This window comes from Drosophila tropicalis, unplaced genomic scaffold (genome assembly GCF_018151085.1).
Source record: "Drosophila tropicalis isolate 14030-0801.00 unplaced genomic scaffold, ASM1815108v1 contig_845, whole genome shotgun sequence".
Classification (NCBI taxonomy): Eukaryota; Metazoa; Arthropoda; class Insecta; order Diptera; family Drosophilidae; genus Drosophila; species Drosophila tropicalis.
In genome coordinates, this window is record NW_027173338.1 from 10,102,202 (window position 1) to 10,174,290 (window position 72,089).

General features: G+C 37.6%; 3 protein-coding genes across 8 annotated transcripts; 1 reads left to right on the forward strand and 2 right to left on the reverse strand.

Moving 5' to 3' along the window:
- Positions 1 to 44,911: 44,911 nt before the first annotated feature.
- On the reverse strand, positions 44,912 to 45,733 carry LOC137581302 (transmembrane emp24 domain-containing protein 5). Its single transcript, XM_068295508.1, has one exon. It carries the CDS (start codon positions 45,693 to 45,695, stop codon positions 44,997 to 44,999), a length of 699 nt encoding a protein of 232 aa, XP_068151609.1. The 5' UTR covers positions 45,696 to 45,733; the 3' UTR covers positions 44,912 to 44,996.
- Positions 45,734 to 54,124: 8,391 nt separating this feature from the next.
- LOC137581133 (ubiquitin carboxyl-terminal hydrolase Usp2-like) lies at positions 54,125 to 55,743 on the reverse strand. Of its 3 annotated transcripts, XM_068295311.1 has the most exons (6): positions 55,614 to 55,743; positions 55,349 to 55,497; positions 54,751 to 55,290; positions 54,545 to 54,694; positions 54,409 to 54,487; positions 54,125 to 54,352 (listed from the first exon to the last, which is right to left on the reverse strand). In XM_068295311.1, exons 2-6 carry the CDS (start codon positions 55,458 to 55,460, stop codon positions 54,274 to 54,276), a joined length of 960 nt encoding a protein of 319 aa, XP_068151412.1. In that variant the 5' UTR covers positions 55,461 to 55,497; positions 55,614 to 55,743; the 3' UTR covers positions 54,125 to 54,273. The 3 variants fall into 3 exon arrangements, with proteins under 3 accessions (XP_068151412.1, XP_068151413.1, XP_068151411.1); XM_068295312.1 differs by lacking the exon at positions 55,614 to 55,743 and having other exon boundaries at positions 54,409 to 54,478; positions 55,349 to 55,502; XM_068295310.1 differs by lacking the exon at positions 55,614 to 55,743 and having other exon boundaries at positions 55,349 to 55,502.
- A 454-nt stretch (positions 55,744 to 56,197) lies between these two features.
- Positions 56,198 to 58,846, forward strand: LOC137581398 (cell division cycle 7-related protein kinase). Of its 4 annotated transcripts, none has more exons than XM_068295625.1 (2): positions 56,198 to 56,860; positions 56,948 to 58,846. In XM_068295625.1, exons 1-2 carry the CDS (start codon positions 56,456 to 56,458, stop codon positions 58,598 to 58,600), a joined length of 2,058 nt encoding a protein of 685 aa, XP_068151726.1. In that variant the 5' UTR covers positions 56,198 to 56,455; the 3' UTR covers positions 58,601 to 58,846. The 4 variants fall into 4 exon arrangements, with proteins under 4 accessions (XP_068151726.1, XP_068151728.1, XP_068151729.1 ...); XM_068295627.1 differs by having other exon boundaries at positions 56,198 to 56,435; positions 56,491 to 58,846; XM_068295628.1 differs by having other exon boundaries at positions 56,198 to 56,431; positions 56,491 to 58,846.
- Positions 58,847 to 72,089: the final 13,243 nt, after the last annotated feature.

Below are 72,089 nucleotides of genomic sequence, written 5' to 3' on the forward strand. Positions count from 1 at the left end.
GCCAGAAATAAATAAACTTTAACTTTTTTGTTGGCCACATTTTTCTGTGTTTTGTTTTGGCCCTCCCTTTCCACAATACCTTCTGCTTTTTCACTTTTCTTCTTCATTTTTCTGTGAAAAATCTAAAAATGTTGCAGTGCGAGAGCATAAAACAACAATGACCGAATGGTAAAATGGAAAATAGGTAAAAGAAACCAACCACAAAAATTGTAATAAAGACAACGATTTTTCCTTTTTTCCCATTTTCAACCAAAGCCTAAATTCCACCGGTGTGAGGTAAATTTCGTGAAGCTTTAAAAGTGCTGCAGTCTTACGAAATGTGCGGAATGGGCCTGCCGCAGAGCTAATTACAATTGCTTTAGTTTCTGTATAGTAAATTTTGCTTCGACAAATTATTTCTAAAGGTCTCTAATGAATTTTCATTCAATTGGTTTGTAATTTAATATTAACTTAAAAAGAAGTAAGTTTTTATAAGGCTCGATTTACATCAAAATGCTTATTCATTTCAAAGATTATCATTTTAAACTTGTAGTTTAAAGTTTTAAGTAAATTTGTTCATAAGTTTTATTTTACAACTCGTGAACTATTTTCATGTACATTTTCTTCACCTGTCAAACAGTAAGTTAATTATCTTCTCTTAAACTCTGTCGTCATGGCCTCTCGCGCCTAACCCTCGTTTGCACACTCACACACACACTAACACATTTATCTGGCCTACAAAATAATTGCCTACTTTTTGGCGTCGGCGACGAACTTCATTTGAATGCAGAGTTTTTCCCCAATGGGAATAAGTTTCAGTTGCCGTTGCCACATCTACTTGGTTTTCTGTGTGTTTTGCTTCTTTTTTTTTTTGTTATTTGTGTTGCTTTGGACAGTAAAATTATACAAATTAATTTGGGAGCGACAATTGCGCCAAGTCTCATTTGGGGTCCCACGATCTGTTCCTGTTTCCTGTTTGCTCTCGCGCCCACATTTTTGAGTGGGCGTCACATTAATTATGCTCAAGTGTCCGTTGGGAATGCGGCCAACACTTGTTATGTAATGACTTTTGAGAAGGGGCTGCTGCCAAATAGGGGGCGTGTCTCATTCAAGTTTTTCATTTGATTTTTAAATTAAGGTTCCTTGTCGTTTTATTTTATTTTTCGTTGAAGATTTGTTTTTCTCTTCATGCATATATTTTTTTTAAGGAAAAGCAAAGAACAAAACTAAGCACCGCCAGTCGGGCGAAATATTTATCGCTTCGTCCGATGCACAGCAATATATCACAGATTTATGTCAGCATCATGAAAGTATCCCGAACTCAGGGACTATGAGCGAACTATAAAAGAGAAACGAACAAAAGTAAATAAAAACAGACCGAGGGAAAGAGATAGAGCGAAACGGAAAACAGAAACCAGAGTCAATTTAACTGCAGATGGTCTGGGAAATGTTCGAGGCATGAAAATGAAATCGCGCGGGCGAGACTTGTTTGAGACTTTGTTTGAAGGAAACGGCCTATAGCAAATGGTAAACAAATTGTAAACCTTATCACAGATTGTAGAGAAAAAAAAGTTAAACCACACAAACCAGCACACAATAGAGGGGAGAGAGAGAGAGAGAGAGAGAGAAAGAAAGAGTGAAAGAGGGTACAAGAATGAGAGACAAAGATAAAAACGAACTTAAAACATGGGAATATAAAATAGGGGCGCAAGGACATTGCTTTAAAGTTGCTGATACTTTTAAATTCAGTTTCCATTGTTTGAATGTTTAGTTTTGAGCAAAATGCTTGAAATTTCATTGAGATTTCTATTGGAAGAACTTTGTTATAACAACTCAACAGTTTCGAAAATGATCAATGAATATTAAAGTGATTAATGGTAAGAGTTTTCCTAGAAAAAACCCTTAAGATAAAGATAATTGGGCGTTTGATAAGAGCGGAGGGGGTTAGCTCAATTTAATCGAGTTGGGATCGTTTCTTGTGGCGGCAGCTTTCAGACTTCGTTCAATCAACTGGCACCTATCAATTGCATTCACATGTAAATGCACCTAGTTACCGTCTTCCACATGCTTTCACCGAGTGGGGTCATAGTCAAACTCAACATTCTCTTGGCCAAAATTGCAACACTTGATTGACTTTCACAGCACATTTATTTTGAAGCCCTTTCTGCCAATGCCGCAAAAGCCAACTTTTCAACGACTTTGCTTAAGTTTAAACTGCTTGGCAATGCAACGACTGCAAAAAAAGGAAAAAGAAAGCGGAAAACCGTCGAAAGTAAACCAAGTAATTCGTGGCAGCGGAAACTTTTCAACGTAAAATGTGAAGTTTTTAGACCAAGCAACCAACCGAACTCTGGCCAACTCTCAAGGTGGCACAGTTACTTATTTAGTGCAGTTTTTTACGCCATCTCAAAAGGAAAACGGGATGCTGGCAACAACAGGGGAAGGGGCAAAGAAGAGGCAAAAAGAATCTTTATCTATTTCCCAGCCAGGCAACCTTTAGATGCATTCGCTTTCAAATGCCGCATGGCAATAAAATGTAATTTCTTGTGATTTTTCTTTTGTCTGCTACGAACTTACAATTGCAAATTGATAAATAGATTTGCAACGCCTTGCGGCAAAATGGAATGTATTCCATATAAACATGTATTTCTATATAAGTATGTGAATCCTTGTGGCACGTTTCCCTTTTGGCTTTAACACAATTTTCGCCACGCTTCAACGATTTACTATGCCGCCCACACTGACTATGTTTTAGTTTAGTCTGACTAGTTTCTGTTCATTTTTTCTGCTCCCATTTTGTATTTTTTATGTCCTGACGAAAGGGTATAACAATTGTGTTAGATTGTTTGTACGGATAAAATTTAAAATGTCCTGAAAGAACATATTTCATTATCCTCTCAAAACTCTTTTTTTTTTTATTATTATTAAGATATGGTCTTGAGTTGTTCACAGAATTTTTCTATTGATAACTTTTTAACTAACAGGAAAGAACTCACTAGAGAAATCTGACTTCGGTTTGAATGAAATAAAACCACGGATAATTTTTGTTTTTTCTGTTGTTCTCGACTATGCCTGACCTAATTTACGACACTTTCGATTGGTGCGCGACACATGTGGCTTTCAGGCCCTTTTGATATAGGCAGTTCCTATATCTTTTTCGCCTTGGCCTCGATGGCAATTTTTATTGCTGCGGCTTCTAAACGACTCGACTCGACTCAGCTCCAAGCCAGAGGAAGAGGCAGAGGCAGAGAGCTTGGGTTGGTTTCGGAATGAAAGTTTTGCATAGTATTTTGGTTTTGTAGTTTTTCGGTTTTGGTTTTCTTTACACTTTCTTTGTTGTTGGTGAACTTTTAGAGCATATAAATCACTGAACTATAGGTTCGTTTTTCTTCTCTCTTGTTTTTTTTTTTTTTTTTGTCGGTTGTAGCTAACTAATTGTGTGTGTGTGTGGATAAATTGTTGCTCTCACTTTGGGTCTGGCTTTAAAATTTATTGTTGTCGGACTTGAAAGTGTCAAGTGCAGACGATTTCAACAATCGCATGATAAACGAGCGAATGTTACTTGCCCATTCTCTTAGGGTTTTTCCCTCTCTATGTAACTTTTTTATTTGCATTCTTCCTGAGGCTTTTATTTGCTGCACTCACTAATTATGCCTGGTCATTATTAACCTCAATGTCAAGTCAACAAGAGCCGTTGGGGGAAAAAAATGCCAAGGTGAAAATAAATTTAACTCACTTAAGCAAATTTGACAGACAGGTTTTCCATTAGCAAACATGCTTTTGTCATTTGACTAAATTAATGCATGCCCAGCTAGTCAGGACGAAGAAAGGAGGATGTTGCTTGGTTGGCAGGGAGAGTCAACGGGTGGCAATGAAATAAAGGTTGTTCTCTACTTCCTACTTATAGAATCAAGGGAAATAGCGGCAGCTGCTGTTCATCTTAATTAAATTTTTATTAAGGTACTCCGGTAATTTGTAAAGGAATGTGATATAGTATTTCTTTTCAACGGAAATGAGCACAATAAAAATGTTCTAAATTTGGAAAAATAATATGATGGAAATGACAGGTATAAATTTCAAATGTTTTATTTGTTCTATTAATGATGCAGATACAATTCGCTGACTAACGTGGTATAACGTTGAGTATCTGCTCTTTTCAGAGATTGATGGGGTTTGATTGTAATGAAATACACAAGGAATAAACTTTCTAGATATCCTTCAAAACAAATTTGATTTAAAATGTAATTGGACAAATATCAGTAATGATTAACTTTACAAAGTTTTCTAATTTCTTATCAGCAAAAAAAAAAATTAAACCTTTTTGTAGGTTTCACTTAGCTTTATCCAGCTTCTGATCTCTTGTTAATGTCTGAGTTTTCAAGTAAGACGCACTGAATTCATGCATGTGTGCATTAATTTCGAATTTGTGATTTGGTAATCATTTGCTCTCTGGCTATGTCCTGTTAGTGTTAGTTTGCTCAACAAAGTGTCCTACCAAATCAACGAATGTGGCTTAGGGGTTTCGGTTGCCGATTCCACATTAGATTCAATTATAAATCAAGCATAAACCATAATTGAAAGATCAAACAAACCGAGCTGCCACATGCATGTTTGAATCGATATACATATATGTATGCATACACTGAAAATGTATCTCAATGTGCGTGTATCTTTTCGGCTCACATTTGTCGTTGCTTTCTACATACATACATATGTATGTAGAAGGACGATGATGATGATGATAAAAATATACAACACACAATGCCGCTAAAAGCAAAGCGAAGGCGTAAGCGAAAATGTTCAGAGCGTAAATAAATTACAACAATAATGACGCCAAACATGATAACAACAAATCCGGGCGGAATGTGTGGGAGTAGGGGGATTTGCGGTGGGGACAACGATTGTTATTGATCATCGCAATATTTTGCGCATTAAGCAGACGCCAGTCAAGCCAAACATATGCAGCAGCGGCATGAGATGGAAAAGAGGTGGGCGAAAGGCTCTGTGTGTCATGCCTTTTTATCCGTTTGACTTGTTTACTACGCAAAAAGGGGGGGACACAAGACGAGAAAGGATAACATTGTCCTACAGGCAAGCCATTCAAACTGCTAAAGGTCCTAAGCCCATTAAAGCATATTAGTTTTCTTTCTCCCTGTCTATCTCTTTCGCTCTCTTTCTCCCTCTCTCTCTCTCTCACGCTTTTTTGATGTAGCATTGTTGTGTCTGCTGATTCTGGGCCAGTTTTTGGTTCACACTCGAATGCACAATAAAAGTTTTAAAGGATTGAGTCTGTTGTAGCTGTTGTGCGTTTTGGTTGTTTTTGTGAGTAGTAGTTGTTGTTTTTCTTCTTGTTGTTGCTGTTTCTCCCCACTTGTAGTTGACGCCATTTTGGATTTGCATTGCTATTATTTTTATTGTTGCTGTTTGGATTTTCTTTTTATGACCGAAAAAAACACGGAAAAAAGTAAAATCACAATTCCTGCAAAAAAGTATGCAACAGTTTTTTCTTGTTGTATCTTCTAACTAACAGTGGCTAACATGACGTATACACAATATGGGCAAAACTTTACAAATTGAAGGGATTAAACAAGAGAGCCACTTAAATGCCTCTCAATAAGCCAACAATACCATTTTTCACATTTAACGCCATAAATTGCATTATTTATTTACATGAAAATATTTTTACTGTCCAAATAAGCCAAATCAGTTTTTTCTTTAAATAAATTTGAATTATGCTTCTCATAGACGGACTTAACTTTATAATTTGACTACCCCGTTTGGATTTTATTGTAATATGTTCTATATCAACAAACTATTTAGTGGCTCAGCATTAAGCAGTGTTCAATTAGCTCAAATTCTCATCATAAAGGTCGAACTTTACTTAAGACTAATTACATACACCAACAATAACTAATTACACATAATTGTATGTATATTTGTGTGTAGTTCCAGCACATTAACCATTAAGCAAATCTCAGTTAAATAAGCAATGATTTGTTTTCTAGGCCATTGAATCTAATTTATCTAATTAGGATTTATACATTTAAGTAGCGAGAAAACTTATCTTTAGAAAGAAAAGCAATTTAAGTCTTTAATTTAAGTAAATTTCACTTCTGTTTTTTGTCCTAGTTTTTCTTTTTTAGAAATTTAAAATGCCAATTTGTTGAATTTTTTTCAGCAAAACTGGAATCTGACTTGTATGCAAACAATCCAACAATGGCAAATAAAAACTGGATTTATTAATTAACATGTCAAGTCGAATTCGTGATACTCTTGCGGAATTTAAACATAAATTCAAAAGGCTTCAAGGAAAGAAATTTATGAAAAAGAACTTTTACGCTTGGATCGAAGTTAAGACTTTAAAAACATATTGAACTGTTTCCTGGAAAAGTTTTAGAATCCCAAACAGCTGCAAACGAAGTTTAAGACAAAGATGTTAAATTAATTAGACTAATGGAAAGATGTATACTCAAAAAGCTGACGGTTTTTATAGAGTATGTGTGGCAAACTGAGATAAAGAAATAGAAAAGTCATGGCAGAGTTGAAGAGAGGAAACGGGAAAGGAAAAGGTGAATGCAATGCAATTTATTTTGCGTAATAAAAATGCATTTTTATTACGAAATCATAGCCATGAAATCTAGTGCACGAAGCCAACGGATTTATATGGCATTCATTATAGTGCGAAATTTGTTTTGCTAGCCAAAAATTTTTATTAAGCCATTTGCAGGAAGCGTTTTTTCCCCCTATCTCTATACATCTCATAGCGGGTGGATGTGTTGTGTTTGTGCAGCTGCTACACCTGCCCTATGAGATTCAGAATTCAGAATTTATGTATAAAATATATAGAAAGCGTGGGAAAGAGACCAATAAATACGATAAACTGACCCGCGGCCAGGCAAACTACTATCAAACTGCATGTAGCTTTACTTTTTATCCATTTAGCCATAGCCATAGGCAGTACATGGTATGCCTTTAATCCTCCTGCTACTCGTTATTTTTTTGTTGTGACCTATAATAATTTGTGCAAATTTATTTGCCAGTGCTTAGTGCGAGAACAAACAAAAGCAGGAGAAGGATGGTTAAACCTTCTGGCCACTGCCAGATAGCGTGTAAATAAAATAAATTGCAATAAATAACTCTGCTGCCTGCCATAAATCTTGGTTAAATGGACATTTTTGCATCTTCCAATTGTCGACAGGCTGCCAGCTGAAACAGAAGCAACAGCAGCAGCACCACCACCACCAGATCTGATGGCACTTGAAACAAAACAGCAAAATGACAAAATGCCCCACAGACATGCGAGATACGTTCAAGACAAATGAACTAAAGGGGAATGAGATTTGCCTAACCGGACAAGGTCGTAGCACAGACGTGCTGACAGGTCAAACGTATGCGGTATATCTGTTTATTTTTGCTCATTTATACCGAAACCGATATGAGATGCTCCATTCATATTAATCATGAAATTATATGCCCCAAACCGATGTCAGAAGCTGTCAGGCTTAAGTATCTATCTGTTTGGTTTACCAATTCAAATATGTTCTAACCATTATCAAATGAAAACCCTGAAATTATATACTGAAATGGATGTAGATGGGTAAAGTGGAAACCCCATGGAAATGAATGCTCTATAAGGAAGCCAATAACAGTGAAAACTCATTATTTCGTTCACTTTTGAATGTTGTATTTAACAAATTCTAGGAAATATAATTTGCAGTACTCTAAAGTGACTTTCTTTTATATATAAAAGAAACCTTTATCGACTTTTGTCAATAAAAGTCTGATTACATAAATATAAATTCAGATCAAAAAGTTTCTGGGATCTACAAATTTTCATATTATAACTGAATCTTCTTCTCTTTGATAAATTGTATGCCACTTCCAAAATGTTTGATCTCTGTTTAATGCAGATTCTTTTAGCTGTACTTGACACTTAATCCCATACTCAGTTCTTATCACAACATTTTTGCTCTATCAAATGCACTTAGCAATCAAATGCAAATTCCACATCATATTTTTAACAAATCCGATTTAGCTAACGCCCTTCTTTGACTTTTTCTACGACTACCGCACACACACACAGACGCACACACAAACGGTATGCCAATTCAATTTGAAAATAATAAAAATATCTATTCAAGATATTGAATGCAACCCCTTGACATCCAATGCGCCTGTTGATTATGATTCCTGATTATGATTATGACTTTAGCCAACAACACAGGCGATGACGATGACGACGACGACGACGTCCTCTCATCGTCCTGGTTGTGTTTTGATGTCGTTACCAGACATTGAACCGCATTAAACTATGCATAAATACACATTGCGTCGAGGATGTCGACACATATGGCCCCCAAAGGCACTCGCCTGTAAGTGAGAGAGAGAGAGTTTAACTGTATGTGTGTCCGTGTGTGTGTGTGTGTGTGTGTGGAATGAAGGCGAAGGCGGAGGCGTTCCGCAAATGCAATTTGATGCAGACATTACGACTACATGACGATTTTATCGTCAAGTGTACTGCACAGACATAAACATATATCTACATATGGCTTACAGAACTCTCGACTCATACACACACACGCACACACATGCCGAAGCCACAGCACACTACACATGGACTTAGTCTTGCACTCGCCGTGCTTCGATGATGCTCTTAAATATTTGCATAAAAAACTACGTTTTGCTTATATTGTGGAATATGGTAAATGGTCTAGAAGTTCGCCTTCATGTCTGCGCTTTATTCTCCATCTTCAGTTGTAGTTTCTGTCGCCATTAACCACAACAACAACAAAAGCAATAACAACAACACTAACACCAAAAGAAAGAACAAGAGCAAACACGTTTCGTAATCAACACGTACTTAAATTCAGCCCCTTTAGGGATTTACTTTGAAAACTAACTGAGATTTGAGTGCATTTGTTGCTTTCGCTTGAATATTGCCCAGAGATTGCATTTAAAACTAAGCTTTGGATTACAAATCCAGATTGCATAAATACATAAATGAAATACGAATTGAGCAAATAAAATAAAATTGAAATTTGAATATTTTTTTTTATATAATAAAAGATTTTCAATTATTAATAATGATAGATTTACCGCACAAAGCAGCCCCGTGTTCATATGAACAAGAAAATAATTTTAAGTAATTGTAAAAATATCTTAAAGCTATGCGGCTTTGATCCTATAATATAAAGTTAATAAGCCAAAAGAAAAATCTACTGTTGATTACTCTTGTTTCTTAATCTTCATTGTTAAATAAAGTGTTAGAGTCTGTTAAACTAGGAGTAAAAGGCTTAAACAATTTGGCTTTTATATGTAGGTTTGAAGTTTTATTGAAAATCTTTAAACAAAACAAATAAATTGTTAACAAATAATCCAATTTTAATTGATATTAATTTCCTAACAATATGATTATTAGCCTTTGATTTATTATTGAGCGAGCGCATTATTGCAAAATTCATTACGCTTCGAGTTGACTTAATTGAAATTTCATAAGTCCACATTGATCTTAATATTTGGCTATTATGATGTTTTTGCACTTCAATTAAGATAAACCGAGTAAAATTGACGAATCGAAATGTAAGAAGACAACAAGGATAAGGCCAAAGAAAGGGTAGGAGGAGAAAGGGGCAAAAGCATTCTGAGATGAAACCGGGAAACGAATTGATTCGTTGAAGCATCCACTTCATTTCAACAATCAATGCATGCAAATTGCAGTAAAATCATGAAGCCTGCCTGGCTGAGCTCAGCCAGCAATAATAATTCATTTCAATAAAACAATAAACAATTTGCAGATGCCTATAATATTGTATAATAATGCCAGAACTCATCGTACTCATCAATAACACAAAACACTTGACTGCGCAGGACATGTGCTCCTCTCTATTGCCGCTTCGATAGACGGAAGGCAAGCCAAGGCTAAAAACAATTGATTATTATATGTCATAAGCACACAATTCCATGGCCAGAATAGGAAATAGATTCCCAGAGAGAGAAAATTTGGCAGGAGGGAAGAGACTTTTGTGGGAATAAGAAAGAAATTCGCCATCAAAATTTTTAGACCAGCCAAACAACTGTCAAATGCATTCCTCTCTAGGACCCTGTATCTGCAAAAGCAAATTTAAATGTTAATCAAATCAAAAAAAAAAAAAAAAAGTGTTTGAGAAGCCAAAAAGCCAATAGGTTTTAACTTGATCGAAGTTTCTAATGCTCTTTCTGATTTTATTTCCAAACTTATTTATGAGGATTATTTTTTGGGATTAAAACAACAATTCACCCATAAATTTATGGTCTTAAAAAAAAACCTTTATATCGAATTTATATAGTTTCTAGATGTGTAGACTTTTGTGTGTTAAATATCATTTGATGTCACATTTTTTGAGAAGCAAAAGTTACTCACACTCAAACAAATATACCCTCTTTGAGATAGTGTATGGCAAAAGGAGAGGGAAAAAATAACCGAAAAGGAAAAGAATTGAAGGAAAATTTCGCATGCATGCACATGAAAATGAGTTTGATATGGGATGATGATTGGGTGGCCCCGGGTAGCTTCGGTTATTCGGATGGGTGGTTAGGTGGTTTGGCAAGAACCTCCTGAAAATGTAATTGACAGTTCAAGTGACAAGTGGCATGAGGTTGTGGAAATTATTGGATAAGGTAAAAGGTAAAGGATTTTGCCGCCCCTTCACAAATAAAATGAAAGTCCAATAAAAATTCGTAGAAAACAATTTTTAATTAAAAAAATTACATTATTATTTTTTTTTTTTCTTTTTGCACGCTGTTCCACTCATCTGAGTTTCTCTTTTCCTCCTTTTTTTTTGCCATTGTTGTTGGTGTGGTATATTAAAATTAATGCCATTTTTTTGTCCCTTCTTTTTTGTGTCTCCCCAGTCTATTGACTATAACCACTGGCTAGCCCACCCCCTTCCAGGCCATGTGTTTCAGCTTGGCTGCTTCTGTGTAAAATATTTGAATTTTTTTGCGGTTGATTCGTTGTCTGAGCAACGTCATCATAATAAAAGGCTAAGCCTCAGTTCCCTATGGATGTTGGGTGATTCGGTGTGTGGATGTGTGTGTGTGTGTGGCTGATCATATCAACTCATATCCTGGCAAGCCGTAATTGAGATGTGAATGCCATAAAAAATGTGCTTGCCCAACTACTATGTATATTGCATAAAATAGAGTGGACTATTCCCTTTTCTTTTTGTTACCATCAAACAATCAAATAAAGTGATAAATTTTACGCCTTCATTATAGAAATATGATCCACATCAAAGTTTTTACAAAAGCTGCTGGAGATCAGATAAGTCATATAACAGCAACAATCGATTGCGTTTTTAGGCGTTTATATGCTTATATACAAAGATATAGATTATGATTCTCACATCAATTGATTTTGAGTAGTGCACTAAAGCAAGATTTATCTACTAACTGTAGTTAGTGAATGACAAGATACCTACTATGATCAGGTATATAAGGATCAATAAATTCAAAAGTTACCTCTCAGGCTTCGTTTATTTCTACATTATGCAACTTACCAAGTAACAGCAAAAGATTATAAACCTTAGTTTTTCAATTTACCTGTAAGTTAAGAATAATTGTTTATTAAAATTATTATGCATAAAAATATTATAAAATAGATAAGATTAGACTAGTGAGCTAAGTTTGTTTGATATGTAGAAGTGAAAACTATTTTCATCACAACCGCTTCCAAACATTCCCCATTCCCTCTTCCCTAGCATTAGGAATTTGTAGCTTCACCTTATGAGGGCACCATTTGGCCACAGTTGACTAATTTATTATTGAGTTTGTCCTTATTTGCCCTTTAATTGCAATAATTTTCTGATTTGATGTTGTTTTCCCCACCTCTCTACCTCTCCGCCCATTGCAGACTAGTGTAGTGTGTGTGGGGTAACCGTAAAAAAACCAGAGCACATAAAATGTGGCACAGCAGCATCACAGGTCGTGAGTCGTGCAATGGAAATATATGATGTTACAGTTTTATGGGCCAAGCCACGAGTACTAAAAACAATCCCCAGGCTATGCCAAAACCCCTCCTGCAATCCCATTCGATCGACCAACTACTCCCTACATGCCTGGCAGTCAAATCAATTGGCTGAAAATAAAAAGCAAACACACATATACCGACACACACACGCACACACACACGCACACACACACACACACATGTTGAGAGGAAACACTCTACAAATACAAATAAATCGCAGCATTTCCGCAACGGTCATGCTCTCCCGCTTTTATGATTATTATATAAATTTTCCCTTGAAATGTCATAAAAAACAAAGTCAAATAAAAGAATATCCCACTGTATGGAATTGTCATGAAGGCGACGTTGAGATACCCTGCAGTAAGGCAGAGTCCCCTAGAGTAGAGTAGAGTTTTCATAATGAGTAATTGTATTGCAATTCACATCATTTTTTTTCTGAAGTGGAAGATATTATTTAAAGCTTCTCAATAAACTGCCTAAAATCAATTTTCTTAACAAAATATTTTGATGAATCCATCTTCCAAAATCAAAGAACTTTGCAGTTATAATTGAGCAATCATTTAGTATATGAATCAGTAATCGGTAACTGAAAATTGATTCAATCTGTTATCCTTGAAATGAATATTCTATTTCTAACTAGAGTCATAATATATACGTAGAAGGAATTTAAAAGGTATGTGAGTTTTGGTCAGTGTTCTGTCTTGTGGCAAACAAATGTGCACGTCATTCGCTTGAGTAGATAAACACAGGCTTCGCTCTCCAGTCAGTCATGTCTTTCCATCCATCTGTTCTCCCAGTTAGCTCACTAAACAATTCTGGACCAATATTCAAATATTGTTGCCATAGCCAATGGCCCACTTATTAAGTTGTTAAAACATGATTTGCTTTTCCCCCTGACCAAGGGAAGGCCTTCAGCTTCCCATCCACTTCACATCAAGCCCTCCTGCCATTCGCTTGGCCACTCAAACCCGAATTTTGTAAAGTGCAAATCCAAGTGTTGCTGTGTGTTTAGCAGCATTTCTCTTGTTAAGTAGTTTATGCCCCGAGCTTATGAATTATAAAAGTTTGTTTTTTCTCCTTCTCATTTTTGGTCGAGAATGTGTGGCTGTGTGTGTTAGCCACGCGTGTTGGCCATAAACGCTCCGCTTTATGGTCTGCAGAGTCTTGCAAATTGAAAGTGAAAAGTTGAAATAAGTGGATGTGAATGAAAGCAGGGGGCTTTGACGTAAAGAGTCAAGTCATGTGGTGGAGAGGGACAAACCTCTCCACGGGGGGTGCGTTATGAGGCATGAAAAACTGGCCAATAGAAAGCAAACCAATTAAATTAGGGCAACAGTTCAATTGCTTACATTTCAATCAATATTCACTTTGAGTTATGTATATATTGCTGCAAGCCATTACACTACACAACACTAAACTGCCCTTCAGAATTCAATTCTTGGTCTGTGCAATTCATTCATTCGGGTTTAAGGAAAGCGGGAAAAGAAAATGCTAATGATTTCCGTAAACATTGCCAAACAAATAATGAAGCAAAGTAGCCAAAAAGCAAATGAAAAAAGACGGCAAAAGAAGAGATGGAATAACAGGGCAGAAGAACAAGGGAAAGTAAAAGCCAAAGTGAATGGCGACAAAAACCTCGTTGATTTTTCATTTTATGGCTCACTTAAAGTAAAACGGAAAATAGTCAAAGAAAGCTACCACGAGCAGGATGAAACTCAAATAGACGGAACGACTTTTTCAATACCCTTAGTTTTGGTTCTGCCTTTGCCAACATTAATAAAGTATTCAATTTCTGTCGGTTGTGGTAACTAAAATAACAGTTTCCCATTTCAACTATATCCTCAGACAAAGTAAAGTTCGTGCCTCATCAATATACATTTCTAACCCTTAGCTACAGGGTATGAAAAAGAGGAAAGACAAGTTGAATGGCGGACAGCGAGTTTTTTAATGTGTTAATACCAAGGCAAAGTCGGCGTCAGCGGCTGCTGCTAACAAGTAGACAAATAAAAGAAGAAGAAGGAACAAAAAATTACGGATGCTGCGGGTGGAGAGATTGAGAAATGAAATGAAATCAACGCCATTATTATTTGTGACTGGTTTGCTTTTTCTTTTACTGCGTTTTTTCTTTCGAGATGGAACGCGTTTTGCTCTCGTTGGTCTCCTGCTGCTTTCCCTTTGAACGCCTTTGGCTTTTGTCTTTTAACCAAATGAAATTTAATTGCAAAAATACTTAACATAAAAGGCAAATGATCGAAAATGCCAAAACCAGCAGCAACTCACTTTATTTGAAAATGTATCAAGCCAGCAAAGGCACTGTGAATCAATGTAAACATTTTAATATGCCCACTGTAACTCGTATGGAAATTTAAATTGCAAATGTTTATGAATTTTTAAAGGGAACTTCTGGTATTTTCTAATATTTTTTCAATATGATGGAAATTGTTTTAAATCCACGAAATTAGCCACAAATGACAGAAAATATTAACTAAAATATAGTTTTAATAATCTCAAATCAAGTTGTTCTTCTTTGTTTTAATGACTTTGGATTTTCACATGAAATTCGTTTCCTTCGTTTAGAATATAAATGATGATAGTTACGCGAATTGTCACTGCATTGCAAATGTGATTAGCAACCAATAAACAATAATTTCGTAATCACTCAAATGAAAATACATGAATTCGTGATGCTCCCCTTGTATATTTTTTTAAGCTTCAATTCAATTGAAATCACACTATTGTCGCAATTTAATTAGCAGACCATTAATATGTTTCATGTTTGAATTGCTGCAGAGTGGAATCCACATGGCAAACAAACACAAACAAAATTGGGAATGCCCGCTGGCATAGTGTACTCTTCACTTCACTTCCATAGCACTTCAAAGCATTCGTGCCGACCCACGCATGGCATTACGCATACGACATGTCAGCCGGGAGTCAGCAGCAGGCAGCGATCGAGTAATTTGGCTGCAGGCCAAAATGCCAAAACGCCAAACGCAAAACATATTTGAACTAAAGCAAACAATTTTCAAATTAGTTAAGCACCGCAAACATCGCGTTCTCACTTCTCCATTTGGTTGATTCACCTCTTCTAACTCCATTCATGATTTCGAACGGGCATTATGGACATTTATAGAATTTATTTTTTTTTGTTTAAGAACTCAGGCAAATTGCCAAAAATAAAATAAGAGTAAAAGGACGAGAGAGAGAAAAAGAGAAAGCATAACTTTGGCAACATTTTTTCTCATTTTATTTTTGTGTGCGAAAGTTTTTGCCGTTTCGTTTGTTTGTTTGTTGCTTTTTTGTTTTTCGGCTGAGTGAAAATAAAATGCTGGTTATAAAATTTTATGTCGATTGAAACGTTCACGAAAGCATATTTCCTTTATGGCTTTATTTTATTTACCTACTCGCTCGCTGGCTGACTGGCTGCCTGCATTTCCGCATTGCGCGCCAAGGACATTATTCATTGTCTCCGCCCAGAAACTCTTCTCTTTTCTTGTAGCAGGGGGAGCTTACTGTCTATAGGGGCCACTTGAAAGTGCAAGAGCAGATAATAATTCTTATATGTGGCAGTTGTTGCAATTCTTGGTACATTCACATGGTCCTGTGGCACATCCTGTCCTTGTTATCAAATGTCCTCCTTCTAGTTTTTTGCCGTTGGTTTTTTGCCTTTTGTCTTTGCTGGCGTCATCTTTTGTCTTTCACTTATGCATGTGCGAGTTGCTCCCTCTCTTTTTACTCTTGGTTTGTGCTCCTTTTTCCGTTTTCTTTCTTGTGAAGTTTTATGACGCTTCATTCTATCATGGAGCAGCGAGGCCCCAGAAACAGTAAAGAAAAGAAAAGCAACCGAACCACGACAGCACGACATTTGCCCATAAAGTGCGCAAAGTTACAGTCAAAAGCTAAGGGGCTCAGCATACAACATACACCACACAGAAAACTGAATCTCATCTCGACGCCGCTTCTAATACTTTGATAATCCTTGGCTCCAGTCGAATATGCCCTGCCACAATAACTTTTGATACATCAAGCAGGATGTCCTCCTACTCTCTGATATAAATCCTGCCATTCAACTTTGTTACTCGAGCTCAAACTCGTATGTATACGTATACATATATGTGTGCAAATTATATAAGCTTGATAATATGGTATAAGATAACTACAAAGAACCCTTCTCGCTCTCTCTCTCTCCCTCTCACTCAATCTCTCTATTTCGATGGCTCCTTCAATTCACTTTGTCTAGTTTCAATTTCAATTTGATTTCATGCCATTCCTGCCACACTGCGTGGCATAAATTTGATTTGCTTATTTGTTGCAGAGAGTTTGATGTTGCCTAGCAACTTCTTTGTTCTTAAACGTCACAAAACTTAACTGTCTCAAGTTGTTATTGAAGTTTATAATATAGGTAATTCAGCTAAAAATGTTAAATTTTTACAATTTAAAAACATGAGAACTTATGAGTAAAACAACACAACAAGCAGACATTTTTTTAGTGTGTCAACTGGAAGGATACCCTGGAGTATATCATAGAAGGAAATATTGAGTATCATTTTTAGGATTTTAAAGTAACATTGTCCAAGTGTATCAAACTTTGGTGCACCTCGAACTAACTGAAATATACCTAGACCACACACTAATAACTTGGACTAAGCTAAGATATAAACGATTTAACAATAAAGTTGTTTCAAAAAATAATTTGAACTAAATTTCCATACCATATTTTTGTAATTTTAGAACAAATTTAGGTATATTTAAACAAACGAAAATGGAAATTTAAGTTGCGGGTGGACAATTGTGAATAATCTTCTCTAACCAAACACATTGCCTAGTCCTATATGCTTGGTTTTATCCTGTAAAGTTTTGCATTTTGGCCTGCCTTGCACAATTTAGTCAAGCATTCCACACAAAAGTTGAAGTGTGGGTTGGGAAAAAACCGCAAGAGCCGCATTAAACCGCAGACGCTTATTGTGGAACGATGGGAACAGGATGCATGAAACGATGGAGACTATGGACAGGAGCTGGGCGGGGGGTAATCAACAATAGTTTTGGGCAGGCCAAAAGCCCTTAGCTGACAGCAGGCAGTCAGAAGGCAGGGAGCGCTGCATAATTACAAATTGATAACAATTTGAACGTTAATCAGTTATGGGAGAGACATCCGCAGGATATGCACACACACACACACACACACACACGAACACAAGCACACAGCATGTTGCCACTACGGAAATGCACAATTTGTGCTTTATTTGTTAGATCAATATGAAAGGAAATTTAAATTTAGTTATTTGTGGTTTGGTTATTGTTGGTTGTTGGCCCAGTTAATGCTTTTAAGCAATTTAATTTGCAAAATATTTTTGCGCTTTTCTATTGGCCTGATAGATTTAATTGATAATATTGTTGACATGACATCAATATTGATTCGTCTACTTAAACACATATGAGAGGCAACATAATGCCAACTAAATATTTGACCATGATTACAGACCCAGTTGCAGCATTGAATGTTGCAAGTGCCTCTCAAATTATCCACATACGCCTGAAAGCTTGGCCAAGAGTAAGTGTGAAGATAATGACGATGATGATCATGACGATGTTGTGTAACTTTACATGGACAATTATTTACAAGTGCACAGCAGCCAACCCTTACCACCATTATTCTGCCCACCCTTACAATCTGCATGTGTGAGTGCCAAAGACTCGAGCTTAAGTGACACTAACGATTCCTCCAGAATTCCCCACAAACCTGTCTCTTTCTTGCTTAGGTTACCTTCTTGTTATGTTTTGGCTTCTGCTCGAGAGCAACTCAATCTAAATGCGGTACAATGACATCTAAAGTGTTTGGGCTGGCTCTTTTCCATGATACCCATCCATTCCATCCGTCCATCCATCCATCCATCCATCCAACCATCCATCCACATCTCAACCGAAAAACTTCCCCTTCCCTGACATTAGTTTTGCTTTCTTTTAAATGTGTCACGTAATTTCCAGTGTACTCTCTACGAAAAAGGGAGCAAGTGAGAAGACGTCGCCAGACAGACGATTGTATATGGCAGGCATTTAACTTAAATGTATGTACAGCAGCATTTCGGCATCGCGCGGAACGAGAAAAGACATCCTTCAGATACATACATATAGTGGAAATGTATATTCTTCTCATGGATGGCTCTGCGCACAATCTGTGTCAGTTGACATTTAAAAATAGTTTGCAGAAAGGTGCTGCAAGTCAGCTACTCAGCCGGTTGCCATAATTTAAGCCAAAGAGCTCGAGTTAATTATAAATGAATTGTGTCATTAAGGTAGCAAAAGAGCAAAGCGCATATTTTATCCAGGATCTTGTTCAATCCGATGACATATATTCAGAGCTTTTTGCTGATTTATGACAGATTAAGAATTTTAAAGCCATAACATTTGTAGAAACTCCTTAACACATATGGATTGTAGAAAAAAGTAAAGAATATGACTTCATTTAACAAAAGAAAAAGAAACACATTAAACCACTAATGGATAGAAGCCGAATGTTAAGTTAGAAGTGGTTTGATTTAATATATAACTATGGTCACCTCTATACGGATTGGTATTGTTGTTCATATTTAATTTTCAAAAATAGAGTTTGATGTTTTTGTTAGTTCGACTGATTGTCGGCCTTAACATCGCCTTTTCGCTTTGGTTTGCTCTGACTCATATTGCAACTTTTACAGTTTACTGTCTCTACATCACTGCTAAAAGCCACTTGAATAAACTGCATATGGTGATTAAAAGCATCGTGTGTAAATTAAAAACAAGCTATTGAAATGGACGGGTTAATACAAATACGATGCTTCGCTCTACCGCATTGGGCGAGAAACTTAAAATGGATAAATCCTTGTTATAGCCGACAAATCTGCACTTAATGTTAATTACGATATTTTTTTCGCTGATATGGCATTTAAAATGATTTGCCACGGGAAAGCGTTGAAGCCGGAATGAACTGGGTAGCTAGTTCTTTCCCCATAAGAATAGAACGGAGATGGGATGAATGGGAGTGCCTCGGGGGGTAGGTAGGTACTCTACGATTAATGTAATGCACGTCCGTTGTTGGGGGAAAAACTTTTGTTGGCAATTGACTGCACGTAGCCACTAGAATAGCAAAGTGAATGCATTTGACATTTACTGTAGTACACATATACACCCACACACTCACACTACTATGTACAACCAAACATATACACAAAATGTCGCTCCAATTTGTTGTTGTTGCGGTAGCAGCGGTTAGCGGTCGGTAAGGACGAATGCTTCATATGCAAATTAGTGCAAAAAAAAAAAAAAAAAAAGTTAACGAGAAAGATGAGAGAAAGCGGAAGCTAGCGGAGAAGGAGGGGGAAAAAGAGAGTGAGAGAGGTGGAAAAAAATGTCGTCTCCCCAACCTAAAGTGGGATCCTTGTTGTTGTTGACTTAATTGTGCGCACATTAAATTGCTTAACTAAAAAGTTTCCCCTCCTCGACCCATGACTCCGTGTTCCTAAGTTATTCCAGCTTGTGGCGGAATTTTAAAGTTTTTCCCTTGGACAAAAAGTGTGTGTGAAATTAGTATAAGATTTTGAGCAGCCACGCGGCAGAGAATTAATTGCTTAACCAAAGTTGAATGCACACACACAAATAAACAGGACCGAAATAAGATAGTCAAGGGATGAAACTTGTTTAAACAAAAATGGAGTATATGTTCATGCCTTTTTCAAGTTTCTAGTTTTTTAGCACTTTTGGGAAAAAATTAATGATTAGAAGTCGCTGAGCACGTTGCTAGGTAAATGATCATAGGACGACACATGAGAGTAGAGAAATCATATGCAATTTTTAAGATCCCTTGATCCCCTCCATTAAGCTATAAACCGCTCCTGTTACTCGAATTTATCTATTCTCAGATGTTAAACCTCACCTTTTGTCTTTGGGAAGTTCTCAATACAATTTGTCGAACTCTTCCGCACAAATTACATAGATGTACATACATACAGACATCTGTCTATATATCCATACGCATGGTAGATGGTCCCCGCAGAGTTCCCCAACACAAATATGTGGTGTGTGTAGTATGTGCGTGTTCACGTGTGTGTGTGTGTGTTTGGTGTGAGTATGCTTTCAGTTTCTATTCAAATTTCGCACATTTCCTGACTTTGGCTCTTGATTTCATTGTTGTCTTCACACTGTTTACTATTGTCTGTTTTCATTTCCACTCTACATCAAAACTGTTGTTGTCTCTATGTTATGTATGTATGCCACGCCCTCAGCCGACGATGCTGCTGCCGCCCTCTCATCATTACATTTCATTAAGTTTCAAAGAGGCAGCCACACAAGAAGCAGAAGAAACCAGCCATGAAAGAAAATGAAATGAGATAAGGGGGTGGCTGAGAGCCTAGCTAGGCCTGAAGCTTGGCGTCGTTTGCTGCTTTTGTGTTTATTAAACGTTTTCGGGGCGCGTGTTCATTCAATTTGTTGTTGCTGTTGGATGTTATGTCTACATGCCTGTGTCTAAATAAACAAAAACAACAAATGCTGCCACTGCTACTGCTGCTGCTGAGTGTGTATGTTTTTTGACTGAGCGAGTGCGCTTGGAAAATCATTTTAATTGTTCTGTTTAAATAACAGACGAGAAACAAGCAACATACACTGGGACGCACAATCATGAATAGCCAGCAGAGGGGTGCTAAGGTAGCAGAAAGGAGCCGCAATGGCAAGTGGTCTAAACAGACAGAGCGCGTGCCTTGTAGGCGTATACTTAATATCGCGCATACGCTTCGTGTCTCGCTTTTCTCTCAGTTTCTTGCTTCTGTTCTCGCTCCTCTGTGTATGACCAAACCAGATGAAAGCAAAATAGTTCACTGAGTTTTTTTTTTCTTTCTTGTACTGTCTTTTCTATGTCCTCTTCTGCCACTCGAACATAAAGAAAATAATAATTCCTTTTTGATAGAATTTACGCAAATGGCCAACATAATAAACAAAATGGTCTTAACATTCCAATAACTTGGCCAATTATAACAAAGTTATAAAAACCAAAAATAAACATCAGCATTTAAGTCGCATCTTTGAAGTCCCAGTACTTAAAGTTGAAAATTTATTTTTTGAACAGAAAATTAAAAAAATAAATACTGGTTATTAAAATTAATATTCCATTCTAGGAAATTTTCTTCATAAGAATTTCAAATAAATAAAACTTATGGTGCGTCTTAGGCTTTAATAAAATTGTATTTATTTTTTTCTATTCTGCAAATATTTGAAATATACTCAAAAGTTAACTTATTTTTCAAATACTGTGAGAAATTTTTATGAATTATTTTGTATACATATAATTATACAAAAATAATCGATTGAAGAATAATATGAAAAGGTTAAATTAAATAAAATTAAATTCTGTTGCAATTGATTTAAGTCAAGAAAGGCTTTTCATTCTTGGGTCTTTAAACTTTTTATACCTAATCTACAATAATTTTCAAAAACATTTGCAAAATATAGCAACAAAAGCAAAAAGTGAGCTTATCAACTGTCACTCTTGATGTGATTTGGTTTTGGCTCTTTCTAATACTTTTATAAACATTCAAATGAAAATAAGTAAACTGTTAAATTTAAACATTTTTAGGCCCTTAAAAATTGTATGTACTGAAATTTAAACAAATTTAAAAAGGCATTGAAAAACATGTTTAATTTTTCCTCTTTGTTATTGACTCACTGGGCATGTACAACATTTTTATTTGCTTTTTTTTTACATGCCTTTCGCTTCTACTTTAATTTATACAATTAAATCGATTTAATTAGTTAAGCAGCAACTGCAGATGTTAAATAAATATGCGTATTAAATGCGACCGAGATCGAGATGCAGTTGTTGAAATAAAATTTAACAATTTTGCCATATATTTTCTTTCTGTTTATTTGGCCGAAACACAATACCAGAAAAAAAGAATAACAGAAAACCAATTTAATTTGCACATTTCAGCCAACCTCACAGAAAAATAAACTTCCACGTTTTGGGGAAAAAAATGTAAATTGTTTGACTGTTTCTGTATGCCAATAACATGATACAACACAAATTTCAATGTAGTGCAGACCAAACAAAAATATTAAACAAGAATTCATGGCAGAAAGAACCCTTTTGGCTAAACAAAATGGAAAAGTATATTTTTTTTTTTTTATTAAAGTTTTTACAATTTATACCTGTCATTTGAAGGGCGACCACTAAAGTGGTTTTGTTCTATTTAGTTTTATGTCTTTTCTGAGGCTTTTGATCACCCTTTATAAGTCGGAGGGAGGGACAGTTTAGTTTCGTCGAAAACTAGACCATTTCTGACAATATTATACTCTACCAGATATAAGCTTAGTTTCGTTATTTGGTAATGAGATGTTGCTTAGACAATTTACATTTCTTTTGCAGAATTAAGTTTATGGAAGAAAATGACATTAAAACGGACATCGCGGCAATCTGGGGAAAGCATTTGATACCATATTCAGAAATGTTATTTGCAACTTAAAAAATAGGGAAAGAAAGAAAGAAAAGGGGGAGAAAACAAATCGTTTACAATTTGTTCAATATTTATCGACTGTGGAAACACTCCAAGCCGCAGCACACTTCTAACAGGGCAACAAATTGTGAAAAGACACGCATCTAAATGCTTTTACACACTCCCCCCAATTGATACTTTAAAGCACTGGGGGCACTGTGAAAGAAAGCGCTTCATGGCGCAGTAAACACTTATTAGATGTCACAGGATCTACTAGTGGAAGCAGTAGCACCGGGTACGAAATCTAGCTCTGCCACCGCCACAGCCATCATCGTCATCATCAGCCAGGCAGGAAGGCAGGCAGACGGCAATGGAGCGTGCTGTTAAGGAGTATTCAACTAATAAAAATGTCAAAACGCATGAAGTTGACGACAAGTAAAAGAAAATGACAGCAGAGCCAGCAGGCAGAAGGACCGACTATTTCACCAAAAGTGAGAAAGAGAGAGTGTTTGGAGGGGGAGGATTCAAGAGGATTTTTGGGGCCAAAAAGGAATTCAAACTGAAAGCTTATACTACGTGAAGTGCGGACACCAATGCGGGCAACAATTTGCCACACCTGCTGTGCGTAGAAGGAAACGGAATACACTCGCTGCTGCCATCACTTTCCCTACATCGCACAACGCCCCACCGACCGCCCATCCCGTCATCCCTTTTCCATATATAGCACTGCCAAAAACTTTCACAATTAAAACTTGGTATTTTCGTTGCTTTCGTCTTTGCTACCACGCACGCATCGTTTCAACCGCTGTTTGTTTATTGGATTAAGTAGATTTATCATATCAAATGGCAAAAGTTGTCTAAAAATATCCCCACATACGTACAAAACTCTCATATTAAATTGTATAACGGTTTGACTTTTAATTACGCAGTTTTTCAGTTACCTCACGTACGAATCAAAAGGAACAAAAAAATACGCTGCGATGAAACTTTTCCTCATTCCTGTATTTTTTTCCGCTACGTGTCCTACCAGGAGGCATTTTCAATAAATATTTTGTTGTCCTATGCTCGCAGAATTAATAAAATGAAAAAAAAAAATAAATAAAAAGAATCTTTGCACTTGGCCTTGCCAAGGTGTAGAAGACCCTGGCGTTCGTAGTGGGAGCAAAAAGTCATTTCAAAGATAATTAAAAGGTAATTGAAAACTACATTGAATTCTATTTGCCAAGGTGAAGACGTGAAAGCTTGCAAGTGAAACATCCTCCTCATTGTGCTGGCATTTCAAACCATGATTGTTAAAGCTTTTCAGAAAGGTATAAACGTCACCTTGTTGAAAATATCTTGATTTAAATTCTATTTTTTCGGCGAGCCTTACTAAAAAAATTACTGAAAATTCAACATTATCCATAAAATGCACAAAAATTTTGTTGTAACTTTACTAACAAACTTGGCATCAAGACTTACTAGTCTTTAGTCTAAGGCTAAGCAAGAAAACAATAGAAATTAATATCAAGATTAAATTATTTATGATATAAAACGAACAAGCAGGATCTCTAATTCATTTCTTATCTAACCGTTACCTGTCGAAGCTTCTGAATCAATTAAGGCGAACATTTTAAATAACAAATATTTGGATGAGTTTTCCAAAAAAATGCATTACATTAGTAGTTAAAAGACTTAAATATATAAATTATATAGTGACTTAGATAAACAATAGATTAGGACACTAAACTACACAGCGATTGAGATTTATACTTATAAAATAAATAAGATAAATGATCAAATGAAATTCATTTGCCAACAACTTTTGCATGGACTGAAAAAGCTTTCTTCTAAATATGCACAACTTTAAGTTATTGCAAAATAACTTTTGGCTATGCTAATAGAGTGTTAGAGGCAGCAGATCAGCCTTCCATCACCATGGATAAGAAAATGCGTAGATATATTTATGGGGCAAGCCGAGGAATAGGCAACATCAATGTCCATTTGCTCCAAAGTTGTCATAAAAGAAAGTTTTAAGCATCTGGCGTGGGTGAGCGAGAGATGGCAACAAGGACTCGGGTCCAGAGGTAGCGAAACTTTTAAATGAAATTTTTGTGTTAAAGTTTTGTCAGGTAACAGAGAGCGACCAGAGAGCGAAAGAGGCAGGAGGAATAGCGGCGGCTTAGGGTCACCTAGCAGCGGTCGACCGCAGTCACACTTCACAGCCAAAAAGAGAAAGAGATGGAGCGGTGAGAAGAGGGCTACAAAGTTGCAACTGTATTGTCACGTAAAATGGTGACAGATTCCAGCAACAGAACAAGCGAACAGAAGATGAAACAGAAGCAGTACCAAGACCAGGCCGGCCTTCCCAGGCAAATAACATTAAAACAACAAACAACAAATGTAGCAACCGAAGGACGAGGAGTAGCAGCTTCTCCTGTGCAGGGAGCAGCGTCATCACCATTATGGCCGATGTGGTTACTCTTACTGTTCCAGGTGTGAGGATGGTTGTCTCTGGGCCAAAGTTTCGTTTCGACTTAATGGCAAGCAGCAATTTTGCACACACCACGCCCACACATTTCGGCCCCTTCTCACATATACATACAAACCGACCAGCAAAAAGTAAGTGCTTGCTTTGGCATTGTCATTTGTTGTCCCCGACTTTTTGCCACAATATAAAATTAGTTAGCAACACATGCCGAACGAAGAAACAGGCAGCGCCTGAAAGAGTGCTACAAAAATTTAACATTCGCATAGCGTCTGCATTTAAAGTAATTACAACAGCACACACACACACACACGGCGGAGAAGTGTTTGCCGAATTTATCTTTTGTCTGATTTCTACTTTCATTTTTTTTCCCTCTTTTTTGGTGGCTAATGTTTTTTTCAGCTTGGTTAGAATTATGACAGTATCTGGTGCTTATGTATCTGCGTTTGTATGTATGTAACAGTGCTTGTGTGTGTGTGTGTGTATGTGTTGCGGCGGCATTTAAGCCGAAAGAGGAGCTAATGCGTTTTTAAACATGCTGCAGCGGAAAGTTGGTTAGCATTAATTAACAACCAAGCCAAGCGCCTCCCAAAAAGCTTTTGCGAGTGGTTTATGCGACTCGACTGAAGGAAATGTGCGGCTAAATGTGTTTTTGCAGATTGCGGTGGATTTACCAAATGCGCATTTAATATTATATAAAAGGGTTCCACTCACAGTCAACTTTTTGGGGTTGTCAGAATATATTTCGGTATCAATAATTTAAAAGAAATCGGCAATTAATATATACAGATATCTGATCTGTTTCAGATGAAAAAAACATTTCAAAACTTTTTCATTGTAAATTTCTGTTAAGTATTCCAAAATACTTGCACTGACTTACTCAAGTCATTAAGGACATTATCGTATGTTATAAGTAAGGATAAAGTCTAGACACTTAGTTATCATTTTATGCCACAGGCTACAAACACAGGAAGAAGTATTATATTATTATATTGAACTAGAACAAAGTAACTTATGGAATACTTGTCTTAATTCAATTAGAAATATCTTTAAGATAAAAACGTCAGTTTCGTTTCAAATTGGAACTTACTAAAAATTAAATTGTTTTGACTTCCTTCAAACAAATTTCTAAGCTTTAGACATAACTCAGTAGTTTTTTTTTTTTTTGTTCAACCAAAATGCTGTGGGAATTCCACGAAAATCTTACGCCCAAAAGTAGGCACATGTTTCTTTTACGAACGCTAATGTAAGGCTCTTAACTGCATAATTTATTAATTAAAGTAATATAAATCTACATAATGCTTGATTCTACATGTTATAATAGATAATGTGAAACTCACCTGTTGCTTTCTTAGAATTACTCTCCTTGAAGCTGGCCTACGCGGCGTATGCTTAACATAAAAAAACCGCACATACGCACAGACACACAAACAAGTACAGGATAGACGTCACTCGACACTTAATTTCGGTTTTAATTTCAATTTTCTTGCAAGCTTATGTTTACTTTAGATATTCCATTACATAAAAAGGGAAAGAGCCGAAATATTCTTAGCGGTAATCATGTAATAAGCCGCACTTGGCAGTACACATACGATGGCATACACACACACACACACATAAATAGACACAATGTGTTTGTTGTGGTAGTTTTTCTTGCTGCGTTTCTTTGGGTTTCTTTTTCGTTATGCCTTGTGAAAGGCAACAGCTTGAAATGCTATTAAAATATAATCTGCTGATAATCTGCACTTAATTTCGTCCTTTGGTCCAAAAAAGAAAGCGACTAACAAAAAAAAACAAGAAGAAAAAGAAAGTTGTTTGCTTGGTTTATGAAATGTCCTTGCTACAAGCAAGTCGTCAGCTGGGTCGTTATATGATGTCCTTTCCCATGCTCCTTATGTTGTGTGTGGTTGTTTTTTTTTTTTTGGTTGTTTTTCTGCTGTAACTAGATACTAAATAATACCTTTTAGTTTTCCACTAGTTTTTCTTGCACTTTTGCGTTTTTCTTTCACTTTGTTAGATTTTTCGTATTTTATTAGTTCAGTTTGGTTTACTTTAGACTTTTCTTTTTTCCCCTCTTTATTTTATAATATTGCGATTTTTCCGGCCTTTTTTTGCTTTTTAAGCTTTGTTGAAGTTTTACGCTTCGCCGATTTTTAATGTTTGCTATGTTCTCGTTCTCATGTGCGTGCGCGTGTTGATTTTCTTTTTCTGTTACCTTTTCGATATACACATTCACATAGATACTTCGACACACACACACACACACTCTTACACTTTTTTTTCTGCCTTTTACAAAATTTATCAAATTTTCTTCCAAATTTTCTTTTTTTTTGTTGTTGCTCTCTCCTTTTTTAATCAAATTTCCACTTGATTGGAGTGACGACAATTTAGTTGATTTCCTGTTGATGTTCTCGCCGTTGCTCCTGTTTCAGTTCCTACCATGACGAATTTCAGCCCAGGCGAATTGTTATATGGAAAATGAAAGAAAAATAGAGAGAATCGAAAAAGAAACTATTAGTGGGAGGAATGCTCTCGTACATACAAGTTTTTTTTTCTGTTGGTGAGTTATAAACTTTATGTTTAGAAGTTGAGAATTCAATTTAAAAAAGTTTTGCCAATTAGTTTAAAGTTTCCATTTGATGTAATTGTAAGAAATTGATTAAAGAAAATAATTGCAAAAGTATCCGAAATTTTTTGTCTAATGCTGAAAATACTTTGAAAAAAATACAAATCCTTTGTTGCTCTATTTGCTTTTGATTTTAATCATTTGATTTACAAAAATAATTCTAGAAAACCGTCTGTGTTTCAATTATTTCATTATATACATAAGAACATTGGAATTCAAATTCTTTTATGGTCCTTTAAGTATATCTCTTAGACCACTAAAATAATTATCAATAATAAAGTGAGACAAATAATAGAAAAATTGTGTGGAATTTGGAAGGAATTTGTGATTCCATGTTAAGGATCAAAATTTGAAGTTGGCAAAATAATCTTAGTTAGTTAAGTCTTTCTATCTAAAGTATCTAAACATTAATACCAATATTTATAGCAATATAAAAGAGACACTTTTTGACATCATTTTTTTACAGGGATGAGTTTTTAACATATTATTAATATATACAGTCATAATTACTATATAGTTAATACACATAATACATAATTATAATTTTTATAGGGAAAGTACATAGTTTCATAATACGAATAGAATATAAGAATACATTTCGTCTTTATTTAAGTTATTTGTCAATCAATTGAAAACATTGTGTCATCTTTCATTTATGGACAGACGATATTTTACCAATTTGTTTAAATGTAAACTTTATTCAGGCCGCATTTTCAGAAACTGTTTCTTCTGGGTACAACGACTAAGCTGTTTTTTTTTTTCACATCAAGAGTTTTTCTTCACCGGCTTATGACAATTTCATTTCCGTTTTGTTTTTTAATTTAATTTCTCGCTTTTAGCATGTCTCGTTTCGTTGGTTACTTGAGTTATACTTTTGCCTCTGTATATATGTATGCATGTACATAAGTATGGGTGTATATTAGTATATATCCTGTAACTGTTTTTTACATTTTTCTTCACTTCCTTTTCTCTCTACCGCTTCTCCCATCAATTTCTTTACGCTGATCCTCTTAGCTTGTGTGTGTGTGTGTGTCTGTTTGTGTGTGAGTTACATAAAAACCGAAATGCAACGCCACAGCATTAACGCACACATTTATAAAACTCGCTCACACACACACAAACAGACAAGTATATGTATATGGACATTTTTACGCCATTTTCACTGATTTCATTCAAAAAGTATTTTTCTCCTGCTCTTATTCTCGTCGTCAAATTATAATTGTGTTCTCATCTCACCGCAGATTGCAAAATATTTAATTTCCTCTCTTTCCTAGAAAGGCGTACGGAGGGTGGCTAAGGATATAATTCCTTCCGGTTATTTTTGCCGCCAAATGGTGCACGGCGTGTTTCTAATTCCTCAAAAACCTATTTAGTCCAAACAACAAAAAAAATCAAATACGGAGAGAAACGAACACAGGAAAATAAAAGGAAATCACTTCTCCCCTCTGCTCCTCGTCATTAAAATAAAATTTCTCCTCATCCTTCTTAAACACATGTACATACAATTACTGTTGGTATGTGTGTGTGTGTGAGTTCTCTGCCATTTATGCTTCATTTATTTTTGATGGTTCATTTTGCTTATTCTTCTTCTTGTCTTTTGGCCAATGTTGTTTACCAAAACGTTTAATGGTTTATTGTAAACTTTGCCTAAATTATATCTTTGTGATTTTTCGTTATGGTTTATAAAAATGAGCAAAATGTGAGAGCAATTCAATGAGCCAACGAGAGAATTTGTTGTTCGTCTGAGCATTTGGCTCAGATTGCTTTAAGTTTAAAACTAAAATTTGAATTTGAATAAGGAAAAATATATTTTCTCGGCCTGACATTGCCAACATGGAAAGGAGGAAAAGCGTTAGAAAAAGGCGCATATTTTGCTCCGACATATACAAATTCTATGATCTGACTAAATTTTAAATTAAAATTGGCGAGAATTTATATATTTTGTCTTTATGAAATACTCTAGCTTGAATATTATCTGCATTTGTTTTAGTCTTTACCAATCAGCAGATAAGTATGCTACATTTTTGATTAGTCAATTAGTAAATTCAATTCAGCCAATAACTACTTAGCTATTATCTAAAAAAAAATTGAAAATAAATCTATTCCTTTTTTCCCAATCGCATTCTTTTATGCATATGGCATTAACAAAAACAATTATAAAGAGTGAGTGATAGAATTAGGCAATAAATAAACAATTAAAAATATTAACAGTATGCAACAGTTTAATAACAAATTCTACTAATTTTACATTTTTAATTGTCAATTGATGTTGCTTAGATAAATTTACTTTGGTTTTTGTTTGATTTGCTTTGCTTGATAATATTCTCCCCCAAATTATTTGTTAATAGTTATTTAACTTGATCAATATCAATAATATAATAGAATATTCTCAATTTGTTAATTGCATTTACTACTGTTTCTGCTTTCAGTTCACTTTCAGTATAATTAAAATGCAAATTTCAGAGGAAAATGTGAAATTAATGCATAAATAAACAGACAGTTTGCTTTATGTCTTTGTTTTGATGGATAATCCACACCTTTAATTATTTTTGTTAAGTCAAACCGCAAATTTGTGATTTGTGTAGGAATTAAAGGAAAACCATAAATGAAATATTTGCACAATAAATGCCGTAATTAAATGCATTAGTTCAATTTGAATAGAAGAAACTTGGAAGTAAACAATTGGCCTTTCAGAATGTCCTTGAATTCTCAAACTAATTAGATAATGTTCAGACGTCCATTGGGGTTTAGACTTCCTTTTAAGTGCTAATTAAATATATCCGCCGTCAGGTATTATGTATATGGGTGAGAAATCCTTTGGCCCAGAGGTCGAGGAACAATGATTATGAAAAAATCATAAATTCACGCTTTATGATTTCTCATTTAGAAGTTAATTTTCATAGGAGACCCTTTTGGAGGAGCTGATGCTTGGCTTCACATTTTCGAACGCATTTTAATGAGCCTTTTGCAGCATGGACTACAAACTGTATTAATTAAAAAGGGTTTCTCGGCGACATTTTTTGAGCTCGGTGTGATGCGATGTGCCGCGATTTGTCGCGATGAAAATGACAGCCAGGCGATGACCCAGAAAGGCTACAACGCGGGCGGAAAAAGTGAAGCGAATCAAAGGAATAAAGAAAAACTGAAAATAACACTGGAGAGAAATCTAAGGGAAACATTTAAGGACACTTTAAGGCCAAAACTCTCGAAGTTGACGCACGTGTTGGCCTTTTTGTTCAAATTGTTGGTATTATTGTTGGTTTGTCCCCAGGCCTAAAGGCACAATTTCAATTTGAGCGCGTGGGAAACGCCTATCGGACCTTGGCACACACACACACACACACAAACATGCACACACATTCACACTGATACTGACATAGAGAAACACTTTTTACTCTTGCTTTAATTTCCGCTTGAATGCAAAGCAAAGGTTTTCCTTATGCCTTTTTTGCTTCAAAAGGTTTTTCCCTCTTCAACTCGCATGTTGACTTGCCTTGTGACTACTGACCAAACAAGAAACAAACCAAAATACACACTCACACAGTAGAGAGAGAGAGAGATTCATGTGCTATATCTTTTGTGGATAGGCCTTTCGGCCTTTCCTTCACTACCTTTTCCATCTGCAGGAAATGGCAACCTTTTCAACTTGATTAATTTTTCACAATTTAAGTTGATGAGCGCAACAAAACAATGAGGCCAAAAGAACCAAGTTTTGATTTCACTTTTTCTGCTTTCTTCATTGCATTTGATATTTCAAGTTGGCCAAGTATAATGCCAAGACATTAGTCTTCAAATTGCTTTGCCAATGTGTTGTGATTAGAAGTCAAAGGAATTGTTGAAAGCAATTTAACTAAGAAATGGCAAAATTTGATTCAAAAGTTTTCCATTTAGAGCATAGATTAAAGTGTTTAAACTTCAATTCCAAAAACCTTTAAAGCTGAAAGCAATTCCATTTACTTTATTTTGCCAATATTGTTAATCTTTTTTACTTCACTTTGTTTTCATTTGGCAAATGTCGAATCACTTTTTCTGGTTTTATATGCTATGCAGATCCATCGACAAATGTGATATATATTCGATGGCCATAGGAAATAAAAATCAATTCAATCAACAATTTTATTGGCCATATGCTAAAAACAAATATTTTTTTTTAACTCATCTCGAATTTCGGCCATAAAACATTTTCAACCGAATTTGCAGAGTGCACATTTTTCTTTTTTTAATTTTTTTTCCATTTCTCGATAACAAAATTTACAAACTGAGAGATTTAGAAACCTTTTCCGTCCACATACCAATGATGTGAAAAAGTAAGGAAAATTAAAATTGTATGCTAACTTTCTCGGACTGCTGTTGTTGAAGTTTTCGTTACTCTTTACTCTTCTCTTTTTCTCCCTCTTATCGATGATTTATTTGTCTAAAATAGTTTTGTTTTGCCACTAGGCCAAAGGTAAAAGAACTTGTTTGCAGTTTGAAATTTTGCCAATATGTTTTTGCTGCTTCAAGCAGTAGAAACTATGCCAAAAAATATTTAAGCACTTGAAAAGGACAACAAACTGTCTGTTTTGTCTTCTTTTTTGTTTGTTCTGTGTGTTTATTTCCTTTGGAAAATTTATTGCCTTGAGGTCTTTTCACAATTTACTTTTTCTGCAGATAAAAAAAATTTGTGTATCGAATGATATGGACGACATTTGCTTTTCTTTGACTTTGACTTGTTTGTTCCAATACCAACTTACATTCATATAGTTTAGTTTAGAATGTTTCACTTTGCTTTTTCTTTGAACTTTAAAGGTTTCAAGCTGCTAACGAAAGTGTCTGAAATTCCGACGATGTTGGCTTAAGAACATGAACCGGTTTTATTTTTGTTTCTTCATGTAACTTAAACCTGTCACTGGGCTATGTTTCTGTTTGCTTGCCCAAGAAATTTCACACGCGCTCACACATATTTACACATATTTGTGTGCACACACGCACACACACACACAGACAGACACTCTCACACACGGTTTCACATAGGCTGTGTGGTATCTTAGGGACAGGAACGATGAGGACGCTCGTTCTGCTCGTCAAAATTGTAGCCCGGGAACCCGTACTTATGTATGCTCCCTGTCTGAACGGATGCTGGAGCTTGACTGAGTTGCCGTTTACCTAGACTAGCATGATATTCGGTCAGAACCTACTACAATATATACGGTGGTTAGGCCCGAGGATTGGCAAGGACGACGACGACAATGAATGAACGACAAGAACGAGGATGCTGGAAGCGAATCATTTTGGCATCTCTTTGGGTTATTACAGCATCCCTGCGAGAGCTTTTCTTTACCCAAAAGCTTTCCACTTAAGAGTTTATAAGTTAAGAGTTTAAGAGAGTCATAGTTGTGAGCTTAGAATACACATTCAGCTAACTTAAGAGAAATGCCAAAGCTTTGAAAAGCTTTCATTTCTGTTCACTTGTTTTATATGTGTTTTCTTCGAAATAATATTTAGCTTTCTTTTAGGGTACTTAACAAATATGGAGAAAATTTCTCACTACTTTTTCACCTTCATGAACCGACACATCTTTCCTTGAAATCGCTTCTTTAAAGAATTAGTCAGGCGCCAATTGAGTTAACTAAATTGCACACCTTGAAAGTCAATCAACTCGATTACCGCACGCCTAAATGGTCAACGTTCGGCCCATTGTGCATACATATGTAGGTATTTGTCCACTCAGTTTGACTGGCAGACAGCGCTAATTAAACCACATGGACCCCAGTAACACGTTAAAAGTGAACTAAACCCGGAAAAACTCTGAGAGTTCGGAGAGCGGAAGGGCAGAGAAGAGCACGCCTGTTGTTTCAACTTGCAAGCCATTAACTGCTTTGTTTGCCAGTTCGTGGCTCGGCCGGGGGATGCTGATGATGATGATGATGATTGTATAATGGACGGGAGCCTTGCCTAAATGCAGCCCCGTGTCCGTGTAAGTGACACGTAGAGACAATCGAATTGTGATTTGTCCGTAAAACGAGCCAGAGAGATCGACCAAATGAACGAACACTCACTGTCAAAGTGGCAGCCAGGCCAACTTGCTTCGACCACTTTCAACGAAACCGTTTAGGCCATTAAGTGGCGCACATGTTGACCACTCCAATTCCTTTACTTCCCTCCTAATGTACCCCTGCGCCTGGCCGAACAGGTGTCTTTGAGCTACACGGCAAGAAATCTTTCGTGTAATATGATAAATATCTAAAATACAACTGCAATGCCTACGCTAAATGTGTTGAGACATGAAAAATGAGATGAAACATCTCGACAGCGATTGTGGGCAAGAACAGGATAAACAGTAAGAAATATAAATAACCAAATATATCACATGCAATTCAAACAAGGGGAGCATAATATAACGGCAAATTTTTTGGATCACAGGTCGTCACAGGACCATATATTTAATGGCAAAAGAAAATCCACTCACTGTAAAAGGAAAATGTTGAGAACGAGGCCTTAGAAAATCTCATATAATCAAATACAATCCATTTGGTGTCTTATTTCAGATTTAGAACCATCAGCAATATCTTTTTTAAGACTTATACCTATATTGGAATCAAAGAGGAACTGAAAACCTTTTTGAAAATGTACAAAATTAAAATACTTGCTATTTCCTTTAAAATTTAAGTCAAATTGGCACACGAGCTTCAAATTCGGATTTAACTTAAGCCGTCAGACGGACATTAGCCTACTCCTTTTCACAGACATACGGTAAAGTCTCTGACAAATCAGCTCATACGCACAGTAGTGAGTTTCGAGTCCTTTTTGTGTTATGGCCAGCAGCAAGGCTCTGTATCTGTGGTCAACCAGGACAATGGTACCATTCTGTCTGGTTTGTAATGTTTTCGGCTTAGTTTTTGTTGTTGTTGTTTTTGTCGCTTCCTTGGAGTAATAAACTTAAATTGTTATTTTACCTTGAAAGCGCTAAAAAAAGATTTACGGTCGCCTTGGCACCTTCCATCCGAACCCTCACGTTGAACCTGTCCTGTCCCGTTCTGTTGGCTGGCATTGCTGCTTGTGGTCCTTCAAACCATTTTTATGCTCATTACTTCGCATTTGCGCTTCTGTCTGCTTGGTCTGTCGTTGCTTTCAATTTTACAGCATCAGACCAGCAGCAGCAAGGAAAAGAAATACTGTGAAGCTTATTTTGATTTCTGTATGTTTGTTTGTCGCATATTTATTACGCTTAATATTATGATGTCTAGAAATTGTCCAGACAATTTATGGTCTTCTCTTAGAACCAAGAAATGTTCCAAGCGAGTGATGGAACGAACGATGGGATGGGATGGTCCCTAAACAAATGGGCTAAGCATTAAGGCAACCTGTTACAACCAACTGCTGTAAGCCATTGATAATGTCCTTGGTGTATTGAAATGGTCTTGGGATAGGCTCAAAGCTTTTGATGCAGAACTTTTCAGAGAATCATACTTACTTTCTTTTAAAAGGGATAATGTTTGCGGCAATCGATAAATTAAATGGCCTATGCGAAGGCGATTAAAAATGTTGTAATTATATCGCTTAGGAATACTCATTTTTTATGGCTAAAGGCAAAAATATTTAATCTATTTTTAAATATTTATAAAAATTACAGACCCCTGCCATCTTTTATTTCATGGCCATTCTTAATAATTGTAAAATGTAAAATGACCTAAGAAACTCTTAGGGGAAATGAACGAAGTTAAAGGTCGTTTACCTATTTTTATCTACTACAAAGAATAATTTAAATAATTTCCATTTAAAATTTATAAGTTTTCAGCTAGAGCAATGCATAATTAGCAGCTAAATTGATAATTTGACTTGACATTTAAATAGTATGGGTTATGAAATTGCAATTATCGTTTCAGCCTTGGTAGATTATAGGCCAATTAGTTTAGAAAGTATAAAAGAAGAGCCACTGCTGAAGGTATATCTAGTAGATACTGCGCCATCATGAAGGTTTACTTCGGACTATTTGTAATCGCACTAATCATTCAAAGTATCTCTGCGATTCGAGAGCCCATTATTCGACCCAAAAAAGCTTGGACAACAGGTCCAGGAGGTAAATAAAGATGCAAGGACATGTCTAACCAATAAAAACCATTTCAAATAATATGAAAGTCTTTTAATACTTAAACAAATATATTCAAAGGGAAAACTGCTCGATATCAGCTACTATAAAATACACACTTTGTTAAAATTTTTAGTCGAGTTGTCATTGTAAATAGCTTTGCACTAGGACACTCTAATTGTGTTCAATTGGCAGCGTTTGTATCAATTTCATGGCTGACTCGCCTGGATGTTCTACACAAATTGCTGATATCATTATTCTCGCATTACGTGGACCAGTAATTCTGAGGCGATGCTGTTTTGCATTATTAAATAAATACGGCCAAAATGTTTGCTATATTAATTTTCACATGAATACGCCGAAAGATCGCACATCTTGGCGTAACCAGGCAGAAACGGCAAACGGATGCAGACATAAATTTTGCCTGTGGCCCCGCAAGACATTGCAAGCTGCAAGATGCGGCGCATCGCGCACGCAGCGGCCACAAATTGTGAGTTATCTTAGCGGAGCCATGGCTCCAATGGGTTCAATAAAGGGCCCTGGTCTCGGTTTCGGTGTTGGTGTTGGTCTCAGCGAACGAGCTTTCTTGTAGTCATTGTAGCCGCACATTGCATGCAAACACATTAAATTAAATTATTGCCATTGGGCGGCTGCATCCTTCTTCAGGTCCTTGTTGTTCTTGTCGTCGCCGTTGTCCTCGCCTTAGTTTTGACTTGTCGACTTGTTCGGAGCTTAAATGTGCGCTAAATAGTCCCCCAACCTAACTGGTAATACATGGCAAAAACTTTGTTACACAATTCCATTTTGGCCTACACGTTTCATTAGGCATTATGCAAGGGAAACCAAACGATGCATAAATCATTTATGTTCTATATATGTATATTTTCATAGAATTTTAACTAAGTTAAACCCACGATCATGGAGATCATGAAAAGTCACTTTAGATTCAGTTAAGCAAAATGTCATGGAAATACAGTTGTTCCAACTAAAGTGTTATATAATTTCTGCAATTTATATTAATTGGGACCTAAAAATATCTAAAATAAACAACTAAAATAATAGTAACTGAAAACTTACAAGAAGAACCCCAGATAGAATCTTTTTATATTATTAACAAAAACGTAACGACTGCAATGGGTTGTTAACTTTGACTTTCATATATAATATCCATTTACCCGCCATTTAGTTACAGGTAACTTTAATTTCGCTCTGGTCTTGTATTATGTTTTGATAAAGTGTTCCTGTATGGGCCTTCTTGGTCTAAAATGTTGTCCCATTGCACGCATAGTTTGAATGAACAGTGCGATTAGAAATAAACTAAAGTTGAGCTTCATCATGAAGCTTGGATGAAGGTACTAAAATATTCAGACTATAGACCACTTATATATTCCATAAACAAATTGGCTATAATCTAGCAAAGCAAAACAAATGAAACATATTAAAACGTGACAAAAGTCTGTTTATTTGCAGTGTCGACATGGAAGATTATTATAAAATCCCATTTAGATTTCCAGTAGTAAGTAGTAAATCTATCTAAATCATGGTTTAACGATCATCAGTCTCAATTTTAATTTCTAAAATTGTTCTTTGTTTTTACCGAGGTGATCTAGAATCAGTATTTTGTAATTAAATACTATGTAAAAAAAACCAAGAGAATGCAAATTTAAATGCGAAATTTTCATCTTGTACGACCCATTCATACGCATAGTTATGTTTAGAATATAAACTTTAGATTTGTATAGCTCTGACTTCACTTACTTCTCACTTCTTTTTCTGTATTGATGTAATGTAGTATATTTACAGATGATTTAGATGGATATGATTAGTAAGAGGTATTTCATTAACAAAAACAAATCAAATAATCTAGTAATTGTACCTACTTAGTACGCTAAACAAGTTTAATGAAACGTAGTGAACGATTTTATTATATATACATATTCTTTTGAATTAAAAGTTGTCGTTCAAACTCTCTTAGTTTACATAAGACTGGCACTAGTAGCAGCATATCTTAACTAGTTAAAGCAACATCAAATTTGTATACACCAAAATTATGATTAATTTCCTGCACTTAATACAGTTTTTTGTTTGCTTCTGCATTCTACCTCCCATTTGAAGGGGAAGCTCATTAAAAAGTGTGCGTCCATCAGCTTTGGCTTAGTGTCGCCAATTTTAATTACCGTGAAAAACACCCACAACCCACACACACACACACACATTCTCTCCTTTTCCGTAGTTTTTATGGCTATTGTAATTTGGTTTGGCGTTCAGTCGTCCGCTTCGGTGATTGTTTGGTTGTTGTAATTTGTAGCAAGCGTTTGGCTTAGCCCTGAACGATGGACTGCAACGCATTAGCAGCAGCTTCTTCACTAGTTGCTGCTCCTCCTCCTCCACATAATGATGCTGATGATGATGCCTTGGCTTTTTTGTTTGTTTTTTTTTTTTTGTCTTTGCGTTGGCTTCTCATGCGTTTTATGGCGGACCATTAACGTGGACCTGCAAGTTGGCTTCCTTTGTGGCGGCATTTTAATGAGCCACCAGTTGAAGTTCTAGTTTCACAGCGAAATGTTCTTTTTTCCTACTTTCATGCCAAAGACCAATTTCGGGACGAAAATGTAAATGTGTTTTTTTTTGTGGTCAGTAAAATGTGCATATTCATGTTAAAATATTGCAAAAATGCAACAGAAGTGACTCTAATGCATTTGCGTGCATGAATTTTGCATATTACATAGAACAGAGTAGTAAAAGTAAATGTTAGAACTACATAGAAAAGCTTTTTCGATAAGAAAAAAAGGAAAGGTGGCCTTTTTAGTGCCTTCGATGGCAAAGGAACTTGTGCTCTGTTTCCCATGCCAATGCAAATCTCATTAAACTCCAATGAAAACTAAACAAAACTGCTGGCTGGATTCTCGTAAGAAAGAAAAGTTCAGTTAAAACATCAAGAATGAGAATTCGCACAGACAAGAATGAAAGCAAGCAGCAGCCGGCAAATGTGGGTTAATTTGTAAAAGGACTAGTCTTCACATCCTCACTCCTTCCCTCTCAGACACACATGGTTATGCACTCATTCAAGTAATTGCCAAGGCAAAAGCAAATGCGTGCAAAACTTTCATTCGTATGAGTTGCAATTTTCTTTTTGGCCAAAGTCAAAGTTGCACAAGAGACGAGAGAGACGCCAAGAGTAGTGGAAGAGTGAAAGAGAGAGAGTGAAAGTAAAAAGCTTTCTCTAGTTTAAACCGTTATGCTCTGCATCATGTAGCTTGAGCTCTTTGAAAAACACTACACAATGGCAAATACAATAATAGGAAATATGTTTCGACTCCATGACACACTGACGCCTTCCTTTGACGGCCAAAACATATAGCACTTAACGAGAGCAGGACACTTTTCCCATGAAGCGCGAAAGACATTTCGAAAGAAGGTTTTTAAAACCGATGTATTAGTAAATACTGGACGAAATGACTAACCCTAAAATGGTTAATTTTCATACCAAAACTATTGGTCTCTCTATATTGATACATATTATCGATATTAATATTTATTTTTCTGATTTTTTGGCGGATGTATCCATTAGGAGGGATATAATATAGTGGAGAGATCAAGTTGTCATAGTCGTTAATCAAAATATAAAACAAATATCTAATTTCTATATAGTCTCTCTCGAAGTTGCTGATAAAAGTATGTTCATTTGTAAAACTATTTGAATATACATAACACTCTTGCATTTTATTAGTGAAAATCACCCAAAATTCTAAATTCTACAAATAATTTTTTGATTTGACTTTGAAAAACTAAGTCTAATTCATTTTTAGCTAGTGAGTTTAATGTAAAATTGGACTCTCGAGTGTTTGCTGACAGTTAAACTAAAAGTTTTGTCATACCATTTATTTTGTGGAATCTATTCGAGGCGCTATAATTATTATAATATTATTATTGCTATTTGCCCGGTCTAATTAAACACACTTTGTTTATCTACTCTTTATATATCACATTATGGACAAAGTTATTAGGCGAATTCAAAAGAGGCATTGATGTATAAATTACTATAAAAGGGTAATCAATCCAAAAGTATCTTTTAGTCTTGCTTATAACTTGAACGATGAAACGAACCGCTATAATTATTGGTATATTAACAATTTTTGTGAGTTTAAATATAAAAGAAAACGTACGTTCGTTAAAAAATATTCAACAAAGTTCAACAATGCCTTCTAAAACATATTGTTAACCACAGAATGCCGTCATCTTCAAGCTTACCAATATGTCTTGTGAAAGTTTCAATAAATCGTGGATCGTGATAAACTCATATGGCTTGAAGCTGATAAGACGCAATACGGTTGCTGGATATTTCAATGGGAGTATTCTCTTTCCGGCCAACGATATATCTGTACACTTTCAAGTATTCAAGAGGGCTAACGGCTATAAGCCTTGGCTTGCGAACAGCAAAATTGATGTCTGTCGCTTTCTTAAACATCGTTACAATCCCACAGCAATACTGATTAGCAGTATGTTTTTGGAATACACTAATTTCAATCACACATGCCCGTATATTGTAAGGGTATCGGATTTATTTTTGCTCTGTCCCATTTCTATTTAATATTTTTGTTTTTCTTCAACAGGGTACGCAACTGGTAAATGGTGCTTACTTGCGTCCAGAATTGCTAAAGCTTCCACTGCCTACTGGTGATTATAAATTGTACTTGGGCTGGTATTTGGATAATAGATTGCAAATGGAGACTAATGCAAGTTTCACCTTTGTCGAAAATATAATCGATCAGTAAATCACAAAATTTTGAACCTACAATTTTGACAATGGAAAAATAATGATTTATTTGTTCGAGTGTTTTAGTGCTTTCAAAATTTAAATATTCTAATAAACACAAACAGCAATTTACAGTATAAATCGTATATTAAGCTTTTCATGCTATAGCGAAAAGGTAATAAGCAAATCACAAAAATAATTCAAGCGAATATAATTATTTTACTGCACTCAATTGATCAGTAAATAATCGCAGTTTATGGTGAAGAGATTTTTATATGGGAAAAAGTTTAAGATTAGCTCAATGACATAGTTTTTGGGATACAGAAACTTGGCTGACCAGGAAGTAATCAGAGTTTTCAGTGCACAATCATTTGGAGAGCTTTTGTCCTTCAGTCCTTTGCAAGTATGGTTTCTGTCGGTGGCGTTGGCCCTTAATGGTACGCCATCTAATTAGTAACTTAGTTTTAACATTTGTCGCATATTAAATTTTCGCACAAATATTAATTCTCGTTGGCAGCAGCGGCAGCAAGTGCTCTGGCTAAAGCAAAAGACAGAGAGCGCCTTTTGGAATGGTTGGCCAACATGCAATTAATTGTGTCATTGTAGCCATTAACCAGACAGTTGAGCAGTAACCCAATTTGTACGCTTGATTGTTGCCTGTTGGGTACCTCCCTGCCTGCCGCCCTCCTTCACTTAGCAGAACTGCCAAGCTCTGCCCCCACATCACAACCATGGAGCCTTGGAGAAAGCTGGTCACTTGACCGCCCCTAATGGCTTGGCAATGGCGGTCAGGCGGGAGGCAGGCAATAGTTAGGAGTCAAGGCACCACCCGTTTGGGCCATTGTGTGCCAGTTTGCAATTAAAACGCCCCGAAAATAAAAGGAAAATGTAAACGGAACTCAAATAGGGACTACAACTGGGACGGGGGCCAGTCACTCTGGGAGCCTGTGTGTGTGTTTTTTTCTTAATTTTTTTTCGTTTTTCGGTTCGTGCGAGTTGTTCTCGTATATCTTGATATGTCAGTTGTCATACATAATAAATTAGCTTTTCTCTCTTACGTACATACATACAAACATATGTACAACTTGCATTCTTAATGAACATTGTAAGTTGAAAGGTTAAGAATAACAAAATGGGTTACAACAAGTTTTGTGTTGAAATGAAATGTCAAATTAATCCAGTTAATTGTATGAAACAATATTTTTAGAGTTTCTCTCTACAGTAAAAAAGATGTGGAGTGTAAAATTAAATCACTACTAATCACTCTGCTAAGCTTATTTCAACTATTAGAACTCTATTTCTAAGTTTTTTACTTGGTTTGTCAAACTCTGATTAAAATATTATGTACTAGAAACTAAAGTTTATTTTCAAATTGGACAATAGAATAGAAACTTTTAGTAGTACCTACTTTACAAGAACTCAAAAGGAATCCCTCGTGCATTTGTGGTATTAATTGCATGTCCATCAAATGAACCCATAGTCACTAGCAATTTGTCCAAGATGCATCTCGAATGCAATCAAAATGTGGCATATGAGATGCCACTAAACTGATTACACCTAGGCGACATTCCTGTCATATTAACATTGTAACTACATTCTGTCGCTAATGATAATAATGTGGTCATGTCGACCTTTATGAGGCATTCCTGCTGTTGAATGGTTCGTTACACAGAGCAGCTCATTGTGTCCAAGTTATGTCAGCAGCAGCAGGAATTTCGACTAATTTCGAAGACAGATATTTCAATTGCCCATAGTGGATGATGATGGCATACATAAATATGACCTAAAGGATGCATACGTAAAATCATGCTGGTTAAAGGAATCAACTTCCATTTTACATTTACATTTGTATGTATTTATGTGTTTTTGAGGGAAATATGTTTAAATGAAATGGTAGGGAAATGCATACGAAAAGCTTTATGCTTTTGCATCTTTTGTAAGCAATATTCAACAAAACTTTATCTAGCATCTATTCATAAATGCTTCTCTTCTCGCATAAACTGCTTCATATGCAATATTCATATGCTTATTGTGTATATGAATTTACTTTTTCCTCCCATCGTCGACTTCGTCTTCGACTACATTGCTCTTTGTCCTTTGTAAACTCAACCTGCATTTAATACTCCATTCACACGCAGATGTATGTATGTTGAGGAATATATGTGCGTGTGTGTGTAAGTGCATAAGTATATCAATATTTTCATTCAACATGGCTTAGGATTTCCTTATTGCATTTTATTTGTTTGACTTTTCCATTAATATTTTGTCAATTGACGCCTTTGCATTGGCAAATACATGTGCATATATGTATGTAGGTATATATAAAGTGAGGTGGTTTTCTGTTGAGATATCTAATTGAAAACTTGTTTGTAGTTGAACAACATTTGTGTTGTACTTACGCAAAAGGCGATTACTTACCTCTAATCCGATATAAAATCAGTGGCTCGTTTACAAAAGGGTTCCTTTTTTGTTTGTATAACTGGTGCTAAGGCAGCGGGGATATAATAAATCAAACTCACATTAAGACAAGTTGAATACATCCATTCTATTTATGGTTTATATTAACATTCGATTAAATGTAGTTACTATATGGATGGAAAAATATTCAGAAAAATGTAGGAATAGAAAAAATCTATATAATCAAGTCAAGACCCCTTTTTTGCATGGTCATTTGAAATCTGTCACTGACTACTATACATATCGTACGTGTGTATGTATATTTGGTTACTATTGAGATTGAGAGTAGAATGAAGCAATTATGTAAGTTGAAACTTGAGTCATAAAGCTTAGTTGAGTAACCTAAATTGTGGCAACAAATTGAAATTATGTCGGTAACCGCATTGATTTAATTTGCTTTAAGGCTTTAACCGTCATTGAATCTGTAGTATTCTTTTGGCCTTTACCCTTCACTCTTGGCTCATTACGCATCGAAGAGCAGATTTTCGCAGTGACAGCTGCTGACATACGAGAACTGTGCCCACATTAATGCATTCCACATTAACCGGTGAGTCGAGCGACTGCCTGCTAGGCCATGAGCATTATCTGCCTTGACATACGGTAACTGGCAACTGGCTACTAGCAACGCGACTGAATGCAATTGGAGTCCTTTCAGAGTCCTCATCCTCATTTCTCGTAATATCGCCAACAATAATTTGATCGTTAAAATGGACGCCGCCTTTTTATGGTTGTCGCCCTGCCCTGCTCGATGGAGCAGCATCTTCGCCTTCGTCTTTCCCATTTCGTGTTGGCTGCAATTAAATGTATTTTTACGATTGTGCAGCATTTGCAGTCTGGTAATGAAATTAACAGCAATGTGTTCCCCTCCCTACCCAGACAGGACCCAGCAGGCCAAGGAAAGACATGGAAGAGGACTTTAGTTCAGTTTCGTCGTTGTCGTTGTCGTTGGGCACTGATAAACGATCGTTTGGCAGCTTTAAACTGCCACTTACGAGTAAAGTTTTTATGAAATGAATGCCCTTGTTAAACGTTAAATTGCCAAGAAAATATTTTTGGCAAATGCCAGACAGCAAGACCAAAGGCTGAAGTATGCCTGCAGCATTGTTGTGGCAAATGCCTGGGCGTGTCGGCCATAATTGCAGGCAACGTCGGACATTTTGTTATTATCACTTCGTCACACACACACACACACAGGCTTACGCGGAGAAATGGAAGACAACTTGGCTGCCCACAGGTGGCGCTTTAATTTGCACCTTTCACGCGCCTGGGAGCACTGTCGTCACATTCCTCGAACTGCCCCTCATTCCTCACTCAACCGGCTGCAGCTTGATGGCAAAGTGAGCCACTATGTCAGCATGCCCAAACGACCCAAGCGACCACCCTGGAAGGCGAGGCCGTGGCGCTTGGGAGTAATTAACACTGCGTCGTTTTCTACATCGCTGTGTAAACAATAAGGAACTGCAGCCGCAGTTGTTAATTACGCCGACGGTGTTCGCGCCATGTCTGTGGGCTGGGGGCGTGGTGCAAAGTACCCTAAAGACAACATTGCCATTATGTGGTACGAAAAAAGTGAAAGAAGCAAAAGTAAAAGTCAAAGAACTAGCGCTCAAAGTGCTAAATGTTTGCAATTTGCAATTGGCTGAAAAGTGCCAAGGCATTTACCTCTTACTCAGAATTAAATAGTTAAGATTTAATTAGCAGAAATGAAGTAAACTAATCACAAGTAAAAGGTGTATATCAACTTATGCTCTTATATTCAAATGGTTGAAAAGTATTTAAATCCCAAAAGTAGACTTCAATTTTATTGCCTTCCTACCTAACTATAAATAACGTATACGCAGTGTTGAACATCTATACCTAAGATAGTGAGAAAAGGCTCTCTTAAAACAAAACTAAATTAAATATACTTTTCAGCAAGTTTTCTGGTGGTTTCTAATTGAGTTGAAGACTATTGCTTTTCACACACTACAAGTGTGGCGTATATGTGTTTTTTGTTGCCTACTTATCGGGGCAATGAGCAGTGGTTTGGGTGATGGGCGATGGATTTGAGTGATTGCAATAGCTACCTGTGTTGATTTCTTTTTTGTTTAGTTTAATTAATGATTTGAAGTTTTTTAATTATATTTGACAATTCTTTTACAATGTTCTAGTGTAGACAAAATCATAGTAAAGTCAGTTAGAATCTCTGCCAAAACTTGTAGAATCTTCCGTCTGTGTGGAATATGCTTCGCAACATAAATACCTGCAGCATGCCCACCACAATCATGGCCAAGAACTGAAATAGCGACCAATTGTTTACCATGGCATAGTTGGATTCAGCCAGATTCCTGTCCCTTGCCTCATGGGCACGTATTGAGTCTTGATTTTGACGTGCTCTCATTAAATGCACTTGTATTTTGCCAATATCGTCCACAATGTTGGTGAAGGCTTTATCGAATTGATAATCGGTTAACATCTCTTTGCGCAAATTGATGCGCTCCTGTTCCTCATAGTTGGCAGCCACCACTTCCAGCAGGAAGGTGACAATCTTGCGATTGAACGTAGAGATGGTATTGTCGAAACACAACTTATAGGAGCCGGTCTCGTTGGCCACCAGTTTGTGTTTACTCTTGTCCTGCTTTTCCTCGGCAACGAGGACACCTCGCTTGGGATCCATTAGCATGAAATTGATGTGGGCCTCGCCGTGGCCTCCATGTATCACCTGGTAGTCGATGGTGATGAGCTCTGTGGCAGCTATCGGCTGATGGTAGCATTCCATGCGTCCCGGCTCCGCAAAGATGGTCAATTGTTTGTTGTACGGCTCAGCCAGAGAGTAGTTTATCGCGATAATGATGAACGCCAGGAACAAACGTATTCCACGTACGATTTGGAACATTTTTGTTTTGTTTAGACTGTGGGTAGTCGTCGTTTTGAATGAATGATTGCACGACACGCTTCCTATATTTGAAAATGAAAGGCGACGCCTACTTCAACTAGAAGTTGGTACCAGGTAGTATCAGCTACCTGGTTGCTGCTAAATGTAGCTTTTAATAGCCACCAGCAACAAAGTGCATAAAGAGTTGCCACGCGCATTCGCCAGACGCATTCCCCCATCCCCCATCCGCCATCCCCACTACCATCGTCACCTGGTAAAACTAAAAGCAACAGCATCAAAAGGAATATGAATTGAGGTCGATGTGTAAATATTTGTCAACGGTAATGGAAATTTATGCTACCGTTGCTACTGCTACTCGTCCTCCTCCTATGGTCGCTGCTGCTGTGACTGTGGGCATGACCGTTGCGTGGGAGTTTGTAGCGCTTTCATTTTTTAAAACTGTCGGCGACGAGTGTAAGCAGAAAACAAGAGACAAAAAAAATTGAAGAAAATCTAAAACATAGGACCGATGACATTTAAATACCCTTTTCTAACGAAATGTTTCTTTCTATTCATCGTACGGTCCATTGAATATTGTTTCGTGTCATGAAAAAAAAAACTTCGCTTAAAACTTAAGTTCACAAAATAATAATAATAATATCTTCCTGTATGATAATTTAAATAATTATTAATATTTTAAATGTTCTGTTACAGGTCTGATTTCATTACTGAAATAAATTCTTTTAATTATTCATTTTTTAGCCTATTTCATGAGTTGTTGTACGAATGACACAGTTTTCCAACTGGGCAAGAGTGGTTATACTCCATAAAGTATGGCTGATCTAGACATTATTGGCAACAGCTATGAAACCGTCTTCGGTTAAGGGTATTAAAAAAACTTCCACCTGCAGTTTAGCACGAAAAATAAAAAAAGGAGAAAGAACAGCAAACGCTTGAGTTTGGGCAAAGAAACTTTGCAAATAGCACACACACACACACACACACACATCCAAACAACCCAGACACACACCCACACACACAAACTTTAACCCATTGGCTCATGTTTAGTTGCATTTGTTTGCCCACGAGTGCAGCGCGCGTTTTTTTATGGCATATTTCTTTTTTTTTTTGTTTTTTTTGGGTTGTGCATAAAAATTTCAACTGCCTGCACTTCAGTTTTGGTTATTTACTTTTCAACACTGAAAAAAAAGAAGCACGACGAACAACCGCGAAACCCCTTTCTCCGTCATAGTTTTTCTAGAAAGAGCAAAAACTTGCATTCACATCTTCCAAAAGCCGGCGGCAAGAATACCCAGTCGAAGCATGAAAGCTGCAAATAGAACGGGCAGGAGAGAAAAAAAAATTGTGTTTGCCGGGGTCGACTGCAGTTGATAGCAAAGGCTACTGAAACGACGGTTGGGGAGTGGGTTGCAAAGTGCCCCATACGGGGACAAGGAGTTGCCGATGGAGGCTTTCCAACGCCGTGAAGAGTAGCTGGTGGTTGCATTGGAGCGTGCTATGTGTGTGTGTGTGTGCAGGTGGGGCTGGGTATGTGTGTTGCTTTAGTTGATTGTTTGCCAGAGGCGCGTCAGGTGTAAAGGCGTTGGCAGCGGTTGGCTCTGATGCTAAGCTCGGCAATGCCAAGAAGGCCAATTCAATTTTATGAAATTAGGAAAATTGATGGCTGAAACTTGATATGATTTTGGGTTTTTTTTTACCTTTCCATTGCTCGTTGAAAAGATTAAGCAATTTACTAAAAAAAGTTGAAATTTCAAGAGCTTAAAACGAGAAGCTAGTATGTGAATTTGTTTAAAGAAAATTAGATTACCTAGTACGCTATTGAGCTAAGCTAAACTAGGGTAAACAAAATGATAATGATGTTTAAGATCTGCTACATTTATTTAAAGTAAAACTTTAGAGAACTGCTCCTTGAAAGAGAAAACTGTTTAGACAAAATTATGGTTTAAGCCTTGGACTGGAAGATCAATTGGTGGTAGTTGGAAAGACAGAATAGCTTTACTTTTGGATACTGACTAAATTGATTTCCATAAAGATAAAACTTTCGTTGGTTATCATTTCATTTACCCTAAAAACTTTTGGATTAATAGCTGAGAACTCCAACAAATGCAACACCGAATGTCTTTTAATCCACTCCAGCCACTTTGCCGATTTCAGTTTCCTTTTTCTTTTCTTTATTTTGCACTTACTCCTTGTCTAACTCATGTGTCAGCTTTGTCTGTCCTCAGCTGACAGCTGGTTCGAGCAGTAACAATGGAAATTGACCCCAAAAATGTGAAGGTCGGCCACAGTCATGGCTCATGAATTATTAAAAACACATACTAACACACAATGGACCAGAAAACTGCGTGAAATAAAGGTGCGGGTGTGTGTGTTGTGTTCTCCCACTGCTTGACTCTAATCCTAACAACTGTTTTCTCCAATGATTGCAAAATGTTTAGCCAAATGGAACTCAAATTTTCCAACTTCTCCAAGAACTTGAATATACCGCAAAAATTCTAGGAAAATGACCAAAGACCAGCTGGCCAAAACAGAGCAAGATACAAGAGACAGTCTCTGTGGGGAAAATTGAAGTGAAGTGGTGAGGGGGAGGGGGTTTCTCTCCTACAAGTAGCACTTTAAATTAATGAACTGAGATTAAGCAAGACAAATTGTTGTTGCAGTCTCTTGAAATTTTCTATAAAGGCAAATTGTTTTTGCGTATTTGGCCAACCCCAAAAAATATATTAATTTGTGTGCTTTTCATTTCAGTTGCGTTCAGGCCAGAACCTTTTCTCGGCCAAAAAACAATAAATGTAAAATTTATTGTTATTGATATTTGTGTAAACAACATTCTTGCGGGTCACTCCAAGTGGGACCGAAGCGCCTGCGAGGTTGTAGTCCGTATTCTGTGGCTGTAGTGCTTTGGCAATTAAGAATTTAAGAGCCCAAAACGTGGCCACAGAAAATTCAATTGAATTCGTATTCGTATTGAATTGAAATTCTGGCAAAAAACATGTTGACAACCAACAATTTACAGGATCTGCAGAGAGTCTTGGACTAGTTTCATGTAATATGTATGCTCATTTCTTTCCGTTTTTCGTTGTTGTTGTTGTTGTTTTTTTTACCTCCACTTTCACTATGGTAATAAATTTAAAGGTAATTTCAATGCGACAAACTTTTGTATACCCTTTAAGGATAATTGATATTGGAAAAGTTACATGGATTAAATGACATTATTTTGACTTCTGATTCTGGTTTGATAAGTTTTAGAGTTTACCGAAATATTATAAAAATTATTATTTAGATTGATGTCAATAATAGATATTATTATTTACATATGGCTTAAGCAGTTGGAAAACTCTTTTCGAAACTGTCTCGATACTTTTTAAGAACGAGCACACGCTCTTCTACATAACATTACTAAATCGAGGGATATTTCTTATCGGCAAAGAGTATTAAAATCCCAGAGCTCATGTTCATAGAATGCAGGCAATTGTGAAGAGTTTTCGTCTTGTGTGTGTGTGAGTTTCTGTTCTCTGTTTTGGCATAGAAAATGTTCTGTAATAGAAAATATTCATTGAATTTTCGCAGTGACAAACGACTAGTTGTCATTCATTCAGTTGGTCAGATGGAAAAAACAAAGCAATTTGTGCGGAAAATTTATTACCTCCGAATGTTCTCCAAAATGAAAATTGCAAAAGTATGAGGGAGATAGAGAGTTGGAAAGAACTACAACTGCAACTGCAAATGCAACTGAAGTCGCCATTAAAGATCGACTGAGACATGGAAAATTATAACATTACCCTCTAACTGAACTTTCGCGATTGGCAAACAGACACACAATTCGTATAAATAAGCAATTTGCCGCAACTCGAGGAGTTGCCACAACAAGCATAAAACGCAATGAAGCGACCATTTTCAGTCCACAGCAGTCCGTGGCAAGAACATTTGCTCAGCTTTAGGAAAAGCGCTTCAAAGTGCTTCTTAACTAAGCTTAAAAGCAATGCCAACTGTGACAGCGACAACAATTGCAGCAGCAACAACTTCGATTTGGTGTGGCAATTGCAGTTTGGTTCTGCCACTCCTTAACGCCCCCCTTTCGGAGTTTTGTCGTTGTCGTCGGGTAGCCTAGTTTATATAGAGAGTGTCCTCTTTGAGTTTTTGCTTCACCTTTTGCTTTCATTGCTATTGCAATTTTCTTTGGTGGTTTCTGTCCCGGTTTAGTGAAGTGTGACAAAGTCGCAGACGTTTCGCCTCTTGGGTTGGTTCGCTAAAGTTATTTTAAGATTATGCCAGATCAAGAATGGGTTCATGCCAACATTGGAATTAGAGATTTGTCAGAGGGCCGAATGGTCCATCCACTTTGTCTTAAGCCAAAAGGATTAACATTCATGTACTTATTAGCCAAAAGAAAAACTAGCAACATAATTTAGTTGATTCTAGGGAAAAGTATTTTATTGATCTAAGCATTAATACCCATTTGGACCACATTATAAGTAAGTAGTTTAAACTCCTTTTTGACAATTTTTAATAGTTTACTTAGCACACGTTTCTGTTGTCTTTCAATGAATGTAAAGAAAAGCGGGCAAGTTCAAATCTTTTGCCTGAAATATAATATTATATTAATTTATATTAATAGGAATTTGCATTACTTTCCCAGGTGAAAAATTACTTTAAAATAGCTCGAATTGAATAAGTAGTTTATTTTCTTCTTTTTAATTCATCCTCTTTAGTTACAGAAAGAACCTTCCATTTTGCACTTAACCTCTTTAGTTTGGACAGCGGTTTAACCATCTCATCCTTTACCTTGCAGCCCTCCTGAACTAGATTGGAAAATTCTTAAAAGATTCCGTGGTTTCCTTTACCCATTAATCCCTTACACAAACTGCCTTTCTCCATCACACTTCAGTTGCAAGTGGAAAGTTTTCACTCCTTTCGTATATTTATCTTCTTCAGTTGCTTCGCTTTTGTTAATTTAATTCTTCATCCTGTTTTGTGGGCAAAGTGAAATGAAATTACAAAACCCAAAATAGAACACTTTAAGCAAAACATTTGTTTAACCAATGCCAAAGAGAATTGTAATCGTAACGAAAAGTCTAGCTAATTTAATAATCGTCTTATCAGTTTTCTACAAATTGACCTATAAAAATATTTACGGAGAATTTAAAGTTTCCTCTGACAGGGCAGCAAAAGTCTTTTTTAGCCGCATTTATTGCCAAGTTATTTCTCCACTTAAAAAGCTAACTAACATCCAAATTCAGAAGCCGTTTACCACCCTAATGGAAGTCTCGTGAAACACCTTCATCTTCTCACCTGGCTTTTGGTGAAAGTTTCATTCCGCGACTTTGCCTTCATTTGTGGTTAATTTTGTTGCTCTAGTTCGTTATCCTTGGTAAACTGTCGCCCAACTGTTGGCCATTCGAGCGTGCCAGTTGAAGTAGTGCACTCACGACTCCTTGCTGAGGAAAGTGCACTGTAAGTAGGTGCTGCAGTCCTTGTCCTTGTCCTTACTCTGTTCACTACTTTTTATTTCCCCAAGTTCCTGTCTCCACATCCTGTGCACTAATTGGCAACACCGAAAATCTACAAATAGCTTTGTCTCTCGACCTGACAAGTTGGCTGCTGGCTGTTGGGTCCTTGTGGGCGCTCTGTTGACCCCGTCGTCGTTTGCCGATGGTCGTTTGCCATTAAGAGGATGACAATAAATCAGTTTATCTCTGTCAAATGTTCTTGTTGTGGCTTTAAGAAAGTTTGTCAACTATTAAAAGGGAAAAAGTTTGCCTTTAATGTTCTAGCATTCTGAGCAGGGAAATTTGTTAAGCTATCTGTGGTTAGATTACCCTTAAGAGAGGACATACTAAAACTACCTTCAAATTTAAGGGGGGTGGAAATGAAATTGCAAAAAAAATAAAAGCAAAAGCAATAGGACAAAGAGGATGGGGAGACTTACTGGTCAAAGCCAAAGAAGTGCTTGGTCAACGTCCTTTTCATGGGTTTCACTTGGTTACATGGCTCTTCATCACCTTCCACCCTCCGTTCCTGATGGCCCTTTGAAGCTTTAAAGCCTCGTCCTGGCCACATTGTTGTTTGCGGTCGACGAGGAACAGCGCCAACGCCTCCATCAGCCATTGCCAACATCATCCACCTGTGCCATCAATTGCAACCGCAAAACGGGCCAAAATGGCAAAACAATCAACAAGCAACGCGACTGGTGTTGGTCAACACAAGATGTGGCCAGAGAAAGGAAGGAAACAAATTGTAGGGCAGAGAAGGGGCACCTGCCATCACAAAGACAGCCGCAACGTGTTGGAGTTAGCCTAAGCGAAATTGTTTGGCCAGTTGGAAGACATACCATACCACATGGTAGGGGACATGTCAGTGTGCGGGCAAGCGCCAAGAGGAGAAGGGGCTGGCCGGCAATTGCTTAGATTGCCAATTGCTGGTGGAGGTGTATTGGTCAGCTCTAGTCAAATTTCGAGTGATATATGAGAAATTGTTCCAAAAGAGGGGACGGCATGTGTGTATAGAAACCATTTTCGAAATAGATAAATGTCTGGGTGGGGCAGTTACACATTGAAAACACATGCAACCATCTATTTAACCAACTTTAAAACTTTATAAGTTCTGCACTTGAAAATGTTACAAGAGGGCCATTTTAAAAGTTCTGAAAAGAACAAGTACTATCTCTGATCTATTCGACCTTTTTGACTTGGCCCTGCAATAATACTATAGTAATAAATTCTTAAATACCTTAAATCACAGTTTTGATACAGCTCTTTAAGTTTTCTCTTTGCAATAGGAATCAATGTTTCAAGGAGTAAACCCCTCGCCCTTAAACGTTTTTCATAGAATTTTCGTTCACTTTTGTTGTTGCTTAAGTCTATGCTCAAACTTAAAGCCTTTTCCGCTCCTACCATCGGCATCCACATTGTTTATTTATTTGCTTTTGATTCAGAATAACTATATACAAAGAGTTTTATGTACATATTTGGGTTTCCATCCTTCTTAGAGTTATTATCATGCCGTAGACTTGCTTTTCGTTAAAGTTTTTCCAAACTGTAGACTTTACCTTTGCTGTTAAGGCTTCCTGTCTTCGTCTCTTCTTTTGAATCTCGTGGCTAATTTAATTCACAATGGGCCTGAACCATCAACACATACATACATACATACATACATACACATAGTAGGAGGAGGGCAAAAGTTTTTGTTTACTGCTTCGCACTAATGCCAAAGCATTGCGAAAATTCTAACGGGAAGGCGCCAAGGAAATTTGGCCAAAAGGACTTTTCATGAAGTTTTGGCTTAAGTTGTTGAGGCCAGAAAACCGGAAATGGCTAAACGATAGCAGGAACTAAGAAAGCGAGACGACAGAGAGAAATGGAGAACTCTCACACACACACTGTCAACTGAATGAGCATTGTGTTGGCCATTTGACTTCTCCGGAGTTCTGGCCGAAAAACAATTGACAACAGCTTTCAACAGTTTCCAAAGAGACAGCCCATGAATAAACGAAACTATTAGCCAATTGCAACTCCAGGACTTTTAAATGCCTCCAGCTGGAAACTTCCTAATAAGTGCCAGCACATTAAATTCGCATTAAGATTTTTCATTTATCGAAATTACTTTATAATGAGCTATAAATATTGGGATCTACTCCCCCACCCAATACCCTTCAATTGTGTCAATTGATTTATAGAAATTTAATAATGCCACCCCGAATTGTTCGGCCGACGACAGCTTCAGTACCTTTAGTCGAAACATGTTGGGCATCTTTATTGAAACGATATTTTAATATATTCATTGTGCAAACTTTTCCCCAGGAGCGAAAACTAATAAACGGCGCAGCCAAACCCTCAGTCATCCTGTACTTCTCCCTCCCACCTGCTACCCTTCTCCCAACAAGTGGCAGCTGTTGCCGCGTTAAAACTTGCTGCATCGAGTGAGAAACAAGTGGACAGACATCTGATGTTGACACGGACACGGCCATCAGGCGAAGGACGAATGGAGAGTGGATGGTGTCGAGACTCTGTAACAGTAAATTGCATGCAAAAAGTTAACGTTAGATGGCGGCACCAAAGCCAGCACCAGCTGCTTGTCCTTTCTCATAAAATAAAGAAAATGCAGAATATGAGCAGCTCACGGCACAAAAGGCGCAGAGTAAGAGAGTTGTTGACTAAGTGCAATAGTCGGAACTATGCATAAATAAAATGTCTAACAAAATATTCTCCCAATTGCCACGACAATTTTCATGAATAAATCAAACAAAACAAAATGTAATTTGCACTCTTAAGGTGATTGATCCATTGAGAAATCGCAAGTAGTTATGGAATGTATTGTAAAATTACTGACACTAGAAAAATATTGCTAAAATTTCAATTAAAGGACAATCGAAGTGCTAAAAAAACAGCACAATGAGATACTAATTAACAATAAGTAAAAACACATTAACATAATTGTAAGCTTTGGTCTTTTTTATTGTCTTTGTCTTATGAGTCGTAAGTTGATTGTCAAGATGTGGCTTAATTTAACTGTCTATGTACATGTGTTGGTTGGAAGACTGTGTCATATTTCGTCCCTTTTTAATCCTGCTTCTAAGATGCTACAATTTTGCACGCTCGTAGAATAAAATATAGGCACTAGGCGAAACTAGAAAGCTTTCGGGCAAAGCATCGCTTACACTGCAAATAAAGAAGAAAAGATTTAATAACTATTTCCACTTCGTCAACTTTCTTACATATTATCATTGAACTCATGCCATTTGTGAGAAATGGGATGCTTGCAAAGGGCCACATAATGACCGCCACCTGTGGAGCCTGCGTATTGAAATCAATATTACAGAAAAACCTTAAAATGGTAAGGAAGCTTCTTACCCATATGATTAGCTATTGCATAGAGTGAATATTGCACATTCGAATTGGAGTTCGACCCATAAGAACCCATGTCAAGCTCACTAGCTGATGTGGGGAATTCAACTAAATGCGAAAGCTTACTCAAACGTGTTCCCGAGAAACGTTTTAAATCTAAAAGTCGATGAGATAGTCTATAGGATCAAGTGATTATCTTAATTTCTACTTACGTATAACCAAATATTTGGGAAAACGGTGAATGGTGAAACTTTTCGTGGATCTCCGACGCGCCTGGCATCGGGAGCAGTTGGGCATGTCATTGCCATCGAGAACTTCCTCTTTTATGAACAAATTCAGACAATTATCCAGTTTGCAACGCGTTGATGTAACGGGCAGAGGAACACTGAGATCCCAAAATGGATCGAAAGTAACACTTGTATTGCCACACGTGGAACATTTCAGAGTGCTCTTCAATTGACCAACAAATAAATCGCGTATAAGGGAATTCTCATGACTGCTATACCAATTCCACATGAGATCAGCTTTCTTATTGTCGCTTACTTTGTCGTCAATGTAAAGTGGTTCAGTCTTTGATCCAGTGTTTAGTGCCAGGTGAAGAGAATCCAGGAAAAAACGTAAAAACTCTTGAGCATCCTGTTGATTGAAATCACTAAACATGCGGTGCTTTCTGGAGAACGCTCGCTTAAGTTCCATGGGAGCTACACTGCGAGCATTTGCAGTCCACATTTCACTTATCAATTTGGCAAATTCTATGCAACCAATACAAATTATTCGAAAAATCGACTTTAGATCATAAATATTTCTTACCATGTAATATTTGCTGATCCTTGTTGCTCGATGACGGGTACGATCCGTGATGGGAACGCAGAAAGCTACTCAGCTCAGACGTATGACTCAGACATTGAATGACCGAGTTCATGAAACCAGTATTTCCAATATTTCTCAGACCACAGAGACCTAAACATTTCGCAATTAGAATAAACAAAGAGAAAATTAAAAAACAAAAATCATATATCTAATTAAACCAATTTTTTAGTTTCTCAATTGAATTCTAAAAATTTAATGGCACTCCCCAATTTATTTTCATCGCTGTCATTTTCTAGACTGCTCCTCTGCCGCTTGACTAATGGCATTCGTATCGGGATTCGGGCAAGCTTCCGTTTCGTGTTGTATTTATGTTGTAGTGTAATATGTTTAATTGATTGACGTGTACAACTAAAAATCGAAACAGTGCCTACTACTCAGTTTTCAGTTCATAGTATCTAGGATGAACTTCTTTGTTACAATATGCATGACTTATCTTCAAAGGATTTCATGAATAATGACAAAGAATAAGTTCTACCAAATCAAAACAAATCATAACTTTTTTATCCACTCATCTTTATAAATGACCTTTCAAAAAAGATGCCTCTCTTTAACATTAACTAATTTGGCCTCCTTCTTTCCTTATAATCTTTGAGAATAGTTTTTATACGAGTTTGTTGTTTCTCGATATATAAATTTCCCATAGGCAGTTGTTATATCTATATAAGAGACTTTCTAATCGTGAATGAAATGAATATTTATCGATAGATCTTAGAACCCCTAAATATAAACGCTTTGATACAACTTTCAATAGTCTTATTTTCGATTCTATTCAATTGTATTTACTGTCAAAATCAAAACAGATTAGAACATTATTCTGTATTCTGTAAAGTTAGTCTTTTTTTTTTTTTAGTAACTCGACATTTTCTAGCACAAAATTTAAATATAAAAACCCTTTAACGAAATTATTGTGTATACTTATTGCGGGGCCAACTCCTTACCTGATTTAAGAGCGGCCTATCTCAATTGTTGACCAACATCTTTCTTATTCTCAAACTGCAAGTCCCAAAGAAATAAAAAAAGCAAGCAAGTTGTAAATGGAATACGTTAATGTTAACTAGATTTCTGATCAACATAATGGATAGAAAAACGCATCAGCAGCAGCAGCCACATCAATCTGAGAACAGGCAAATAACGCATCGGTATTCAACCAGAATGGTGGCCCAAGAATCAGCCGCAACAATAAGCACGACTGCAGCAGCAGCAGGTTCAATGGCAACAGTTGGCAATGGAACACCGAGAGGAAAGAAAAACATAATGACCGATACGAAATCAACTACGAGCCGTTCAAATCGAAGGAAAGGTGGTGCAGCACTGAATCGCGATGATGGAGAGAAAGATCCTGTGGATAACAATGTGGGAATGATCTATCGTTACTATGACAATCAAAGTGCAATGGCTCTACCATCAGCCATGACCAGTCATCAGACTATAATTAGCCAATCCGTGAGTAGGGTACAGGAACTGACGGACAAAGTGTCGCGAAAAACGCGTCGCAATGTCATTAAAGAGCTATCCTTAATACATCTACGCACTTTACAGGCTAACGATAAGAACAAGGAGGCCCTGAGGGAACTGCAAGAGAATATTCCGGAGATAAGTAAAATTTTTGATGTCCAGTGTCGCATTGGCAGTGGCACATTCAGTACTGTCCTCTTGGGAACCCTTCAGCGAGAGCGTTGTCTAACGGAAACGCAGCGTCGACGTTACGCTATTAAACATCACAATCCGACTAGTCATCCAGAGAGGATTCTACGGGAACTGGAGTGCATGTTTCGCATTGGTGGGGTAAACAATGTGATGGGGATCAATTGCTGCTTACGGTACAATAATAATGTGGCCTTTGTGATGCCTTACATGACGCACGATCGCTTTCACGACATCTATCGCAACATGAGCCTGCAGGAGGTTAAAGATTACATAAGAAATCTTCTAATAGCCTTAAGGCATGTACACAAGTTCAATGTGATCCATCGGGATGTGAAGCCGAGCAATATTTTGTATAATCGTCACACGGGAAAGTTTCTCCTTTGCGACTTTGGTTTGGCCCAACGAATCGCAGAGGACGGCACTGTTATCCAGACCAGTGAAATGACCTCTGCGGCAGCTGCCGCTCTCCTAAGGGACATAGAGGCAGCAAAACATTTAATGATGAAGAATGGATATAGTGCTCAGGACGAAGCCGACGAATATCTTGCCAAGGCCAGTAGGGAGCGAGCTTTGGGCGGTGGTGGGGGAGTTGATCATGCTATTAATGTGGAGCAACGCAAATTACTGGCTCAGACTCGTCTGACGAAAAAAGAATTGTCTCTCCAAAAGGCAGACACCTTGAGGCTCGTTAATCGTCTGCGCTTCATGAATTCCAATGTGGATCCTAACAATTATGTGGTATCCACCAAAAGCATGCGCAAGGAGACTCATGCTTCAAGGGCTGGAACGCCAGGATATCGCCCGCCAGAGGTCCTAATGCGATATCCCTTCCAAACCACAGCTGTTGACGTTTGGGCCGTGGGAGTGATCATGCTGTCGTTTCTCTCGTCGCTACATCCCTTCTTCAAGGCCCCCAACGATTGTGCTGCAATGTCGGAGATCATAAATCTCTTTGGTGATATGCAGGTGCGCAAAACCGCCTTTATGCTGGACCGTTTGCTTTTACTCTCGCAGAAGGTGGTTGCTCTAGATCTACGTCGGGTGTGCATGCGCTTTCGCCTAGCTGATTTTTTCCTTGCACCGGACAATCAGCGTCGACATAGAAGAGCCGATGGCAGCACCGAAATGTGCCGTAATTGTGAGCAACCTACTTTCAACTGCGTCTGCAAGCATAGCAATCATGCCATAGAGCAATACGAAGGTTTAGATATGTTTCCACTTCAGGCCTACGACCTTCTAACCCGGCTCCTCGAAGTTGATCCCACTAAACGCATCACCGCCGATGAGGCATTGAAGCATCCATTTTTCAGTGATCATCATCGCATTTCGTCAGGAATTCCCCTGCATCTGCAGCAGCAGCAGCAACAAGAACATCAATCCAACCAGTCACTTCCGGCCATGCGTCAAAAGGAAACTCTCACCATGGCAGCCTCCCGAACTTTGAAACCCTATAGTCCCTATGTGGCAACAGCTGCTCCTCCACCTACTGATGCATTGATGCCAAGTGTTGTACTACAAGCAGGCCCATCTACCAATCGCATATAGCCGCATGCCGAAACGAAGAAGCTCAGTTCTTCCTTTCATTCTATATATATTTTTACAATCGAGTGTGCCAGGAGCTGGCAAATCTTTCGACTAATTGCGCAACAAACACAAAAACCAAAAATTATATTGTGGCAAGAAATTTCTTTTATGAAAATATCTTTGGGATACTTCTTCCCAACTAGCTACAGCAAAATGTAGAACAAATTTCATATCAATATATATTGAATATTTCTATTTCCTGTAGAATTTTATTTTCACTTTTCAATTGGTATTGATTTGAAAACTGGTTTGAATTTCTTATTCTTTTGTTTTTCAAAACCTTATTCCGATTTTGAAAATATCGCGCTTCAAAATAGTCGCCTGACTTGATTTATTTAAACATTTTGTTCTGCATCTGTAAAATGGGAGACTGAAGGGGCTCACATCCGCTAAACTTACTATGTTGCCTCTGCTTGGTTCAGTGCCACGTTGTGGAATTATAAACTGCAGATGCAGCATGTTTGCCACTACGAAATGCATACATTTTGTCAGTCATAACATTGCTTCGGGCTAGGGGGTGACTTATATGAAACAGTCTAAACAGAAAAAAAATATACCCTTGCGGGGAGTATTATACAATTGGTCAGTTGTTTATAACGCATAGAAGTAGACGTTTCCGACCCCATAAAGTATATAGGTTATATATATTCTCGATCTTTAGAACAAACCATTCATTTTCCGTAATTAATCTCAGCTTTCAATTTGCATTGGCGTTGACATAAATTCATTCTTATATTATTCGATCCGACAACCATTTTTCCGATTGCTTTGTGTCGTTGGCCAAAATAAAACTAATATTCATTCATTTTGTTCTTATCAATTTGCATTTTTGACGGAGACAAGTTTATTTTCATGTTGCATGACTCGCAGAAGACCATTAAGACTGATTTTTACTCAGTGAAATTTGTTTTTGCTGTTAGACAGAAAACAAGAAAAAATTCTCTTCGCGAACTATGTTCGCAATTTCGTGCAGACGGACGGACGGACGGACGGCGGAAGAGTCCTGGCAAATTACCAAAACGGCAAAAATTGCAGCTGTCTTCGTTTAGTTTTTGGGCTAACAAAAGTTTATTAAAATGTTTTTCTGCCCAATATTTCTATTTGGTTCTTGTTGCGCCCCATAAGTATGCAACTTATTTTATGGACTGCAGTTGAGCGAAATCAAAGTTATGCGAATTGCTTGGCATACTTTTAGGGTCATAATGTTAATGCTTACAAACTGTAACTTACAGGGCTCTGTTAATTGCTTTGTCGATTAAATACGTGTATCAATCATTGGGAACAAATGAGGGGGGATGAATATTCCTTATAAAGCAGTTGACATCGCCAGATCCACACGAAGTTTTCACTTGCTAGTGTATACCCTTTAAACGCATGGTGTTTCTTTTTTGGAACGTCTGGCTTTTTTAATGCATTACTTTGCCAAGCACAAGGCACAAAAGGCTTTTTAGCGTCAGGTTTGGGGATAACCGCGCCTACACGATACCACGTCACTCCCACTCCACACACACACACACACACACACACATATTCACATAGCTCCCCGCGGAGTCATAAACATTTCTCACGCTGTTTCTGCCTTGGCCACAAAAGCCGCTTGCGCAACTCACCGGACCCGGGCACAATGGCGGCTTATCAGAAAATGACGATGGCGTTAAACCAGGTAACAGCGCTAAAAGCGGCGTACAAAAAAAATGAAGGAAAATTAAAACCAGGAGCTCCTGTTACGCCTGTACTCCTGTCCTTCGTTTGTCCGTTTTGGGGCTGCGGTTTGAATGAATCCGCCAAAGTTGCCCCTCGCGCTCATCCGCTTTATGGCACATGATAGATTAGTCTGGCCACAGGTGTAACCGGCTGTGGCTTTTTCGGTGGCTTTGTCAGACAACCTCTATATTATTATTTTTTCTGCTTGTAGATAACGTCGAGTCAAGCACGTAATTAAGTAATTAGAGTAGGCGCCGAACTGTGTGCAAAGCTTTAAGCTACTAGGATAATGCGCTAAATGATTAAAGATGCAGAATCTGAGCAGAGGAACTAACCAAATAGTTGGCAGCAGCAAAGGATGAGGCTTCTTTTGTTTAAGAACTTGTTGTAGGACAGCCATTTTGCTACCCCATAAAGTAGGCAACGTGCTTTAAAAGCTTACAATTCATCGCAACAAACAAACGCCACTTGTTGGAGGGCAGGCACCGCCCCAAACCGCAAAATTCCGTTTGACTGTTTGACTTGTTCGTGCTCTATGCAATGCCAGAATGCGACTTGTCCCCCGACTTCACCACAACTCCCTATCTTCGTTCGCTTAGAGGATCTGCTCCTCATCTGTCTCCCTGTCTGTCCGTGCGCATTTCTGCTGTCAGCGATGTTTGTTTGCCCGCCTGTCGCGTTTTGTTTGCTTTCCGCATGCGTTGGCCCGTTAAGGCAAGTTAATGCGTCATGGCTATCTTTGCACGCTCATCATGAGCAGCGCACAGCAATGCACCGAGAACAGGAGCAGCCACCGTTGCTCCTGATGCTGGATTTGGAGCCACATCGATGATGATGATGATGCCAACGCCAATGCCAGCTGCTGACATCGTCCGTTGGTGTCGGGTCAGTAAATGAAGAATGATGGAGCAACAACAATGCGCAAGAGTGACGGGGAAAAGGGGAGAGAATCATAGCTGGATGCACTACTTTCATCACCAGGACTAATATTTCAACGTCTACATTCAACAACCAGGAGCGTTATAGACAAATGCGGTTGACATATATTTTCTGGAAACTGGAACTTGGCCAGATAAATTTTACATCCCTATCACTGCACATATCAATCGATTTAGACCTTCTGTTTTAGCCAAACATAAATAAGCTTGAAAAAAATTTTGAAATTAAATATTTTCTGAAAGATCTAGGTTAAAATCTATGCATTTTTAACTACCTTTAAATATATTAAAATATGTCGTAATGTTATTCTAATAAAATTATAGTGATTGGTTGGTGATTGGTTTCCCCCAGGGAGCAATGTTTCCTAAGGAGCGCCTCGCATCAAAGGCACAAACACGAATCCCTCCTGGCTACTGGTCCTACTGTAGCGACTATGTTTAAGACTTCATTGCACGGTGCAGAAATGTTTTGTCATCTTCAATTTGAAGCAAATGGGATTTATGAATCTTTTGTCTATAAGAAGAGAGAATGATAAAAAAATATAGAAAAAAGGTGTGAAGATGTGTGTGTGGTTCTTGAAGTTTAAAGTTAATTGGAAATTTTTAGCAATTTCCTCAGCTTTCCACCCATAAGTTTTGCCTTTATTGTTGTTGCTGCCGTTGCTGCTGCTGCTGTTGCAGTTGTTGTTGCGGCCAATCGTGAAATTTGCTGTACAAAATATGGATTTATGTCAGCGGCAGCAACAGTCAACAATGAACACAAAGGGAGAGAGCATAAGGTAAGGGGAGGTAAGGCGACATTGCAGTACACCAATATCTCCCACTAGCCTTGGCCACACCCGACATAAAACCCCCCCCCTCAACAACTGATGTTGCTGCTTTGGCTGTTGCTGTTGCCGCTGCTGCTCCTGCTGGTTGTCGCCGTCATCATCTCGTGGCTGTTGTCAGCTGCGAGCTGTTGGCAATGCATCACTAATTTTGAAAAGCTTGCTAAAAGCTGGACTCATGATATATTGCTTTTGTTGTCGCCAATGTTGTTGTTGTCTGTATTGTTGTTGCTGCTGTGCTGGTTTTATTTTTTTGTGTTTTGTTGCTACTACTATTTTGTGCGGTATCATTGCCGGCGATGCGACGCGATGCCACGATGCCAGACATAGGTAACGGCGTTCTATTGCCATCATGATGGCACACGTAAGCGACATGACCACGACACAATAATGAAGTTTTATGCTTTGCCACCTGCAGCAGCAGTATCAGCCAACACATACTCATTCACATCCACCTAGAAGTGGGAGAATAGGAAAGAGTTTGGTGGCAAAAAGTTGGATGAGCTGCAACTGGGATTCTGAGAGCTAAAAGACAGGGCAACAATCACTATAAAACGAACAGCTGCAATCAACTGAAAACGCTGGCGATTTCTTTTGACTTTTGTATGTGGGGGTGGGAGTTCTGCTAAGAAACCACATTAATAATTCCACACAATGCCATAGAATGGTCACACAGATATTGCCAGATAATGAGAAATAAGTATCTGCAATTTAAAGTCTTCAAACGCTATTGTCTAATAGTTACTTGCTATTGTCTTTAAATGGCTTGACAAAGCTAATTGAAAAACATTTGCAAATAACTTCACTAGGAAACTGACAATGAGCTACTCGAAAGTGAATCATCTCAAGTTTTTGATGTTTTCGTTTATATTTGAATTCAACTTATTTTATTCCACATACTCTTTGTCCTGTGGCAAATTCAATTATGACGATATCGAAATCAATAGGTAATGAAATTGTATAACGGATATTACTATTCATTTGCTAATTTGTGTGATGCGTAGATAAGCGAAAGCAAATGTGACATGTCATCAGCATGGGGTGTCGTCTGACACGATGTCACTTTGCATTAAAGGAACAATCCAGTCAACAAACAAACAAAAGCCAACAAAAAAAAAAAAACAAAGAACAATAACTAAAAGTGGCAAGGGCAACATTAGAGGCAGGCAAAAATTTCAGGTGACAAAACCTGACAAAACGACAAGATTAATTAACTGACACGAGCCGACAACAACAATTACAAACAGCAACAGGAAAACGAAAAAAAGAAACAAAAAAGGGACAGGACAATGCACAGGGACCCGGACAGGTGGTTGGTTGGAAAATCACATAACCAGGCGGCAGACTTGAAGGCACGTCACACAGTCAAGAGTCGAGAGTTGACAGTGGACAATCCCTGCGCCTAAATGACAATGACAAAAAGTTTCATTTCATTGTGTAACTGGAGTTGTTTCTCTGCCTTTTTGTCGTGTTGCTTTAGTTTTTCTCTAATTTTAATTAGCCGCCGCAGCTAGTGACAAATATAAATGGATATCTCCAAGATTCAGGAGCGAACTGCAAGTGAAACAGATGTATTTATATTTATTAAAATGAAGGTCAGTGAAAACCAAACCAAAATCAAACTACAGTTCGACAATGTACAAAGTTGGGTTTATATAAAGATTGTTGATCCTGATGCACTCCGCTCCTGTGTCTAAGTATTTGCTGAACTGTTGTCACATGGACGCTACGTTGCAGGTGCGTGTGTGTTACGTTTATGAACTCGTTACACGTAATTAGGGTCAGTGTGTCTCGAAGAGGATATCTTTGTGGCATATCCCACACATACATACATATGTATGCACACACTCGCCCTTTTTTGGTGTGCGTGAGCGGACTAATAATTAATTTCAGTACCGGCGATTGCAGTGACTCAGTCGGTCAGTCAGTCAGTCAGTCAACCAGTCACTCACTATTGATATACAAAACGGTTTTTGTTCGCCCGCAACTAGCCAAGTCATAAAGCTTCTGTTTTTTTTTTCTCCTCAGACCGCTTTAATTAGGCTGGGCATGTAAATTAGCCAAACGTTGGAGGAGCTCAGGTGCCCCGCCTGCCTATAACCCAAGGGTTCAGTGGAGAGAGCGGGGGGGCGGCGACATCAGTATTTATTATGTGAATTTCATGTATATCGTGAGTGGGTGTGGCAGCGGCTGCTCCTCCGTATTCCCTTCATAGTCACACATTAATTGGCAGTGGCCATTCCATTTTAATTAGTTTTCGCAACGCTTCAGGCCCAGCCAGTTGCTGCCCGGCCCACACACTCTTTCCCTTGTGCTGGCGTTGCTGCTGGTTCCTGGTTCCTGTTCCTGATGCCGTGCGTGAATTATTATGGCCGTAGTAATATATTTTATAAAAACGTTGACTTTTTGCCTGCCAGCCTGTGAAATTATGCACCAGCCGTGTATTTAAAACTATAGAAGCCAAACTACAGCCAGCATCGCTGCCAATGCTGCCAAACTTAATTGAGTTGCATGCGGCCGGCGGTTTGGTTCGCATTTCGTCCAGTTGGCATGGAGTTCGGCTAAGTCCCGTCAAGCCAACAGCTGCTAATAATCCTCAAAGCCAATTTCATCTCAAACTAACCAAAAATTACAAGGCCGCATTTGTCAGTGGCGGGTTAGCCTAATTACATGGGTCCCTAGTGAATTATGGTATCTGAAATTTGCATTTAAACAATGCGTAACATTCCCAATGAATATTTGGTTTAATCTTCCAATAGAACAACTAAAAAGTGTTTGTCTATAACAACTACTCCAAATTAAATGTTCCCAAGGCATAAGTGTATAGAAAATACTAAGACAAAGTAACTATCTATAACCACATTAACTTACAGCCAACTAAAGCCATTCATATCATAACCTAAACGAAAACCTTTCCGTTGAAGCCTGAGAATGCCTAAGAAGCCCAACTATACTGGTAGATGTCTGGATAATGTCAATTACTTAACGCCAAGCCTCGGCCGAGTTTTGTATAAATAGCGTTTCCTCTACCAAGAAAAGGGAAGCCCGGCAATGAAAATGTAGTCCAAAGTAGGGAAAACACTCAATTGCCTGACTAGGGGACTAGGGGATGGGGTGGAGGATAAGCGTGTGAAGTGCACAACACCTGTAAAACGTTAGAACAACAACCCTAACTCTAACATCTAATGCCTAATCTCTAATGGCCAAGAGCTACTTATCAAATGGTAGTAATGGAAAAGGATATGCCTTTGTGCCTGGCCAACTCAATTGTGCAATGAAGTTGTTATGATGATGATGATGCCACAACGACAGCTGCCTTCGGCTCTATCCCTTGTATTCCCTCCCCAGCCCTGCCCTGTTCTATTCTGATCCCCGATCCCTCATTCTGTGGAATGTAAAATTATATATTAATCAATATTTGTGGCAGCAACGAGCCATAATAAGCCAAAGCCATCTATCAAGACTTGGACTTGGAGAGAACTGCAGCAGTCCACAAATTGAGCAGCCAAAAAAAAGAGAAAGAAACCTGTTCTACCGTATGAGCCAAGTGCAAGGCAAACAAAATACATAAAAACAACTGTATGTTGGGTGAGACGAAAGGCAAAGAGATAGACAGAGGGAGAGAAGAGGGAGGGCAGTAAGCGATGTGTGTGAGTGAAGACTTTTTCAGGTAGGGCTCTGAATTCATGCTTGTGTGCACTTTGACCACAAAAAGGTCAAGACGCTCCCAAAGAAACTCGACAAAAAAGGCAGAGGGACTCTGGTTGGGTCTTGGCCCTTCATGAGTCTCGGGTCCAAGGTAGTCAAATATTATTTTCACAGTCTCTCTCTCTCTCTCTCTCTCTCTCTCTTTCTTTCCCTCATTTTGACTGACTGTCCAGCAGCCCGTGACCAAACAGAGACAAATGGACAAACGGACTTACAGACCGACCGACCAACTGACTGACTGACTGACAACCGTAAAAGTGTTGCCGTTGCCATGGAATGTAAAGTCATCTTCATGCATAAATAAGCTCGTACCCAGGCCGTAGTCAAGTGTTCCATATCAATTTCCATATTAAAATAGTCAAAGAGCCGAGTGTCCAATACGAATTTTTATACTCCATTTTCTTTGATTTGTTTGGGAACAACAATATATGTATAAATACATATATGTCCACAGGTACACCGCAAGAAAAATGCAAAAGTGATTTTAACATTTTGAACTCATTTTATCTCGAAAAGGTGTTTCAGTGACGTTGAAAGTAGAATGAATTGAGTTTCAAAAAGAAAATCCTTTGAGAACAGTTTTCTAAGTCCTCCAAGGCTTTATTGGCAAATTCTGAAATGATTTTCTCTAAGTGTAGTTTTATATTTTCCCACATCATTTTGACATATGCAAGTTGAAATATTTCTAATTGAATGCACAACAAAGTGAGTCAGTTCTCAATCCTACCACTATCTTGTCTCCCTCTTTCTCCCATACCTCCTCCCTCCTCCTCCCAGTTTCAGTTTCCATATGTGGTGTGCTTATTCTACTTCTCTCTCGGAGTGTAAATAGAAAGTTTCTCTCTCTCCCTAATTCTCACTTTAAAGTTGTCTCTATGCGGGAAAATAATTTCATTAAATATCATGAGTTGAGCCTTTTTTTTATGCTGCAGAAGAAATATTTATTCTTTCTTCAGTTTCTCACTGTTAATTTGTTGTTGGTAAGCTGATGTTGCAGTTTTAAGTTGTGAATGAAATTGATTACATTTTTGATGGGAATACAATTTTTTGGAAAAGTTCCCCAAAATATTAACATTAATAGCACACACACACAGAACGGGAGAGATTAATTTAGAGTGGAATGATTATTTAGTTTAAAATGCCCACAAACTTTCAAAGATTGAAACTCAAACCGCTTTGGCTCTCCGGTTTACCCTTTTTCATTCAAATGGAAAGCATTTCATTTTGTATAGGAGCAAGTTTCCTTTAGTTCATTTTAGGGCTAATTTTATTTTGGAGACAACTATTTCCTAGTCGTCCAACCACTTTAAGTTGCAAAATAAACTAAGCAACAAACTTTGATTGCATTTGAAATCTGTTAAATGGCCAGATTATTTGAAATTCAAGTGTCAGCAAGTCAAGCCTGAAAGATGGAGAAGAAGCAGGAGAACCCAGACAGACATTGACCAAGGAGACTAAGAGAGAGAGAGAGAGAGACTGAGAAAGGACTCAACTGGACCACGCAACAATTTATGTGCATTTATAATTGAAAGAGACAAAAAAAAGGAAGAAGGATACAAAAAACAAATGCTAGGACCGGCGACAGCGACACAAATTGAATTGGCTAAAAAGTTTTAATTAATTTATTGTTACTTCAGCTAGCAGCTTGTCCCTTGTTCTTGTTCTTGTCCTTGTTCCTCCTCCAAACTCCAAGGGCGGCTGCTCATTTAAATTGTTGCTGCCACTGTTGATGGTGTTGTGTTAATGCATGGCTGCAAAAAGTTCTCTAATTGTCTAGTGCGGTCCTGACGTCCTGAGAGCCTCAGACAAGGACAGCTCAATTGGGGTGTAAATTTTTGCTCGCTATTTTTTCTTCCTTCAGTTTTTGTGCTCTGAGTAGTCGTCCCGTTTCGGCTTGGTAGTGTGAGTAATGGACAACAATGAGTCAGCCGTAATGCCAATGAAAAGTGATTTGCCGTCAATGTGAATGATCTGAATCCTTGGCAAATAGGATTGTTCGATATGCATATATTTAGACCATCAAATGTGTAAATACGTTGAACTGAAATCACATTCAATTATTAAAGTTTTAAGTTAGCTTAAGCGATGTAGAGTATTCGAATGTTTTTCTCTTTTTGGATAAGCCAAAGTCAATTTTTATTCAATTTCTTTCAGTTGTAGTTTTTGTTATACATTCTAAGCCCACAAAGTAAATATATTAAATTTCCATACTTTAAAATACACAAATTCAAGTGGGTTTTGTTTGTGAAATGTGTACAATCCTATTAAAAAGTCTTTATCGTATCGTATGACGAGGAGCACTTTAAATCAAAATGCAATTGACCAACAAAGGAAACGTTTTTCTTTCTTCTTTATGTGAGGGAAAATCAATGCAAGAAATTGTTTACTGCTTTGACATTTTTATTGAATTTTAATTTATGCCCTGAAAATGTTTGTACCACACACACACACACACATGCACACACACATGGACTTGCAGGGATCCCAAAAAGTTGACTATCTCGAGGGCACAAGAATAAGAGAAATGTAACCGAAAACAGAAATCAAAGTCAATAACCTGGCCAGATCTTTGGCTGCTGCTGTGTCGCGGCCTCAGTCGTCTTGAGCTCCTGCCTCAATATCGAAAACCAATTTGAAGCGTGACATCAAACGACAACGAAAAAGAATTTCCATTGGACACATGGAGAAAAATACACAAACACAAGAGGCGAAAGGCAAGAGTTCTCTGTATTCCTCTTCTTGTTTTCATTACCTGAGCGAGTTGTGGCAACTTGATGCGGCCACTGCGTCAACCTCCGCCTCTGCCGACGCCTCAACCTCCTACATCTTTGACTTTGCCCTTTTTACTATTCACATATTGTGTACCCTCAACCTGCCACCCGTTGTGCATCTTGACCAACATCTTGGTTTATAGAGTTCATTCACTCTTGGAGGATCTTTCCTCTCTGCCTTTTGTTGGCATGACATCTAAGATCTCCTCTGATAGGAGACGCTCTATAATTTATGAGATACTTCTGGCGGCACTTTTGGGAAGGGTGATAGGAAATTATGTCTTTTAATTTGTTTGTCATCCATCGTATCGTATGTAAATTTTCCAAAATAAAAATTCACATTACCGAGATTTGATTAGTTTATGGAACCTGCTGTGGGATTTTTGAAAAACTCGAAACAAAAAAGATCTAAGAAAGGATGAAAATCAGATCCAAACAATGCCTTGTTTCGGTCATTACATATTGGATTGTGGGTTCTCTTGGCATCTTGACTCTGACTTACTGCCTGTATACACATAAGTAGATTCCTTTGATTTTCGTGTCAATAATAATTTTCTCAACAGTTGACAATATGGCTGGGAATTTATTTCAATTTGCACATTTTTATCGCACAATCTTCCTTTATGCGGCGATATTCACTTTTGTGTATGGCTTTTTGGTTCATCGATCCCGTCAACGTGTATATAAGAAACCTTTAGACTGGAATACTTTATGCTGTCTGTATGGCTTGGTTGGATTTTTCTCGCTTCTTGCGACTCTGGTGATTATCTATATACTGATGGCAGTTGGAATGGTGCGGAGATATTATACAGTTAATTGCTTGGCAACACGGCGGACTTTAATTCTTTGCAATTTCGTAAGGAGAAATTGAGATGAGGAAGACCAAAATCATTCATCAGATTCAGATTATTTCTTCCTGCCTTGGGCAAAGTTTTGTCACCACCTTTCTGAGACATAATACTAATCCTGAATGAAATACATACATATTTTGGCAGCTGTTTTGTTAATGTAACAACTATCATTGCAATAAATTAAACCAAAAAGAAGTTGTTCGTGTCCTACCAAACTAGTTGGTTATCACTTAACTTGGTTGCGACACTTGCTGACAATAAGTTCAACGAACTTTTCGGTGAGCAATTCAATGACAAGTTTGCTAACTATGACAGATGACACTGGAGACTGCTGAGTAATCCCGCAAAGATGGCACAACGCACGCATCAACAAGTTGCCCTTAGTTCTCAGTGGTTCCTAATCAGAAGCAAAAGGAAAATGTGCGAGAAATTCAATTTTCACACTCTCAGAGCTGAACAAACATGGCATTGGGCTAATAACATAAGCAGGCAAGCAAACAGCAAACAAGAAGCACCAGCCAAAGTCGTCCAATGCACTTTAACTTGGCCCAATCCTCTGATGCTTTACTCCGATGCTGCTGATTCTGCTGTTGACAAGGCACGACAGAAATAGAGAGAGGGAGAGAGAATGAGGGAGAGAGGGCAGAAAAAGGGCAAAAAGTGGCAGCAGCAGCTAGTGCGAAAACTAATAAAGACAAGTGGCAGTAGAGGGGGTAAGGAAACGGGAACTAAAGGGCAGGGATGAAGGATATTTCTGAGCAAAATCTTTGAGCAAACACATGACCATGGGAGGGCAGTTTACGTCTCTCTGCTTGGCCATTAGTGCCATGCGCTAATCGCCATTGTCCACCCTTGTCAAAAGACTCCCGGGTCGTCTTGCTCTGAATCTGGTGTGTTTGCTCTACCTCTATCTCTCCCCCCTCCCTCTCCCTCCCTTCACCCATAGCTTTCATACAATTTGTGTCAAAAAATCGCAGCATCAAACACTTTATCAAGAGGGTGGGAATAAAATGTGTTTCTGTGTGTGTGTGTGTGAAAACTAAAAGCTCAAATAAATAATCAGCAACAGTTGCCAAATAGATCAGGCTGCTGGTTATTTGTTGTGCTTTAGGGTGTGATAAGTGTGTGTGTGTGGATGTGGGGGCGTGGCTGGGGAGCCACTTACTTGCTTGGCGGTTTGTCAACTCCTAATCCGTTGCTTTTCGACACAACACTCACACTTCTCCTTCCACATTTTCTTTCCTAGTTTTTGCTATAATAAATTGTAATAGATTATTGCCACTAAAGGCATCATGCAACCCTCGCTCAAGATGAAACTTCATATATTGAAACAGATGTAAATCGCAATCGTCATCCATGCAATTTAGCTAAAGCGCGTGTAAGCAACCAAAATGGGCTATTTAACTGCTCTCGAGAGTCAAAGACTCCTTTATCAGTGGAAATGCAGACCACACACACACATACAAACAAACACACTGCTTATAAGTTATCAAGTGGCCATTTACAAGTTGTTTGTATGGCTTGCACATTTGGTTGATTGCCACACCATGGAAACCCCACAAATCTGCGTCCATAATTAAATGGCTCGCATTTAGCCCTAACCAACAACAACTATGTGGAGAAATAATTTATTCTCGATTTGGGTTAAGTCCTTGTCGGTAAATGGAATCCACTAATTTCATTAGGAGAAATATGAACTTATGTGATAAACCATGACCACCTCGTTAAATTAGACTAGCACTTTCAATTCATTAGTGAGATCTATTAAAAACAACGGTATCATCTACTTAGATTACTCCATTATCAATTCCATTTAAAAAGTACTCCAAAGATGATATAATTATTTCGATTCCTGTGCACTGAAATTTAGGATTGTTTTTAAAAGTTGTCTAAAAAGAAGAGCAAAAGAGTAAACAATTCTTTTGCAAGATAGAATTTACAACCTTGAAATAATTAAAGCGGCTAAAACTTGTTAGCTAGAACAATGTTTATGAACTATTTCGGCATTCATACTTAAAAGTTTACACAGATTTCGCGCTCTCTTTTTCGCTTTTGGTTAATTAAGTGCACTTTGTTAGTTGCTAGAGTTGCCTTTTCCACTAGTTGGCTAACTTTGCTTGCCTTTTGCCCCGCGCGTAACATATTCCCAATTGTCTGCTCATGTATTGGCCATATCGAAAGAGAGCTGAAACAGAACAGAACATCCTGAACAAGCTGACCAGGCCAATAACCAAGGTTCTCATCTTTTTTTTTTTTTGCAATATTTGCCTTCACTTGCCTTTTTTCGTTTGGTTTCTTGGGTCCCGGTAACAAGGGAGCAAGTTTTAATTGCTCCCACGGATTTACAGTGGCTGACAATGGGGCAAACATTGAACAGCAGCTGGGTAAAGTTTTGTGGAACTTGGTCTTCGACGAATACGGCCAAAACGATGTCGGCGACGACGACGGCGCGTAGACAAAACTACTAAATGTCAAAAGTGTCAAAATTTCTTAGAATTATGTCTTGAGAACATCAAAAGTTGCTGCTAGAATATCAGAGACCGAGAGAGAGAGAGAGTGAGAGGAGTTTGCCTAGCCATGTTGCTGGTGGCAGTAGCCTCCGAAAGTTGTGGTTGCTGTCGTAGAGTTTTGCAGCTTACAAGCCACATGTT

What these genes read in the sequence shown, in the direction of transcription:
- LOC137581302 (XM_068295508.1), bottom strand. Translation starts at nt 45,695, where the DNA reads ATGTTCCAAATCGTACGTGGAATACGTTTGTTCCTGGCGTTCATCATT.
- LOC137581133 (XM_068295311.1), bottom strand. Translation starts at nt 55,460, where the DNA reads ATGAACTCGGTCATTCAATGTCTGAGTCATACGTCTGAGCTGAGTAGC. An exon ending in TCCCAAATATTTGGTTATAC is followed by an intron (nt 54,695 to 54,750) that starts GTAAGTAGAAAT and finishes ATCGACTTTTAG; the next exon opens with ATTTAAAACGTTTCTCGGGA. An exon ending in CATGAGTTCAATGATAATAT is followed by an intron (nt 54,353 to 54,408) that starts GTAAGAAAGTTG and finishes CTTTATTTGCAG; the next exon opens with TGTAAGCGATGCTTTGCCCG.
- LOC137581398 (XM_068295625.1), top strand. Translation starts at nt 56,456, where the DNA reads ATGTTAACTAGATTTCTGATCAACATAATGGATAGAAAAACGCATCAG. An exon ending in TTAGCCAATCCGTGAGTAGG is followed by an intron (nt 56,861 to 56,947) that starts GTACAGGAACTG and finishes CGCACTTTACAG; the next exon opens with GCTAACGATAAGAACAAGGA.